Raw genomic sequence first — 70679 nt, 5'->3', positions numbered from 1 at the left:
GAAGTACTAATATTGAAATTTCCTTTGAATTTTATGTTAAAAATTATAGATATTATATGTAAAAAAGACACACATGTATATAAACATTTTTCTAGAAATTTAGAACAAAATTTTATCATTTATTAAGTAATTTGAAAAGAAAAAAATATATTCAACAGCAAAAATAAGATTGAATCAAACTTATTTAAGAATTTGAGTCATGCAAATCCTCCATTAATGAGTCATTTAAATGCTCCATTAATGTAGCGAGAGAAATAGAAAGATGGTTAAAGATAGTGGAAAGGTATACGATATTTTTGGAATAAAAAAAAATAATAGAAAAATATAAAATATTTTTAAAATAAATTAAAATAGTGGGGAGGTGCAAGTCTCATTTGGGGAGATAGAGAGAGCAACAGCCAAAAGGATATACTCATTTGGTTTTGCGCAAAGCAATATCTGCGAATCCATCAAATTATAACAAGTTTAATTTTAATATGAATTATATATTTTAACCGCAGCAGGTCACCAATACCATTGCTACAATGTTCGATTCATAGGATTATATTGTTAAAGTGAATTAGGAAAAATGAATTTGCATAATAAAATGTTCGTATTAACGAATTTGAAAGGAGAAAAGAAAAAAAAATTGGAAAATGTAATGCATTTTTCATCTTGTATCTGATTCCAAGATCTTTGTATTTGATTCCAATACTTCCAATCTACATTGTTTTGATTTTTTTCATGTTATATATATATATATATATAATTCATATACATGTACATACACGTACAATTTTTCTTCCATGGTATAGTTTATTCATGCTTTTTAATAATAATAATAATTCTAAAAAAATATATTGTTTCAATTATTTATTTAAAAAATAATTTTGATTTTTTTCTTCATATAATATTTTTTCCAAAAATTATTAATAAATATTATTTTATATTATATATTTTTACCTAATTTTTAGTTTCTATCAATTTAAATATTTTTTATATCTATTGTTCATGTCATGTTCTCCTTGTCTCTTTTCTTTAACCTAAAACTAAGTACGAGGATGGTTGTATACTTTGCAACATTGGCATGGTTTTCTGTAATGACTCAATTTATTTTTCAAGTAACAATTCTTCCATCGGTTTATTTACACACCTACGTAGAAAGTTATAGTCTTTACTTATAAAATATTTTGGTTGGTAAGAGATTTTTTGGATTGGTACTAAAAACAAATTTGTAAGGGTTTGATCCAGAACGAACAATATCTTGTCAATATGGAAATCTATGTCTAGATTGAACCTTCTTACCACCATCATAGAGTGCTTCCTGCACCTCTTGATTCCTTTTTATCCTTCTATAATATTTAATTTTTTGTGATTAAAAATTTTAACTTTATAATTTATACACTGAAACAAATTTCAATATTTGTTATATTCTTAAACGAATGTCAGCGAATGGATATTAACATCCGTTGGATATCATTTACATCATAAAGATTTCGAATGTCAGTATCTCGAAAAGCTGTAACCACGAAACCAGAAAAGTTGTGAATCACGAAATCACATTCTCAACATATAAGAAGAAGAAGCTGAGAAGGGAAAAGTAACAAAGCAAAGATTTTGATAACAAGGGGAAAAAAATGAAACTAAATCGTAAGAGAGAAGAAGAAATATGGTTAGGAAAGAAGAGGAGTGAGTGGCGTTAGGAGTTATATTTGAATGAGAAAGAGAGAGATTTAGTGAGGATGGTTATGAACTAGGGTATGGTTTGGAGAGAGATTAAAGATGAAGAAGTGGTGGTTGGGTTGGAGCTCACAGCTTGTATGGAAGTATGGAAAAGAAGAATAAATAAAAATGAGAAGTATAATGTTGGAACTTAAAGGGAGGAATGGTATGTAAGGAAGGAAGGGGTTATGTGGGGTGTGGCGTACTGCCGGGTATTGCTCCCTTTATCTCCCCAAGTAGGTCTTGCACCTCCCCAAGTAGGTCTTACACCTCCCCACTATTTTCATTTATTTAAAAAATATTTTACACCTCTCCACTATTTTTTTTATTCCAAAAATACCCTACACCTCCCCACTATCCTTAACAATTTTTATCTTTCTCTCTTTGCATTAATGGAGCACTTCTACCATCTCCATTTTCACTAGTATTTTCATTTATTTTTATCTGTGATATACTACAAAATATAAAATTCAGAAGAAACTTCAATATTAGTACTTCTACCATCTCCATTTTATAAAATAAAAAGTTAGATGCAAATACAAAATAATAAACATAATAATATTAATAGTAAATAATGATATATTATTATTATTATATACTAACTTTATAATGACAAAAGAACTAAATAAATTCTAAATTTTTAACAAATAACTATTTTTTTATATTTTAAGTATTTAATAATATTTTTATATTATTTATCTAATAAATTAAATATTTTATTCAAGTTATCTGAGTTAAACATGTCGGTGAATTAAAACATAATATAATATTAAAAATTATAGATATTATATGTAAAAAAAAGCATAGATATATATAAACATTTTTCTAGAAATTTAGAACAAAATTTTAGCATTTATTAAGTAATTTGAAAAGAAAAAAAAAATATATTCAAACAGTGAAAATAAGATTGAATCAAACTTATTTAAGAAAATATATCACAAGTTCAAATTTGAATCATGTAAATGCTCTATTAATGAGCCATGTAAACGCTCAATTAATGCAGAGAGAGAAAGAGAATAAAAGAAAATAGTGGAGAGATATAAAATATTTTTGAAATAAATTAAAATAATGGGGAGGTGCAGGACCCACTTGGAAAGGTAGAGGGAACATCACCTCGTACTGTATCAAAGCTGATTGTTCAGCTCTGTTCACTGGGTCCAAACATGCAATTGTGTACTGGTGTATAAAAAAAAAGACTTCTAATAACAACAACAATAATAATAATAATAAAAAAATATATTGTTTTAATTATTTTATTTAAAAAACGATTTTGATTTTTTCCTCCTTATAATATTTTTTTACCAATAAATACATTATTAATAAGTGTTATTTTATATTATTTTTAGTATTATATCAATTTAAATTTCTTTTATATATATATATATATATATATATATATATATATTACATTAATTAAATTTTATATTAATTTTCATAAATTTTATTAAAATTTATTCTCATCCACCTCTGTATCCCTTAAAAAAATAACATTTAATTTACTTTTAAATTCTTTCACATTTAAATATTCTATCTCCTTTAAATTCATCGTTTAAATAAAACACAATTTTCGTATGTCAATCAAAGAAGAACGCTTTCACATGATAAGTAATAAAAAGACCATCTTCAAGTAAACACAACTTTCGTATGCCAAGGAATCCAGAACACCATGATAGGTAATAAAAAGACGCATCTACCCGTATGTTATAAAGTATCATATCACAATTTCATTTCATTTTTAAGAAGAATGAGATAATAATGGTCAGGTTTTCTTTTAAAGGTAGGAATCAGACTCTAACTTAATTATAATTCTAATAGTTTTGTTTCAATGTAAATGGCTATGAATGACTTGTTTTTATTAAGTTTGTATTTCTCGAAACATTATACCTCTTTAATTTATATGTTAGATTAATAATAAAAAATAAATATTAAAAACTCTAAAATATTAATTTTACAGTCTTTCCTTACTACTGTCACGCACTTCTTCTTAGTTTCATAAGTAGTATGTGGGAAGAAAAAGATTGGACGAGAAAGGAAATTTGGAAAAGAAAGTGTTTGAATTATTTAAAAACTAAAGAAAATGATAAGTATTTTCAAAAGTATTTTTATTCTGAAAATATTTTTGAACATTTATTTTAAAATATACTTTTTATGTTTATTTTGGAATCACTGTTTAATTTGAATTCAAATTATAAAAAGAAAATTCTAAAACGAGTCTTTAAAAAAATAATTTTGAAAAATACCTTCAGCAAAAAATCTTGTTCAGACCATTTTTTACATTCTGACACACCTGCATTTTTTTTTTCTTTTTTGAATAACCTAAACAATTTTTTTTTTTCAAATTTCATTTCTTCTTTCATCTTTTACCTCTGATGGAGTAGAAAGATTTTTTCTTCAAACGAATTTGTGTAAAAGAAAAATTCTCGTTATGTAGAGTAGAGAGATTTTTTCTTCGAGCGAATTTGTGTAAAAGAAAGAAAAATTCGAAATTTGACGTTATGTGGAGTAGAGAGATTTTTTCTTCGAACGAATTTGTGTAAAAGAAGAAAATGACCCCGAGGAAGAGATTTATAAGATAGAAATATGTATTGGATGGTTGAATTTTGATGTAAAATTAAAAATGGTTCTTAAAACTTTAAAAATAAATTAATATAATGTGTTGTTTTAATGTGTGAGAGTGTTAAAATAAATTTTTTTTAGTATTTAAATTTTTTATAGTTTGATACGTTTTTGTCTTAATATCAATTGAATAATGTGTTTAATATAATATAATTGATTAAAAAATTATATTTATTTATTTTTAAAAATTAAAAAACGAAAATATATCAAAGTTTCAAAAATATTAATGAAAGGTAGTTTTGTCTCAAATTTCAGTGACTAAAAAAGTATTTAATTATTTTTTAATAAAGGATAAAATGGAAATATTATAATTTGTAGGATATAGGAAGAAAAGTAGAGAACTGCATGAAGTAGCCGTCGTTCATGGAATAAATGGGCTTGTTAGGCCCACACATTTTAGCTTAGTCAAGTTAGTCTCATATAGAAATTCGTACATGATTGGTTTATAAGAATGGCTCTATATTAGGAAAAAAATGCGAAATTAATTTCAATTTACAAAATTTGAATTAATTCATTTAAATAGTTTGTATACTGGATTTAAAAGTAATATCATGTTTTCTATAAATTTTCTTTTTAAGATAAAAACTTTCAAAGACACATCATGGCAGTGTACAATATATTCTCATCAGAATTAATGTATCTAAAATTAGTTTTTGCAGAAGTTCACCCAAAAATACACATCAAATGTTATATTGTTCTTCCTAAAATGGGTCACACCTAAAAGGTTAATATTAATTATATATTTGAACTTTTAAATTAATTATTTGAATTAAAAATATTTCTTTGACATTAATTTATGGAGTACTTACTAATGTTATGATTTCTTCGTTTAGGGTTTAGAGAAACTATATAGGATAATTCTCCAAATTAACTAATACATAAATTAATTTTAACTTGTAAAAGAGCTAATTTATTTTTTATAATCTTCATAAACTATTTATAAAAAAAAGAAATAGCCTTGTTAAAAAGTTTATCCGAACATATCCTTATCATATTTATAAGCTTCCTTAAATGAACTTCTCCGAAACTCTTTCAAGAAAAATAAAACAAATTATTAATTTAGTGTAAGAAACAATAATGATAAATTAAAATATTAATGTGTAAATAAATAATATAAAATTAACTTATCTTTTTTAATATGAAGTTGAAATCCAGAGATTATTTTCTCTAGCCATTGTCCAATGCATGTTGAAATGGTGGCAGTTAAGTCCAACAGTGCCATATGTTCACAATCATGCCAGCAGAGTCAATGCTGCATTAAAAAGAAGCACAAAACTGGTAAGATATATATATATATATATAAATCACAAAATCTAAAATTATTATTTCAAAAATATTAAGTATAAAAACAAAATATATGGAGTTAGAAAATACGTTTTCTTCTTTCTTCACTGAGGTAGTTAATTATTAGTACCTTCTTTTTTAATCTTTTTTTAAACTGAGACAAAAATATTTAACAATATAACCAACTTTATTTTAACTTTTCAAAATACAAAATGAAAAGTCAAAATTTTTCAAAAACCCAATTTAAAAATATAATTAATAACATTTTTAGACATATTAAAGAAATTAATTAATATTATCTCATTCTATTATCATAAGCTTATAATATTCTAAAGTGTTAAAGACGTTATTCGGATTTTAAAGTATTTTGAAAAAATATGTTACTTTTTGAGATAAAATATATAGTTATTTTACTTCTGTATTTTACGAAAAACATCATTTTAATAAATAATATGTGAATCTTATATTATATAATTAATCGTAAAATTTTTGCTTGTTACATAGAAAAATTTTGCTTTATACAGTAAATTATATATTATAGAATTAATAGTGAAACTTTTCTTTGTTTTACATAAAAAAAAAAAATTTATATAACTTTGTCAATGAATGTTATATTATATAATTAATCGTCAAACTTTGTTTTTTACATGAAAAATAATTTACTGAAAACATGATTTTTATAAAGTACAGAATGAAATAAATAAGTTTAAGACGAAACATAACTTTTAAAAAATTGAGGACAATATTTAACCTTATTCTAGTTTTACAATTTTTTGAAAAAATAGAAACATTTTAAAAGAAATTACTGCCAAAATATTATATTTTTCTTGTTATATTATAAGATCTATTATTTATATTTTATTAAAGAATATTAAAACCATAAATTTACTATGTTGTGTCAATAGTTTTTCGAATTTTAAAGTTTGGCCACAGTGTACATTTGATTTTTTTTTTTCTAAAATTAAATAACTTTTATTGCTCATAACTATTTTATTTAATGGTTAACATATAAGTATTAATGCATATGTTGTTATAACATATATATTAATTAAATTGTGTAATTAACATCTTACGCAAATAAATAATTGACATTATTATAACTTATAAACATGTAACATCTTTTATTAGCAGTTGGAAGACATGCATAAGTAATGAATCAAAATCGTTTAGCTTCAAAAATATAGAAGCTATAAATATTTAATAGTTCACATCCTTTAAAATTTGAAATCAAGTATAATTTTTTTTTTTTCTTCTATTTTCTAAAAACTACTTTTAAAAATAAAAATAATGAAAAAATTTTTACTTTTAAAACAAACAATACTTCAAACGACAACATAATTCAAAATCTGATTACATAAGTTTTCAAAATCTCTTCAAAATTATTTATATATCTGTAAATTTATTAATTTTTTTGTCTTGATAATCATTCCACTACTCTCACCACTATAACTTAATAATAATAAAGTCATTAATTATATTTTTTCATTAAAATATTAAGTATTATCCATAACAGTTTTCTTAAAATATCAATTTTAATATAGACCAACTCAAAAAAAAATCAAAAAATTATTTAACCATTATACAATTTCAAAACTGCTCCCACTAAATTCTAGATTGAACTAAACTTACCTCATTTTAAGTATTGATATATTATTATTATTATTATTATTATTATTAAGTTTTTTAGTTTTCAATGTACAATGAATTTGATCTTATCCTTTGTTATTTACAGATGTAAATTTTCAAACAACTACGAATAAGAATTCTGAAATGGACACAGAATATACACAGAATTCATTGAATGCTCTTGTTATTCATTGATTTCCATTCACAAAAAATATATATAAAAAGAAAAGGAGAGAGAAAGAGGGTTTTTTGTGCAGTGTATATAACATAAGAAAGGTCAAAAGTTTTCACAATGAGTTCTTGAAAAGGTTTGTTTCTATGTTCCTCTTCTCTCTCACATGTCTCTTTCTTCTTCTTGTTCTTGTTCTTCTTGTTGTTCTTATGAGTTTATTTATCTGTGATTGATTGATGATGATGAACAGAGTGTGAAGAAAGTTGAAGGAAAGAAGAAAGAAAACAATGGGATTGGGAAGGTTGATGGTGACATTGAAATCAAAGATGAGGAGTTTGAAGATTGTGAAGAAGAGTGAGTATGATAAAGTGGAGAAGAGTGAAAGCATGAGAATGGAGATTAGAAGCAGAAAAGCCAGAAAACTTATTGAACAAACTCTCAAAGTTGCTGATTCTCCAAAGTCCAAAACTTTTGCTTTCTGATTATCTTCTTCTTTTCTGCTCAAACATTTCTTAGTTCTTCTTTAATGTTCTTTTCCTTTCAATTTTGTTTCATGCATCATATCTAGTTTTTTCAATTAGATCTTTGTTTTTTCTTTATGTTTATGTTTATGTTCTTTCTCTCTCTCTCTCTCTCTTTTTCTCTCTCAATCTTTTCTTTTTATCAATGGTGGGAAGAACATGTGTGAGCTTTGCTCATGCCATTTTCTCAGATAGGAATGGAAAACTATGCAAGAAAAGGGGAAAAGAAAAGAAGATTCAATCTAATTTAGGGAAAGAAAATTTTATACCTCTTTTTTTAATTCAAGCAATCCCTTCAAAAATTTAAGGTATTTTTTTTTTTGTTAAATTTCAAAGTGCTTGATTAGAGAAATTTTTGTCTACTTTGGCTCTTCAAAAAACAAAAAATTTAAGGTATTTTTTTGTTAAATTTCAAAGATTTTTTTTACTACCAAGATCAGTTTTCTAATTTTATTGCCGTTTAGAATATTTAAAAAACGTAAACAATTAAAAGTTGAATCAAAATTACTGTTTTTTTTTAAAAAAAATCTTAAAGGGTTTAATAACAGTTTAATCAGAATAATTAGTTTTGTTATTTTATATTGTTAATACGAGGAAACTATCATTAATCAAATTATTTGCACCGGTTTTACTGTTGGATTGGAGTTTGCTTCTATTAGATCTTGGTCAAGCCCTGTAGAAGAGATTGACAGACAGAAAATTAATTGATACCATAATTTTTTATTAGATGATAATTTATTTTGTTAATAATATACTTTTTTAAATAAAATCATTATAAAAAGATTACTTTTCCTATCCTTATTATAGGAACAGGACACATTTTAGAAAAAAGAAAGCTGGTCCTTAATTCTATAAGGTATTTTATATGTTTACATTTTTTTTCTTTTTTATCTTAATTAAATATTGTGTATTTTGTAGTCTATATTAATTCATGAACAGTTTTTAAAAATTTATTAATAATTTAGATTAATTTGATATATAAGTTGCATTTAAAAACAATTATCTAAATCAATTATTTTTCTTAATGTGTGTGATTGTGTTATAAATGTTCTATATTTTAAAGAGTAGAAGCTAGTTTTTGATGGAGTAAATATAAGTAAATTTGAATTCTCTAAATCTTATTTAGTATTAATATTTGTAATATATTTAAAATGAAACATTATTTTTAATAAATTTGATTTGAGAATCACTTGAAAGAAAACTATTTTGATTATCAAATTGAGATTATAAGTTTCAATTTCAGCATGTCTAATTATTTATGTCTAATTATTTATTAGTAATACTGTTTGTCTTTTATTTTGTTCAATCGTGAGAAGTTATCTATATTTTGATATCAAAATCAACAAAGATTTAACAAATTCAACAATAAATACATAGTAAATTTAATTAACTTATCTCGCACTACCAAATTAACACTGTTCTAATCACAGTATAAATGATGATGATATTATTTTGGTTTAAATTATCATGAATTTTAATTATTATTTAAAGATAATAGTTCAGTCTATATTATTCAACCGATCGATCTCTAAATATTTTATTAAATATTTCTGACTGTGTGGACCATGAAGTTTTAAAGTGACTGAACACTAATATAATACAATATCTAGAAAAGAAAAATAAAATAAATGAACTTAGCTTAATATAGATAATTTTAGTTATAATTGATATTATCAATGTTATCTCAGCTTTTGAAGATTTTAAGACCAAAATATAAGGCAGCATTAAATAAGTTTGACCAGAAACCGAATTTATTGTATTTGTGGGAAACCGAAGTCAAGACATTTATAAGTAACGGCTACATGATTAGCTAACTTTTATTTTTATATTTTCTACCACCACAATAAATAATTAGCTTAATATTGCTTTTGGTCCCTAGTTTAAGAAGATTTGTTTAATATAGTCTTATTTTTTTTTCATAACAATTGATCTCACCTTTTGAAAAAACTGTTGAATCAAGTCTTTTTTGTTCACAATGATCTCATATTCAAGTTTAAATTGTTTATTATAGTCCTTATTTTATACGATGATGACATGATTTTTAACATAACATTATGTCAGGACTGTTAAAATAACATTTGGATAGGTGAATGCATGAAAGAACTTATTGACGTCGTAACCAGCCCTGTTAGAAAATTGACGTCGTAACAAAAAAGGATTCAATTGAACAGTTTTTTCAAAAAGTGAGATCAATTGTTACTAAAAGAAAGATAGAACCATATTGAACAAAACCTCCCAAACTAGGGACCAAAAACGATATTAAACCTAAATAATTTACAATGTTTTTTTATCAATTGAATTATTATGAATTAGAAAAGAAGTAGAAAAAGGTGAGTTACTTTTTACTTTTGGATATATCAGTTTAAGAAGGAGAGACACTCCACGTTCAAGCAAGGAATATACATGAATTTGTGCTCGATAAAGTTCACACTTATATACAAATTAAGTTATCATAAAGTTCATCATTTTAAAAATTTAAACTCACGTTAAAAAAAATTAAAAATAGAATCTATTTACCAGGAGTACAAATATTTTAAAACTTTAGTAAAACTTATGCTATTTACAAAAGTGTTGAACAGTTTTTGAATTATTATAATATCTTTTTTTTTCTACGTAATTTTTTTTTTCATTCGAATAATTAAAGGTTGTTTATTGTTTTTCAAACTTTTTCCTCTTCTAATAATAATTTATTATAAAATCATCTCAATAAATGCATTAAGAAAAAATAATTAAACATTATTAGCAAATGATGCAACACATTTTTGTAAAATAAATATTATCAATAAAAAATTATTAAATTTCAATATTTATTAAAAACTACAATAATAACACATAATTGTTTGAATGTATCAAAGTATACAGTAGAATGACCTACAAATTAAATCATAATATAATTTATTATAAATATTTTTCTCTTTTAACTCTAGCACATTTTCTTTATGTATAACTCTTATGTGTGATATAACTAGTAACATTCTATTTATTTAATAGCAAAAAACTATTAAATAAACATCATAAATTAGCATATAGATATAAAACATACTAGATATTAATATTATATCTAGTATGTACAAGATCACAAATATTATAAAGTTTTGAAAAAGATAAGAAACTCCTACATAAATATTTACTATAACATAAATGATCACTTGGTATAATCCTTAACTTATACTAAAGGCACGTGAGCACCTAACTCATTCTTTACTCATATCGAGAAGTGATCATTGTAAAAGATAAACATCATAAAAAGAAAAGAAGGCATGATAAACTAGTGATCAAAAGAAAACTTCATAAAACGGTGTGAGCATATAACATATTAGTTCAATATTTATAACTTATCATAACTTATATGAACACACATACAGATGACTCTAGACTCAATTATCTAGATACATACTTTGACATAAGGCTTCATTATAGATGTGCACTCGTAGTGATATTTATGCTTTTTAGAGTCATACAAAAACAAGGGTTATCACCTTACTACTCACGAGGTTAATCTTTCACGCCTAAGACCAAAAGTCTAGGGTAAAAATCTCTTGCCACCTCATTCCTCTCTATATGAGTTGCATGACTAGTAGTATATCAACATACCTCCTTTTAAACTCACATATGTCAAGCATACACTAAACATCAACAAAACATAGAATTTCTCTTTGAAATTCTCTCAACAACCATACTACACAAAAACATATCAAAGGTTACACATTCATGCAACCATTGTACTCATAAGCACAATTAAGAATGATACAAATCAATATAAAACAATCAAAGGTAAAACCAAAACATTCATATAAATCAATGCTCAAAGTGGGGCTTAGTGCAAAAACCTCTTGCAAAACTAGCTCATCCAACGACACCATTTTGTCGCTCAACGAGCTGGAAGTAAAATGGTTCCAGACCTGTAGTGAAAAGTGGTGCTCAACTGTGTCCTGCTATCGCTCAACGCTAAACCATTCGTAAAATGGTTGCAGCAAAAAAAATGGACGCTTAACAGTCTGCAGCAAAACTGGTTTCATATTTGTAGTACCAAGCAAGCACTCAACGTCACATCAGTTCTGCTCAACACCATATTAGAAACCAACCACTTCAAATTTGAGATTTGGTAAACCAAGGACATGTTTAGATGATCTAATTGGTATTCTTGACTCAATGCTTAGTTCAAAAACAGTTTTTAATGTCAAAATAAACACCAACTTTCTCAAATGATCAATTCCTCAGTTTCCTCAATCACCACAATCCAAACACAACCAACACTCAGTTTAAGGAATCAAACATACCATACAATTCAACATAAAAACAATCATGTTCAATATACCAAATTCAATCAACACACACACACACACACACACACTAAAACATCCAATTTTCCTTAAGTGATAGATGACCAAAAAGCTTCAAGGGTTATAAGGCAACTCCAGAAGTACAAAAAACTCTATATGCTTTTATGAACAAAAAAACATGATCAGGATACACCGTTAAAATCACTAATTAGTAGAGAGTCTTATAAAAGATATAGGTTCACATGCAAGTTAGAATCCCTCATATGCACAAAATCACAAAAAGAAAATAGTAGAAATTAACTTACTCTTTTTGCATAAACTGATTGGTTAAAGTTAAAGACCTCACCTCAAGGATTACTCAAATGGTTTCTAATATTCAAATAAATGAAAAAAAAAATAAGAATTTTCAGAAAAAGAAAAAATAAAAAGTTTTAAAGAAAAAAATTTAAAGAAATGATATGATTTTAAATAATAAAAATCGTTATATAAATTGTATTCATATTTTAAACTATTAATATCAAAATAATGAATTTAAAACATACTATCACGTGTAAAACATAATTTTCTAAACCTTTACATAATTTGTATTTTTATGTGTTATTCTTCAATGAGCATGCGTCAAATTCTAAAAGAAAACGTAGAAAAAAAATTATCATGTTTTTAGTGATACAAGTCCACTTTTCTTTAACGTTAAAAACAAACATGTGATTAAGTATTCCTTTTTAGCACGTTAATGTTTAAACTTGAAACTCGGTTATATAATCGCATTTTTTTTTAATTTGTTTCACTTTAATCATTGATTTGGATGTTACATTTTATTTATGAAAAATGTGTATACAAACTAAGGGAAAAGTTTGATAAAAGAATAGAGTTGATAATTATATATTAGATATTATTCATTTTGGAATAAATATGAAGTTTTATGAAAATTTCAATATTAGAAAGTGTTTTGAAATATTGAAAGAGAATTTGGATATAGAAAAGAAACATTATTAAAGTCTGTATGGTCTAGGATGCTTTTATACATATATTGAAGGAATTGAAGGTGAAGAATAAAGTTGAAGAGAAGTGATGTGGGAAATGGGTGCACGTGAAAGTATTGAAGTGGGGTTAACCAAAGAGGACAAAAGAGGATAACATAAAAGGTTGAAAAGCATTAATTGTTTGCATATGAAAATGAAACATCAAAGTGGTCACCAACGTGCTTCTCAATGAAAAACGACTTACCACATTTCTTTCCTTCAAAAACCATCTCTCTAACTATATTTCTTCACACTATCATACAATACATATATTTCAATTATCATACATTTTTATATTCATTTAATCCAGAGTATAAAAATAAAATAATCATTGTAAAATTTTATATTTTAAAAAAGTTAAGTGTGTAAAACAATATTTTTCATTTCAATTTTATCTTTATATTTGATTTTACAAGTACTATGTATTTTCTTTTTCTCTTAAACTTAGGACTTATATGTATCTATAAATAATCTTTTAGAGTATATATAAATACTAAAATTTTATTTATTTTCCAGTCAATTTTTATTATGTATCATAATCTAATTTTAGGTGTATTCTTGTTTGTGTGCATCCATCATCATTGTTCTGTCAAAAACAAGGAGGGTGAGTGGGCTTGCTTTTATTAAAGTACTAAAAATTTTGACTCATCCCATTAAAGAAAAGGCTGACACATAATTTCACTAGTTTTTTCTTTATTTTATTTTCATTTTTTTATTCTAATACCCATATCTTTTTAAAAGTAATCTTAATTGTGTAAATACTTTTTAAGTCACTAATTAATCATATGTAGCACAAACTATGGATTTACAATCTCTTTTAGCATATGATTCCTTGTAATTTCAATAAGTTTGGAATTTGAATGTAATATGAAATTTTTAGATAGAGGAGTCAAAACTAGTTTGTAAGATAAAATTTACTCTAATCGTAGTATAAATATTAGGATAAGTTCTAACTGTAGTTCTGATACTGTATTAGAAAGTAGTTTTTAAGTTTAATTTAATTCTAAAATCAACTTATAATACAAGGTTTATATCCATTTATATATTATAAATTGATTTTATATCTAATTAATGTGAAACTTCCAACATATCCATAACAATGAAGGATAATAGTTTGTAATTGTTATGCACTCTATTCGTTTTGTTAAGAGGTATGTTGTCTTTAATTAACTTCTGACTAACCGATGCTATTATATTATATTTTTTATAATAAAATGATATTCTTTATTATATTTTTTCTTTTCACTTTATCTCAACATACTTTGTATTATAATTGTTTATTAATGTTAAACTTTTATTATACATAAAGTGAAAACAAGGGTTATTCTAGTGAGATGATGAACTTTTCTAACAATTTTAAATAAATTGTGTGTCAAACAAAAACACACAGATACATAAACTATTATATCATACTATTTAAGTAAATATTCTTGATAAATAGAAAAGCAAGTATATTTTGTCAAAAAAAAAATTCTAAATGGAATAGACCATATTTAACCATTAATTTTTTTTCTTCAGTCATTTTATTATTTTTAATATATGTTAAAAAAAATACTTAATCATTAAATTTAATCTTTAATGGATTAATTAATGTTTTCAATTAAATGCAATGAAAAGGCTATTAATTTTATATACTAAATTGTTTTATTATAATTAAGAATTATAATTTAATTTCTAAACTATAACTATTTATATCAATATATGAATGCATATTAAAACATTAATAAAAAAAAATATTAAATGAAAATTAATGTAAAGATATAAGAAAAAGATAAAACTAATGGAAGAAGATCATTATAGAGATTAGAAGCAGGCTATGATGGCAAAGGCAAGGAGCAAGGATAATCTTAGATTCTGTTCTTTCCTTTTCTTTCTGTCTGTTTTTGTAGGGTCACAAATAACTTGAAAGCGACAAAAACGATGCACATCGAAACCAAACACAATCAGCCATAAATCCGACATAAAAACACTGACAAAGAACAGCAGAAAGAATATACAGAACGGTAATCTTTATCTAACATTGCTATGAAAGGAAAACAAAAAGTCACAAAAAATTTCAATCATCCAAAGGTTAATGTTTCTCATAAAGATGTAACTGTGCAAGTAAAAAAATATATTTAAATTAATTTTAATATTCAATTGCTATAAATTTTACATTTTATTGGGAAACCCATACAATTATATTTATTTAAAAGGAGAGTTTAATCTAAAAATGATATTAAATTTAATATTAAACAAACCATATATATTATAAAACAAATTACATATATATTAATAATTTAAAATAAAAGAAATTGAGATAACGCATACACATTCTTCTTTTCCATATTGAAATTAAAATAAGTTCAATATTTTTCTATTTATATTGTTTTTCAAATAATATGAATAGAAAATATTAGAAAAAAAGTAACTATTTTTTATTTAATATTTTGTTTTCTAATTTTAAAGGGATGGATTCTGATTTCTGAAATATGATTTGTGTTTGTTAAACAGGACAAGGGAGCAAACAAAAGACATTAATGTTAATTTCAGAGGGACCAGCAAGACATTAGATTGATGAAACATTGAATTTTCTTTCGGTTGGATTGTGAAACAAAGATCACACACAACACATGATGCAATGAATCTTCTGAATTCAATTTCATCAAAGCATTCATATAATACACAACTACTGATGAATTCTGTTCTTGTGAGCAGTCCAACATTATTGGGATAATTCAACAACAAATGTTCTACACTTTATCATAATTTTAAAACCTAAAATATTTTACTTGATTTGAATATGTACAAAAAATAATCCACTTTAGATTATTAAGATTTTAATACTTTTTAAGACATACTGCAATAGGCATGTATGCATTTTTCTTGTTTAATTTGCAATTGGACATAATTATTGTAACCCATAAATGAATGTTAGTCTAAGAACTAGACTGTACTACCAAAACGGCAACAGAATGAAACTAATAAATTTATCCATGTAAATTAAATTATCTAAAAATATTTAATTTCTTTTGAAACAACTGAAAAAAAAATTATATTATTTTAATTAGAAGTATAGTCAAGCAATAATATACACACTCTTCTTAGGTGTATTCCGCCTTTATTATATTAAAATATTATATTTTTAAAAATATATAATTTTATAGTTTTTTATAACTTTTATTTTTTAAGTAATTAATTAAAAATACTATTTTATATATAATACTATTAAAAATACTATTTTATATAAACTTTTAAGTAATTATATATATATATATATATATATATATATAATACTATTAAAAATTATGTGATGGTTATTTGTAGAAACAAATGATTTAACTATTTTAAATAGACATTGTTTAATTACTTAATATATTAAATAAATAATTTTTTGTTTACTAAAGAATAAAATTATCAAACTAAGATTGACACAAAAAAGTTACCAAATAACATATTCATGAGTATCATAATATAAATTATAATTCAATTTTTTTATTTGAATAATCTTATTAAAACCCACTTCTAAATTGTTCATTCTGTTTAAAAGAAAAAAAAAAGTAACTTTTACATCAGAAAAAGAAAATATGAAATTGAGAAAAAACTATAAAATAATTACAACTACCATTAAAAACACAAGTTATTTTAAGAACTAGTCTTTTGTAGAAAAAAAACTAAAAGCTTGATGTTTAAGTTGTTCCAAACATATATAAAAACAAAAGATAAAAAAAAAATCGTATATTAATATTATTTTATAAATTATGCAATGTTTCATTAGTTTTTTAAAAATAATTTTTAAGATGTGAGTTAATTAATTTTATAATATAAAAAATTAATTTTAGAATTAAAAATTAATCTACCAAGAACAAATATTCATTTAAAAGATTGATCTTCCTCAATAACTGTTTTTTAATACACAGATATCAATAATCAAACCCTAAATAGCATGCTTAAAAGACTATTATATTATCTATCAACCAAGACATGTCGTTGATTTTGCCTACAAGTTTTCACTTGTTGAGAATTAAGTCACTAACAAAATGTAACTTACTACAATGTACCTAAAAATTGTGAGTATGAATAAGTTTTCCAAAATTACAACATCTCTCATAAAATGAAAACATGTTTGGGATGCACACTAATAGTGATTAGTGCGATAAAGCATCCGAAGTTCCTTGCAATGATTGCATGTCCATGGCCGTAGAGGAGGGTCCATGCAATATGAATGAATTTTTTGAATTTGGCAAATATCACAATTCTCAAGGAGATCCTCTGGTTCCCGACCACGGCAAATTACACAAGCTCCCGTTTGTGTAGACTATATAAGCAAAAGACAAACCACGGAGTGACAATCATATCAAGATGCTTATAAACTTTCAATGACAATATAGGGAACAACCCAATCTATATATAAGTACATCAGTGACAACATAGGAAACAAATCTATCTCTCTATATATATGTATATCAGATGTAGGATCTAATGTCAAAATTTGTGATTAAAAAGTGTGTTAAAAAAAGTGTATGTTAGAAAGTGTGTTCCTAATATTTTTCTTTAGAGAAAATTATCATAACAGTCACAGAATAAAGTCAAGTTATTTCATATAGATTTCTTCTGGCTTCTTATAGGTGGTGTGAATTACAGTATATAAAACCATGTTCATGGACATTAAATTTTATGGATCATGGATTGGTGAAAGTCATAGCCTGTCTAACAAAGAACAGAGAGAAATCCAACATTACAAAATCATGGATATTATAAGGTTGACATGAGAATGTTGGTTTGTTACACAAATAATAATTCTTAATAAAACAATTTTATTAAAATCATAAAAATGTTGGGTGGGGTAGAGTCCACACATAAAGCATTCCAACTTAACAAGTAAAACAAAAGTTGCCAGCTCATGTGATATTGTTTTTTAGGCCAAATAAATCTTCCTCGCTCTCATTATATGGTTGCAACAACCAATTAAACTGTCACTTATTTATGAGCCGTCCAAATTAAGGAAAGAGCATATAAGAAACATTAAGTTCCAGTAGAATCTATGACAGGCTTTCAGTGAATACCAGTCAATATCTTTAAAGATGTCAATATTGTATGGAATGTATACAATCCAACACTGTTACTGTGCAATCAATAATCTAACAACCACTCATTCCAATTTTTTTCCTGTGTCTATGTTGGGCCACTTCTCTCCTCTTCCTCTATTTATTTTTTAAAATAATCTAGAATAGTTTTTAAACCCCACAAGAAGAAAGACTATTTTTAAAATTTGAACCCATGACCTTAGGTAGCAATCTAACCACTGAGTTAAGGCTCGTCCGTGTGTTATGTGATTTCAACTAATATGGGAAAAAAAACACCCAATAGAGATAAGAGCTAATATAGCTTAAGGATAAGCGTACCTCAAAGGTAGTATGCGGTAATTCTTGATCCATGGGGATAAAAATTTCTGAGGCTGAATTGTTACATGGGATTGTCTGGGAGTATACTTTTTGATCCGTAGTGGCTGCATGCTCGACTTTCTTAATCATCACAAAACTTGCCTTGCACAGAGGGCAAGTTGATTTTTTTCTCATTGAAGTCTACAAATATTGAAAAACAAATGAGAAATGAAAGAGACAACCAAATAATATTAAGAGAAATCTAACGAGGTTGACTTAATCCATCTTAATCTTTAAATAGGACATTTTAGAATCACCATCAATTCAAACAAGTGCATTAGTAAGAGAGCCTGGACAAAATTGATAAATATACTTGGGTAAATATTTAGTTCATTACAACATTTTTAGTACATAAAAAAAATTACAATCTTAGTACAAAACCTATAATTTCGTAAATTTTATTTGAACTTCATTAATTGTTGAGGTAATTGAATACATTAATATGCAATTAACATTAAAGGAAGCCTATGCTTTGCTTTTTGCAATCTTTAGTGATTCTTTCAAAGTTAATTTCATATTAACATTAATTTTCCCTTGATATACACAAGAAACAATTAATAAAGAACAAACACATACTCAGTTGTACTAACCATTAACGAAATTCAAATAAAACTGACAAAATTAAACTTATTGTACTAAGACTTTAGTTTTTTTCTTATTGAACTAGAAAATAAAATATAATAATATTTGTTGTATTGAACGGACTATTTATCCAAAATGCTTTCACAAGGGTTTCACTAAGAAAATAAAGCAAAACAATGAGGTGGAGCCTCAAATTCTAAATGATAAAGAAAAGCATAAATTGAATGAAAGTTAAATTATATAGTTTAGTTAGGATTAGGAAAATAGAAACCAACTTTGAAATCTAGTCAAAAGAAAATGGCATGCTACAGACATCATGATCACCAACTAATAGGCTTTTATTCGTAAAAATGGCAAATAAATGAAAAGGCATACCCTATGGTCAACCCAACTCTGGATGCATGGAAAACAAAATCGATGTCCACATGGCAGAATCCCCCGTGTTGTGCTGAAATCTGTGAAACATATAACACATGACATCTCTGTTGAAGTAGGTAAGCCAGCGCCATTATCAACCTGATCACCATCGGTGAATTTTTCATCATCACTAGAGCATAAATCTATTGATGTTTGTGGCACGCGTAGGGCATCTTCTACAAACAAAGTTGAATTTCTAAGAGTAGATATATGAACTGAATCTTTGATCTGTTCAATATCATCTGAATCACCATCGATAATTCTACTTTCAGTACTTAATCCAGCATTAGGTCCTTCACTATTTTGTAGAATAGTGTTATTATTGACACCACCAGAAAGGCTAGATGTCGCTTCAGCGTCTGTTTGTAGTCTATCCGCTTTAAAAAGGTGGTAATCTGGGCTTATTAAATCCAAAATTGAAGGAGCCAACACCACATCATCAACAAGATTTCTCGTAAGTCTTCTTCCTTTACGAGAAGGTCCGGCTCGAGTAATGACTCCCTTACCGTTACAAATGTTTCTTTTTCCTTTCCTTGACAGTCTAGACGAATATGAAGTTGATTCATCATGCTTAAAAAATAGGGAATGCAGAGAAAAGAGAAGAAATTAGCAGGCATTACGAAAGAACAAATAATGCTGCATTCAAGGGGATAGCAAAAGTAATGCAAGTAATTTATACAGCACCAAGAATGAAGAAATGATTGAGATGCAGAAAAAAGTTCATTCAGACAATCAGCTAGTTTATCCTGCTACATATTTTGAATTATCGTTCATCCTACAAGTAATCTATGATATACATACCTATGGCATGCTTTTTCTTCAATTGACCATTTTGTAGAAGGCAAACCACATATGTTGCATGAAGCAAGTAGACATAGCTATTCAAGTTTGTAGATGAATAATACTGGCTACAAATTTTAAAATAATCCTTTGATGCAAAAGATATCAGAAAAGTCACCACTAGACTTTGACGATGACTCAAATCTAAAAAGAAAACAATCCCATCTCCGTCACAGAACCATGGTGGTACCTTTAGTTTTTGATTTATCAAGGCATAACAAAGAAGTGCAACAAGAAAACTTGCCTGATGCCATCAAAAAAACATAGAGATTTAAATGGAACACCTAGATGTGCAGTTGAAATTTTTGTCTATAGTTAATGATCAACTCTTAAGATGGGTGTTAATGACTCCAGTTATCACAATGTGAAAGTTGTGACCCATTCTAAAATCAGGCAACAAAATTATGAATCAAAACTTGCTTGAAAACACCCAGAATGTACATCATAAAGATTAAAAATGTCCAGGAGGTGAACAGATAGAGTCGAAAGCCCAATTTACCTTTTTCATTAAACAAGAATCTTCCAAAACATAAGTTATTGAAATTCCAGAACCGAAGTTAGGATTTTGCCTTTCAGTCCCAGTATCATGTAACTTGTCACTGACGATTTTTTCCTTTGTCAACCTACTGGCCCGAACAGTGAGGGGAACTTCCAGTAACAATCGTCCTACTTCATGTCCACTGAAAATAATAATGATAATAAGTGAACTTGAAAACAAATATTCCCCAAATGTCAGAGTATACAAGAAGACCCAAAAATAAGCTCCTATATAACTAGACAATGCACCCAAGATTTTCAAACCTAATAATCAACTACCATATAATAAAACCGATGATCCCAAACTAAAGAAACCAGAAGCAAACTCCTGAGTCCACAAGAAAGACGCCCAGTATATAACATCATATATGCAGATAGAAAATCAACTATTAATAACCAACTTTCAATAAAGTTATAGCATAGCACTAATGTTAGAAACACTCTGGTATAATTCTTCCCTAAGGAGGGGAAAGAAAAGAAATTCACCTCTGCAAGGTATAAGAATCTTCTGGAACACGCCTCCCTTCCTTTATGCAGTCCTCAATCCATTGGTGGTTCACTATAGGTATTCTAAACTTCAACGCAATATCGTATTTCTTTCCTTCAAATTTCCAGCACACCTGATCAATCACAAAAACAATCAATCATAAAACAGTTCTTCAATGATAGCTTGCAATAACCTGTTCATTCATTCCGAAACTCTCTTCTTCCGCTCAATTCTCCCTCAATTCTCTTTCCCTTTCACAACACAAACAGAAAACATACCTTCCTAAGTCACAAACCTGGAAATAACCTAAATCCACCACCCAACTATGCTCTCTGTCTCATTCACTCAATCAACACACAAAACTCTTCAGTTGAATTACCAAATTCAACATTCCGCACCAAAATTCTCCACCGAATTAAGTTTCTCACTCTCTCACTCACATGCAAACACTCCAGATGCATTATCAAAATCCACCATCGAATTAATCTCTCTAATCTCTAAATATATCTCTGTCTGTCTATCTCTCCCAACAAAGCTATCTTTCTCTACCAATTATTTTCTCTTACTCTCTCAATTAAGCTCCTTCTCAGTTAAGCTTTCTTATTCTCTCTCTCTCTCTCTCTCAGTTATCTGTACCTCTCTCAATTTAGTTCTCTTTCTCAGTTAAGCTTTCTCTTTACCCCTCTCAATCGTGCTCTCTCATTCTCTCCCACGAACAAACTAAACAAAACAAAAACAAAAACTAACCAAATGCGTTATCGATTTTGACATTGTGCCAACGTAATTGGCGCCGGCATATGAAATCAGCTTGATGAGATCGAACCGCTCGGAACCGTGGTAACCGCTAACCGTTGCCACCACGCTTTCCATTCCTTGAACCGGAGAATTTGCAACTTCTGCTCAATAAATAAACAAACGGCATCAGATTCAATAATAAAAAAACAAAAAAGCAAAAATCGTGTTGAACGAAACCCTAGCACGAAGGTTATCGTCGGAATGATTCAGCTGGTAAAGTTATGAGGAAAAAAAAATAAAAGGCAGAAAAACGGTGACTATTTTCTCGGTGACGTAAAACATTCCGATCGAAATTCAAAGAGAGAAAGAGAGAGACCGTGAGATAGACGAGGAAGTTGAAAGTGTTCTTCTGCTTCCATGACACTTCTCTTCAGAGTTCAAAGTGATGATACCCGAAAACGTCTGGCGGTAAATACAAATTGAATTTTCGAGATCAAAATCAAAACCAAAGGAGGACATTTTATTATTTGGATAATATATGTTTTCATTTTTTTCTATAAATGTGTATATTCTTATTTTTTGTTTACATTTTTAAATTTATATTTGACCTTTATCAAACAAGTGATTTTTCATATAATACTTTAATTTCTCCAAAAATTTGCAGTCATTATTTTCCTTTCTTCAAAATTCATTTTAATCTAATATGTTAATACTTATTTTAGAGATTTAAGAAGAAATTAGGAATTTAGTTTAAAGTAAAATATTATGATATTATATTATACATTTTAGCATTTAATGGAAATAAATTTTTAATGAATAAAAGGTAAAAAAACGTGAAAGAAAAAAAGAAAACTTAAGTGTTTCGTTTTTATTTCATTAAAAAAATTCATTTATCTAATGATGCATTTATCTTAACGGATTGATTTGGGAGTAAGCAAATCAATGAATTTGAGAAGATTTAAGATAAATTGATAGTTTTTTTCTAAAGAAATTTGAAAGTGAGTGAGACTAGATTTGAAAGTAAAGTTTGTAAAAATTAGTATAAAATTTGATTGATGTAACAAATAAAAAACTTTAATTAGTAGGAATTGAAGATTACCAAATACTCTTAGTAATATAAAATTATAATTATTAATATTATATATAATTGTAAAAGTTATTATAAGAAAAAAATTAACTTTTAATATGAAAAAAAATATATTTTATTATTATTATTATTATTATTAACAAAATTTAATAGAGATTTAATTGAAAAGATTCTAAAACTTAATTAAGTATATATTTAGCAAGTAAAATATTTAATTTTAATTTAATATTTAATTGTATATATTATCTTATTTAAATTGAACCTTTAAATTGTATATATTATCCCACATCTATTATATAACCTCACTTCACCATTTAAAAAAACCTTGTCAAAGTGTCACACATTGGCTATATTTAATTTCGTTTGGCCAATATAATGACAGCGGTCCAATTACATTAAATTTTCACTAGAGATCCAACTGAAAACAAAAATAAGTAAGTGAAAACTTCAAACAAAAAATAAAGACCTCGTAAATTATTTAACCTTTAAGTATTTTGTTAAGAAAATATATTATTGGCATACAATTTGATATTCTGATGTAAAAGGCTTGATTGGATTATCAAAGTGAATTGACAAATTACAACATCTTAAAGTAAAGGGAGTAAATTATATTTTTTTCCAATAAGATTTTATATATATATATATGTGTATGTGTGTGTGTGAAAAAGTACTAGAGGTATTGAAAATAAATGGTATATTTATGCATATGGTTGTTGAGAAAATGAATATATTCAAGTGGGATTTATGGATGATGGGGAAAGTGGTTGTAAGTAAATATTAGTGCTTTTTAAATTGTTTTAGTTAAAACATTAATATATTATATTTATGTTTCAGTCTCTAATATTATTGTTTAAGTTATGGAGTATTTTTTAACAATTCTTAAGAAGTGAGTCATTATTATATGATATCATTCAAGTGTTATATGGATGTTCGGTTTCACTTAAGTATTGATTAAGTAGTGAGATTAGTATAATTCAAGCATTAAAATGACGTCCAAGCAATAGTCTATATTGCATGTGATGTGGTATAATATGTTTCAGTAGTGTAGCCCATTATAGATATGTTTGCCTTGTGTTGTGATCCTTTGTAATGTTAGCATCAAATGATAAGCGACAACAACAAAAATATGCAAAGGAAACAATGAAAAGATAAATGTAAAAATAAGAAAGAATAACGCATAGAAGTAACATAGTTTGGTTGAAGTGTTAACGAACTTCAAACTACATTTTAGAAAAGAGTCCCTGTGAATTGATATTAAAACTTGAAGTTTCTCTCTCAGTAAACTATCATAGATTTTTGTTATTATAATTGAACAACTCAGTCAATAATAATTTTTAATATAAATTTCTATCTATAGGGCATAATTAACTTAAACTTCCATAAAAATACACTTAAACTAATTAAGAAGACACGTGATTAGTACTTCTACTATTGAGCTAAAACCAGATTCTTCAGACAATACTATTGTCTGTATAAAACCAAACATTAGAAATCCACCATTACTTTATCAAGTAAAATGTGGATGGTGAAATAGTAATGTTGAAACACAGGTGAAGGCTCCTAAACTTCACATTCTAATCAAGGCACAGTCAAAAGCTCAATATGAAAACTTAAGAACTTAGGCTACAAATTAAGTATGATACACATCTATAATCCACTTGTGAAAGAGTTTTGGATAACATGCCAATAATAGAATTTGTTTCATAAGTTAGCAGAGCACATATCCTGATTAATTGTATAATTATAATTAAGAAAATAATATCCTCGATTGTAGGTGACACTTTTTTTTTCTCTGTAAACTAGAACATTTACTATCCCTAGGTGGAGCCGAAAGGCTATTTATGTGATCTGCATAATTGAATTTTATATTTTTCAATAAATCCTAACCAGCCAAAGAGTGTGTCGTGTTATTAACATTTCTCATCATAAATTGAATTCAAAATGAGACATTTGACGCTTCTAATAATTTAAACCAGAGATGAGACTAAAGAGTTGATTTATAAACAAAATGGATGGATAAACTAATGGTACACCTATTCTTCCCTAATGCAACTATTTGTACAAGTATAGGAGCTTCTTGGTACTTCTGATACATCATATCTCTAATCCTATTCGACTTTCCTACAAAACTGTATGCAGTTTTAAAGTTCCGAAAATTAGATGGAATGATGATGTTTGTATGAATACTTGAGCATTCATGCTGTTTCAATCTTGTATCTCGCACTTTAAAGGTAGAGCTACAAACCGTCTTCGAACTCATCGGGTATATGCAACTTCTCCACAGCAGCCTGTTTCAAAAAGAATAAATAATGACAACAGCCAATGTATGTTCCATGTACAACTATGATCATACAAATTAACAGTAAATGGCCAACACTTAGTTCCTGAAATCGTATCTCCTATATATTAGTCTCTAAAATTTTACGTCTCTAACATTAACTATTTTTTTCGATGTTAGTCCCTGAACATACTAATAACCAAAATGATAAACAAGATTAATTTTGACTTTTGCTTAGTTTCATAGACTAAATAATAGTGAAATACAATTTCAGGAAGTAAATTGGTCATTTACTTTACAAAGCTAAACATTCAGCAAACGAATCCGAGAGCAGAAGATAAGTTATTTGCAAAAATTGTAAAGGCATTTAGTAGTAAAGGATTGTTGTAACTCTGTTACAAGGCAAGTTCACCTTAATGACAGCAGCATCTGTTGCAGACGGTTTCAAATCCAAAGCAACACCATAATGAAACATTGCTCTTTCATGCATGTTACGCCTTCTATAGATATTGCCCATCAAAGCATAGACACTACTTTCACGAGGAGCACACTCTTTCAGCTCCTCTAGGACATCCAAAGCCTCGTCAAATTTTTCTAAGCTGATGAGTATGCTGGCCTTTTGATACATGGGAAGTGGATTTTTCTTATCTGCTAAGATAGCTTTCTCCATTATGGCCAGTGCTTCCCAGCTTCTCTGACAGACCACATAAGTATAATTTCAGAATACCGGATACAGAAACGCTAGCATAAGACAAATACAATAGTAGTCTGTACTACTACACCAAGAGTGGCAAGAGATTATTAACCTTTAAAGCATGCAAAGCAGTTCCAAGGTATGACAGTATAACAGAAGATCGTGGGTTGATTTGGAAGGCCATACGGAAATGATGTTCAGAGAACTCAAGCTTCTCTTGGCGAAGATATAGCATTCCAAGTCCATACCATGCCTTATAGTGCCTTGAATCAACCATGAGTGCACTCTGGTAGGACTTAATCCCATTTTCAAAATCTTCTAGTGCGACATACCTGCAAAGAACAGTGAATCATGACTCACAAGAGAATGAAAAGTTGTTAAACCATGTTTGGACACGTGTATCATAAATGTAAGATTAATGTTCATACTCATGTCCACAAAGGGTGTGAGCATATGCAAATCTGGGATTTAGTTGAACAGCTCGTTGAAAGCTCCTCAGTGCCGTTTCATGATCTTTCTGCAGGCTGTAGCAATTACCCATGGCACACCTGCAATAGTATTCAATAGAAAAGACAAACCAGGATTAGTGACAATAATTATAACAGAACAGCCAAATATAGCAGGGAGTGGGCTTTTTACTCTCGAGCTTTCGATTTGCCAAAATAACATTCCTTGGTGCTAGAACAGTACGGTAATATTCTAATCAGCTTCTGATAGGTTTAGTGGCAAGGTCTATGCTAGAACAAATAAAGGAAGTAGGTAGTTATAACCTCCTGCAGTTGTATTGTATAACAGACTATTATAAATAGTCTATGTTAGGTTTTTGTAGGGAGTTTTTTTGGTTGTTTGAAAAAGGAAGTTAGGAGAGACAAGTATTCTCGAAAGGCCTTGAGTGTTGTACTTGGTTGTTATATGTTCTTACCACATTGGTGGGACAGTTCTGTTTCTAATAAAACATCCAAGAATCTGTCTTGGAATTCTCAGTAATTCTGGGTACCTATCAGCTTCACAAGCCAATAGCTCTAGAAAACCAAAATACACAAAAAATGTCTAATTGTTTGGCTCACAGTACGTGCACACATGCGCACTCCCTCACATGAGCACACATGGCAAATGTAGTTTTAAGCAATCTCGAAAGAAGAGAGTAGTGCATAAAAATGGCATAAGAATAATTTTGAGTAGAAAAACTGAATTGTTAGACAATTAAAATAAAGCTCAATGTAACACTACCAAGATTGAGGAGCTAAGCGATCAGTTGAAATCAATTCCTGAGCCAGGTAACTTAGCTTCATATCTTCCTTTAAATGCTGCAGCAGATATAAGTCATTTTGTCAGGCAAACATCCAGTAATCATTTAAAAATTTAAACTTTATGTGGAAGGAAGAAGCTAAAGAAATACAAGGGTATTTCAGGTGCCACACATCCAAGTTTCCTTTTGTAATTTTGTAGGAGACAACCGTCAAAAAAGGGTTCGTTTTATATATATAGTACTAGCTATGTAACATCAGAGAAATCATGGCTTCAAACACATTCTAGGTATAACATTAGAATAGGAGCACAGAGCAAGGGCAGCAAAAGATTATTGATTGAGTATCTTCCTGTCAAGAGAATTTATTGGTTGAAAGGACCAAACGTGCAAATCAAAATGCAACAAGGAAAAATGATTTGCTTTTAACAAAGAAAATATATTTTAACTCACATAAAGGACTGTTGAGTGTATATCCATTCCTTCCAGACTATAGGGTGTAATCTGACGAGCAAGACTAAAGGCACAATCAGCTTCTAAGTAATCAACTAGCTCAAAGTATGCTTTTCCAACCTGCATTAAAACATGCTCAAGTAAGGAGGAGATTTCAAACGAGTTAAATTAATAAAACCAAATCGAACCACTATGCTGGAAAGGATAGTTTTTCCCATTTTAGCCTTGAAGACAAGATTGTTTCCGTACAAGGAAGCACTGATAAGCTAAATTCTACGAGGCAGTTTTGTTTTACGGTGTCAGTGTTATATATATGGTGACAGACCAGTAGGAGGTCGTTAAGATATTAGTTTGTCGGTGCTTAACATAAAATTGAAAATTCAAGGAAAGTAACTTTTACTTTATTACATATATTATGGCCAAAGTTTACAGCATCCTGATACTTAACAATATCCCAACACTTTCTATTTAGTAAGCCACTTCCAAAACAAACAGTGGACATCTAACTGTGTCAAATAAGTGCCATGTCAGACATTTTTCTGAAATATATGAGCAACACCAAATTGTTGTTTGCTTTTTAGTTCGTAGTCCTTCCCTTGGTCTCTCCCACATCCACCATCTTATTGTCCATCCAAAAAGATTAATCTATTGTCGTCTTTCAGGAGGAAGCATAGTAACAATCTTTACATTTAAAGTAACCCTGACTCAAGAGTCTTCCAGACTTGAAGCCTGAACAAGTTACAAGCAAACAAAACTTTTGTGCTGAGATTTAATTTAGGATCTGAAATTTAATTTAACCGAGCTTTTTTTCTAGTTCTTTGTTTTTATTTCTATATTTATAGTCTCATCAAAAGTTGACAGATTTTATTTTCTTCACATCTTATATTCATTGAATTAGGGCGCAAAGTAGTAAAAGATTAGTTAAGAAGTAAATAGTGAGACTAATTTCGATTTGAGGCTAGGACCTCAGACAAGGCTTCATATACAGAAAATAAAATATTTTTATTAGCGAGGAAAGTGGAGAAATGTAACTAATGGCAGATAAGATATTCTTTTAATGAAGTGCAAAACAATCAAGTACTATATAGAACAAAATTTGTACGTTCACTGAAAAAAAATTGAAATAAAACAAAATAAGCATGACGAATCACAAATAAATACCAAAATGCATCGAGCTACCAAAATTACCTGAGAAAGAACCCAGCCAGTGTTGTAATGCTTCTGTGGAAGTTTCAGATAGGTATCCAGCGCATCCTGCTCTACCACAAACAGATATTTAGGAAACAAATGCAACTTGGGGCAAGGTATTTTCCCCATTTTATTTCCAACTTTAAATCCCTAATTGCAATAATAACCTAAATATCTGGATTTTCCCGAGAAAAAATTAATTAATTACCTGGCTCCTATATAAACAGGAAAGTCTATAGCCTTCACCAAGAACTCTTAGAAGGGTTAATATTTCTGAAGCGCCAGTGATGATCTCAGAACCACTTGTTACTTGCCTGCCAATATGAAAAGTTGTTGCTTCTTGCTCATATGTTTTGGCTTCAACGTCAGGAGATGAACAAGAATTTGTAGATGTATTATTTAAAGAATAATCTGGAACATCACTACGAATCCCTAAAATTAGAAAAATGGAAATCATTTAGAATTTGAAACAAGGAAACTTTTAGGCAGTAAGCACCATAAGAAAATAAATGAATTAATCATAATCATAAATGTATATGCAAATCTTCAAGTTAATATAGTAGTTCAACATATTATGCTGACACCTAGCAATGGATTAGTATTTCTATCTGGTTCAGCACTTTAGATAAAGGAGATGGCAGGAAAATCAAATTATATGAAATTTCCTTCTGAAATCTTTTGAAAGTCTATACACATAAGAAATCGACAAGAAATCTAACATTGTCAGCTGGGATGCAACTTGTACAAGGGAATGATTTCCCAAAGATTGCAACTCAACTATTTGTTAAAGGAAACATTTCCAGATAAAAGAATAAGCTTATAGACTAGAGTAGTGGGATATATAAACATTCATCACCTTCATCAATGTTTTCATTGGCCCATGACTGCCCTTTACGAATTGCCATGGCACGAAATGCCACGTGGTTTAGCTTTGAACCTCCCTTATACGAATTATTATTTCCATTTCCAGATACAACAGCTGAATTAGCATTTGCATTTACACTTTCACTACTAGAGAGCCTTGAACTACGTCGAGGACCAGAATCAGGAAATAATCTACCTGAAATCTGTAACAATATATATTTAGTTTAGGAAAAAAAGGAATAATGAAAAATGAGAGATTTATCATATCAATTGTGTTAAAAAATGGATTTTAAGTCTAACTCAACCCCACAAAAACCAACTTGTAAGGTGAGATTTACACTCACTTATATAATGTAAACTAGTCTCTCACACCGAGATATATACATCTTGTGTGTGAGACTAAACATAAAAGATGAAACAATGCGTCCAAAAACAACAAATTTTGCTAGGATAGATAAAGGACGGAACAATATGTCTAATAAACAACAAATTTTGCTAAGATAGACTCTAACAATGACTTTAATACCAGATTAAGAAATAGACTTTAAATCAAACTCAACCCCACAAAACCGGCTTATAAAATGAGGTTTCACCCACTTTAAACTAGCTTTATCACTAGTCGATGTGGGACTTCCAACACAGTATTGAAAAATCAAGCCAATTGAGTGTGCATAGTATTACAATCATGCAAAACACAACTTACTCAAAAAAATAAATGTCATTGAATTCACACAATACAGTATGGAAAATATATTCAACTATTCATCTTAAAATTTATAGCACCAAATAAAAATCCAAAAAGAACAAAATGCAAAATAACTATAGCTGAGTGAATGTAGAAAATTGAGTAGCAAAGTTGCAACCATATAAATGAGAATCAATGGTAATTTGTAACATGAATTAAAAAGGTAAACTCAGATACCCATAACACCATTATCAGATAGAAAAAAATTGATGTCAAACAATGCTAATAAAAAAAATGCCATTCCTGAGATAAAAAAAAAGTGCTAACATGAATTGTGATGTCAACAATCTGAATAAATCTAGATTACTAACAAATGCCAAAACAAGAAAAAATAATCTACCCAATATTGCCATGGTTTACTCCAGATTATAGAGAAAATTTGGGACCGTTGGCATGTTTACCTACTAATGATGCAACTATAGGTTGAAATATAGAACCAACCTTTCGTAACTTTCCTTCACCCACAAACTTTCTTCGAGGGGCTTGAATAGGAGAGTTGACTATTGACTTAGGAGAACTGTCAACACTAAGTGTAGTAAGATTTTGACAATTTGGCATCACATTCCTACACAATGGGGGTGGAGCAACCCCTGACAACTGCAAAAACACGATAACATGGCATGTAATTGACCAAGGAACCTGCATTATCAATTTATAAACTAAAGAAAAACGAGATGGCTTTATCCATGTCTGTATATATAGCTTTTCACAATACATAATATAAAACTAGAGTCACCTGTGCAACCATTGGAGATGGGGTGCTATAAAATGACATGTTAGATGAACCACTATTAATAGATTGACAAGTAGCTCCTCCTAATATAGATGCTCCATGATGATACGCAGCAATATCCTTGAGACCTTGCATTTGTTTGAGTTGCCTTGGATTCCCTTCTTCGGGAATACAAGATCTGGGAGCAACTTCATTGCTATCTTCAGGTATCATATGAGAGTTTGGAGAGGTTGAACAATTCGGGTATTCCTTTTGTATGCAAAAAGCAGCTGCTTCACCAAAAACTACATTTGCTTCTTCAGCAGCACCTAAAAAATATTGTAATGATAATAATGACGAATGAGAGAATAAGAAAAGAACATTATAAGATTTACACTAGAAAACAGTCATTTAGTTAGACCAATCAATTTGCACTGGTTTCCTGGCCATATGTCATATTTCCATTGAGTCACTTGACAGATTCAGTATTTGTTAAGTCATAAGCAGTATAGTAAGGAAGAATTTTTTTAAGGTCCATTACTGTTGAGTTTTTTCATCTAGCACATGACAACCATGACAATAAAGTGTTCCTGGTGCTTCATTACCAAAACAAAATGTATAAAGAATAAATACATCATCACCATACCATACTGCTTAAAATGATTGCGTTAGCTTTCTTATTTTTTTAAAGTTAAAAATATTTATTGGAAATGGGAAAAATGCATTTAAAAATTAACCGAACAGCAATTTAAACTAGTAGGTTTGCCAATTGCTTCATCAAGCATGCTCAGTCATTGGGATTCAAGTGCTATCATCTCACATTACCTAATATACACAACTCCTCATATGCAACCCACATTAGAGGATCCATTGACAGTGCCTGCTTGAAATGTTGTATGGCACTTTTCCTTCTGTCAGTGCATCTGAAAAGGTAGACTAATTATTAAAGGGAATATATATATATATATATATATATATATATATATATATATATATATATATATATATATATGAAAATAGTATGAACTAAAGCCAAGATAGGCATTTAAAGACAATTCGATGGAAACCAGTCACAGAGGACCAAATATTCACTAAACATACCAAATACTTGATGGGAGTCAACCACCAAATGGCAACCAAGGCTGTGATGTAAACATGCAACCATTTGACAAAGGGATGCGCCAATAGAGAGAAGTAAGATTATCTAAATATTATAGAATCCTATGTGAAATTATTAAGCAATATCTATCCAAATAGTTTTTAAAGAGCTGGTTATAAAACTCAAGGGTTGAAATCACCCTCTGTCTACTTTATGTGTCAACAAAATGTATTCTCCAATTCTTGATAGGAATGCTTTGGGGTTGTCCATCCTTCTCAAAGAATATGCTTACAAAAACCAAAAAGTTTCACTGCAAGTTATTAATATTTCTAAGGCATAGTTATCAAAGCTAAGAAAGAAGCGCTGCAGTGCATAGCAACGAACCCCAAAAAAGGCTATAAAGGTATAGCATATGGTTGGATGACCAATTTAATAAATTTTATTTACAACTTAAATAATTAATATTTATATTTATATTATATACATTCAAATGGTAAACAAAATTTAAAAATGAATGCTCATAATCCATTACATATTTATAATTGACAATAAAAGGTCAAGGGAGGAAACAAAAGAAAATTCACAAGATATATTCATATATCAAACACAAGATATATTAAACATTAGATAACAAGTGAGAAGGCATTGCACAGAGAAAACAACAGAGGCTGCATATATTGGGGGGGAGGGGCAGTCAACATTGATATGAAGACAGTTCAGCAACCTGTAAATGAGCCCTAATAGATAATGACCAGCTGCACCATTTGGAACCTACATAGTAAGAAAAACATAATTAACAAAATCATTAACCTTCTCCCAGAAAATGCACCAACAAACTATAATAAAAAGCAACTTGAAACAGAAGGGATATGTCAACTTATGTGAAAAATGAATCAATAATAGCAAACAAGACTTATAGTACACAGTTGAATAACAACGATAAAAAATCTAATGGACTCCCATACCAGAAGGCTTCTTGCGATGAGAAGGTACGAGAAAAGATCATTATATGCAGAATATGGATGATAATAAATTTAAAATTCTTTGGCGAATACAATATGGCCACCTATATATTTTTATAATTTAACAATTAGGAGATAACCATTAATCTAAAATACATTCTAAACTGTGTTTTATACCTCTGCACTAGGATCATTGATAGGACATAACGCTGCTTCAGCTTCAGTAAGAAGATCCATATGAAAGCATGATATCGCAAACAAGTACCGTGACTGAGCCATTTGGGAGCCTTCAAGTAATAAATAAGAAAAATAACGTGTCAAGATAAATAATAAGAAGCACTGCTACAAAATGACAGTAAGTAAAGGAAGTGAAACATTATATTAGAAGCCAATTAAATTGGGAGAAAGAAAGGGTGGTGATATGATATTTAAAAATAATAGGACATAGCTCCAAAACTGACTGAAACGTAAATAACTAAATAAGGGGAAAAGATACCCTTTAAGATATGGTATGCACAATAAGCTTGATTGCTCTGCAAATAACAGCCAGCTAACAATTGCAAATTTGTCTGCATTAAACAAACACAATTACCAAACAATGACGAAGAAAGTTTAAAAAATGTCCTTTAGCAAGTGATGTGAACTTAATAAATAGCCAAATAAAGGGTGCTAACAAATTTCATGAGCAAGTAATAGTTAACAATGTTATAAGGGTACAAAGATGTTAACTAAGTATATTCCAACACAAGGATCAGAGGCACCATTGGAGATATTAAATCATCTAGATATATGACCAAATTATAATATATAAGAAGATGCAAACCCCGCTTAACCATGGTGATTTTGTGGGGTTGAGTTAAATTAAATTTCACTTTTTTAAGATGGTATCAAGGCCATTAACAACTTATCCTAATGAGGTACTGAGCCTATTGTGCCATCCACTATAATACCCTCTCTCTATTCCCACATTTGATGTCTTCAACGTGAAAAGACATGTTCACAATCCCACATCGTCTACATATAATCAAATTATACCATATAAGTGAGTGAAACCTCACTTTACTAAGCCAGTTCTATAAGGTTGAGTTAACCTTAATTTATACTTTTTTTTAAGAGACACATACAAAAACACATGTACCTTAGCTACAAGTACAACAGATAAAACGATACATCATACATATCAATTCAGAAAAACTTCACCAACATGTGTAACAATAATAAGTTAATAATAAAACATATCATAATATCAAATCTTAAATATGAACATCTTCTTTCCAACAGATCTACATGATTCACATTTGCTGAAAATGAATATAATTAACAGCAGGTTGCATTGTGTTCAGGGTAACAAGGGATTTTTCTTGTCAACAGATCAAAACACTATCTAGCCCTAAAGTTAAGCTTAAATTCTGCAAAAAATCTTCATGTTACACAAGCAACCATTGCAAGTCAAACAGTCAAACTAAATAATCGCTTACAGCTCTTAGGCTTAGCTCTTGAGAGACTATGTACACCACCCGACCAACGTCTATTGGCCAACTAACCAAGTCCCGCTTGTGACTGTCTGAGGGTGCAGCCAATTAGCCTATCCTTCTTGGTCTCACAGATGACCAATACTTGCAAAACCAATATCACATAACTGTTGACAAAATACTCACGCATTGCTAATGGAAAAATGATAGAAGAACATGAATTGTAGAGCCCTGCCCTTGCGGGCCCAGTATAATGGTCTCTACGACCTTCCTGTGAACCTAGCAAAAGGAAAATGCTAGAAGCACGTGAAGAATTCATGAGCAGTATAATAGTCTCTAGAACCTTCCCATGATTCTAGCAAAGGCACAATTGGCACCACCCCGGAATGGCATGAACGACATACTTGCTGAATAGGCATCACCAACAGAGGTCACACATTGTAGACTTTACATAGCTTCTAAATTAATACCAAACTTTAGAGTCTCTAACAAGTGTATTCTCTAGCGTGAACAAAAGTCAGTGCCAAAGGCTACGATAAAAAACTAGAAAACCTTTTTCGACTACTGAAAAAAAAAACTATATTTCCAGTAAAAAAGAAAAACTCTTTTAACTAGTGTCCATAGGCCTTATAACTACAAGTGTCCCTCTTCCAGTGAAACAACACAAACTCACTCCAAATTTTGAACCCACAAAAAACACCAATGTTCATCACTCTAAAGAAACCTATCAAACACTCAAGGAAACTTCAAACCTGAATTAAATCACCCTATTAACGCAACAAAATTAAAACAAAAGCAAATCAAAATCTCTTAGAATAACAATACTCTTTGAGAAACTTCCACAAACGGATGGAATCAAACAAGAAACTTCCACAAACGAATCAAATCGAACAGCTAAAGATACCCAACCAAAGCAAGCAATCGATCTCGAAACACAGACTCCGCAACAAAATAAAAAAAGAGAGAGTCAAAAACACAATTGAAGCTCATCACGTTCGTAGGCTTTAGCAACTAATTTTTTCTTCCGTTTAGGTTTTGTACAATAATTTTCTAAGAAAAAAAAACAAGAACCACAAAAAAAAAGTTCAGTGCGTAGTGCTGAAAAGAGGAAAATATGCGGCGAAACACCACCTCGGAGGGAAACTGAGCACAAAGACGCTGCGAGATGAAGATGGCGTTGGAGTGCATGAAATGGCGAAGACTTTTCTGCACGCAATCCACAAGTATGGCTTCCATGGTTTGCTTAGCAAAGTTCAATTTTCTTTTTCATTTTCTCAGGAAGAAGAACCTGAATGGAAGAACATAACCAACGCGAGTGAGAGTGGGGATTGGGTTCTGCTGTGATTTGTTTTGTTTTTGGTTTAAATTGGAGGTCTCACGTGTTCGCTCTCTTTTTTGAAAATCAATCACGTGATAGGACATCATCCTATACTATGCGTTTTCTGGCATGAAGTGCTATGTGTTGGAAAGATTCTAATGATAAAAATAGAAAAATAAATAAATAATGAATTAGGTTGGGGAACAATCCATTTTAATCTAATTTTTCTCCAAGTCTCCGTTTAGAATCCAATTTTTTTTTTTAAATTCAATTCATTTAAAATCTATTTTATTAAATATGGATTTAATATAATTTATATTTTATAATTTTGGCTTAATTACTTTCTTTATTCTCAGCAGTGTGTCAAGTTGATCCTACCTTTTAAAAAAGTTTCAATTACGTCCATATCTAGTAAAATTTGTCTCAGTCTAGTCCTTTCCGTTAAATATAAACAAACGGAGGTAAACGTTTGATAACATGGCAAAAAAGTCAGCAACTTTTCACTCTCTCCTATGCTCTTATGCTCCTGTGCACCCATATGGAAAATCTAAATATTCAAATCAAATTTTAAATCTAAATGTTTAGTTAGTTAGGCTAAAGGTTAAGACTGACTGGATCAGATAAAAGGTTAAGACGGATCAAACACATGGTCGAATTAGATCGCTCTAAGCAGCAGGCCTACCTAAGCCTCCACGAACATGAGGTCGAACAAGGTTAGTATGGGTTAAAGATTGAGATGGGTTGATCCAGGCTGAAGGTTGAGATAACCCGGTTCGGACTAAAGGTTGAGATTGGTCGACCTTGTTCAAAGGTCAAGACACGTAGAAGGTCGAGTCAGACTGTCTCAGGTTGAAGATCAAATCGAGTCAGTCTGATCAAAAGGTACAAACGACCAACTCAAGGTAAAGGACAAGACAACTCGACCTTGTTTAAAGGTCAAGATGGGCATGTCCAGGTCAAAGGTCGAGATGGGCCGACCTTGTCCATAACTCGAGACTGGTCAAGATAAAGGTTGAGTTTGGTTAGCCTAGACGTAAGGTCAAATAGGGTCAGCTCAGGCTGTAGCTTTAGACTGGTATACTCAAGTCGAAGGTCGAGATGGGTCGGCCCGAGCCGAAGGTCGAGTTGGGTCGCCCCAAACGCAAGGTCGAAACATGTAGAATCTAATTGAAATTTGAGACAGACCGACTTAGTCCAAAGGTCGAGAGGGGTCGTCCCAGACTTAAGGTAGAGACGAGCCGACCTGGTTTGATAGTCAAGATAGACTGACCAGGGCGAAGGTCAAGACGGGCCGACCTAGGCCGAAGGTCGAGACGAGTCATATTGTGCTTGATGATCATTAGGTTCTAGTTATTCAATGATTGTTGTAGCCTCATCAACATTGTTCGTCATCATGGTAACTCTTATTGATGCGTCTAACAACATTCTGGTTTGTAGCCTTAGTCCACTACAAATCATGTCGAGTTTACCTACTTCCTCGAATCCATGGTTGGGACATTTTTTAGTAAGACTTTGTATCTTTCCCATGCTTCACAAAAGTGCTCATTTAGTCCTTGGGAAAAAGTTAATGTGGCAATCTTAACACTGATATATTTGGATGGGGGAAAGAATCTAGCTAAAAACTTCCCCACCCAATTGGTCAAGTTTTGATTTGAGTGAGATTGTAACCAAATTTTGACCCTTCTTGTTACTGAAATTGGAAACAACATGAGGTATACAACTTCCTCATCATTAAAATTTGTCCCCAATGTTTCACATAATTCATAGAATGTGGCCAAATGATTAGATTGATCTTCTTGGTGTAACCCAGCAAATTGATTTGTTGTGGTGAGAGAAAGTAAGGAAGGTTTCATCGCCACTCCTTTTGTTGGCCTCATTATACTTGAGAAGTGGTGTGTCCCTCTTTTTTGAGTGTAATCTCCTAGTACTCTTTTGATTATTATTCGCAGCTATTTGATTAGAGCAATTTACCACAAAATCAAAATATGACTCTACAATTTGCAGCTACAGCGGGGTCGTCAGGATTTTCCTCTATTTTATGTTCTTGTTGTTGTGCTTTCTAAGTGTTCATTCTACCTCTGTATCAAATAGTAGAACTTGTATTTTTCGTCTTTGCACACACAACAATTAAAACAGTGGTGAGCAACGTTAAAGCACAAAAGATTTATGCATAAAAAGTTACAAAAATCAATGAAACAATAACCAATTACAAAAGTAAAAATGAAAGCATTAGAAATGGGTTAGCTTTTCTACACTTCATTACAAATTTGTAACCCGAAATATTACAAAAAACTTCCTTACGTTGATATTGCAACCCGAAATATCCACCAAGTATACAGGGTTGTTGTAGTAAACAAGTGTCATATCCATGGAGATTTGGCATAAATTAAAATTTTTTAAGTAGTTTAATCTGTTGTAAAATAATTTAGGTATAGAAAACGTGTTTATATTTGTGAGAGAGTTTTAAACATAGTTTTAGAACTCAGTTTAAACTACTAAAAGAGTAACTTTATATGATTTAACAATGTTGAAGCTCGACTTCATAGATTTGCTCTCTCTTGCATTAGCTCTACCTCCAATTATGAAGTTTCAAATGATCAAGTTTTGGAGTTCTCTTGAATCTAACTTTAGGTCCATCTTTCACACCTAGAGCCTAGTTTATTTCCTACTGTCCAATTTGAAACATATCAGTAATTACGTACAACTTACTTGCATTAATATTAAGACTTTATTTTAGCTACACACCCCAGATGTACGTCTAACATCCAAACCCCACAAAAAAATTGATTAGACCACACCTTAAGACTAACTTTCACTCGATCTTAATATAGTTAGATAAGATAAGTGATCAATTCATCCAACAACAAGTGTAAATCAATTAACAAACTTTAAACTAAAAGAAATCAATCATAAATGGAAAGTTTTACCGAATACAAAAGAGTTCAAATCTGTTTACATATTTGCTCCAACACAAGATGGATTTAGCTCTTTATAGATGATAAGTAGAAGTATAAATCATGAAGAAGATACATCTCCTAATCCTCTAAAGATATGTATTAATTACATAGGATATAGGTGAGAAGACTCTCTAGAGTCTCTCTCTAAAAGTACCCTAAAAGTTTCTTAACTGAAAAGTCCTTTTTTTTTGTTCTTCCTCTTTCTCCAAAATCTGTCAAGGGTTTATAAATCCTGACAGCACAGCTAAAGCGGTGGTCCATGGATCCAGCCTTGAGTTTTCTTCCCTTAATAGGTTTTCGTTGTGGCTTACACATTGATATTCTGGGTTGGAGATGCCTGATGTTACTTCATGATAGATTCTTTACGGTTTGAGCTTTAGGCCAAGGCTTGAGGAAACATTCTTGCTTGGGTTTTCTTCATAGCTCAAGCCCTCAAAATGGCGCTACAGTCATGTTGTGATAGAAAGTCGGGCTGCCTCCTAGTAGCGATTTGTTAACGTCTTTAGCTTGACGTTTTTTCAATCATAGTTCATTTAGTTGGGCTTTGGTGGTGAATATGTCAGGGTCACCACCTTGATATTCCTTTAGCCTTTGTGCATTTACTATCCAACTATTCTTAGTCTTTAGATCTTTAATCTCAATTGCCCTATATGTTCTTAAACTTTTAATTATGAATGATCCAGATCATTTGGACTTGAATTTTCTAGGGAACAACCTTAATCTTGAATTGTAGAGTAGGACAAGTTGATTAGGCCTGAATTTTCTCTCCAAAATTTTATTATCATGGTAGGCTTTTACCTTGGACTTGTGGATACATGTTGAGTCATAAGCTTGTGTTCTCAACTCCTCAAGTTCTTGTAATTGTATCTTGTATCTTTCTCTTTTTTTCAAGTAGCATCTAGATCAGAGTTAAGAGTCTTAAGTGCCCACCAGGATTTATGCTCTAATTCTACAGGTAGATGATAGGCTTTCCCATAGAGCATTTGAAATGGTGTTAAGCCTATAGAGGTTTTCAAAGTAGTTTTGTATGTCCACAAGGTATCGTTTAACTTAAATGCCCAATTTCTTCTAGAGTTTTAGATAGTTTTCTCTAGAATCTGTTACAATTCTGTGTAGGATACTCAAATCTAGCCATTGGTTTAAGGATGGTAAGTTGTGGCAACTTTATGTTTAACATTGTAATGCTCAAACACACATCTCAGTTACAGGTTGCATATTGACTTCCTCCATCGTTGATTAACACTATAGGCAATGCCAAATCTATTGAAAATATTCTTCTTGAAAAAGTTAAATACTAGTTTTAAGTCTGCTCTTTGAATTGCAGTTGTTTCCACCCATTTAGGTACATAATCTACAACCATTAAAATGTATTCCTTTGAATTGGACTTGGGAAATGGACCAACGAAATCCATGGCCCAACAATCAAATATTTCAACTTGTATGATGTTCTACAAAGGAATCTCATTCCTCCTTATGATATTTCCTATTCTTTAACATTTTTCACAACTTTTGCAATGATCAAATGCATATTAAAGAGTGAAGGCTAGAAGAAACCAGCTTGTAGGACCTTTGCAACAGTCCTTTCTCCACTAAAATGGCCTTCGTTAGGTGAGTTGGTGCAATGCCATAGGATGTTTCTAACTTCATCTCCAAATATGAACCTTCTCAATAATCCATTAGCACAAATTTTGAACGAATATGGATCATTCTCACACAAATTGTTTTTGCGTCTTTGGGTAGTCGTTATTTTTTTGTCAATTAAATAATGGTGGGAAGACTCTAGTAGGCTTGTAGTTTGTTATGTCAGCAGACCATGGTCTTTCCTTCACGACAAAGATCTTTTCATCTAGGAATTCCTTTTGTATCTCCAGCTCTTTCTTTGTTAGTTCTACTACATGGTTCTCACTTCTCTTCTTGTCTTTGATCACCACATCAAATTCTTGTAGAAATAAAATCCATCTGACGAGTCTTGGTTTTGAATATTTTGCCTCTTCATTTGATATTTGATTGTTGCATGGTCTGTGTATACTATGATTTCAGAGCCAATTATGCATGGTCTGAACTTTTCTAGCCTATAAACAATGACTAGAAGTTCCTTCTCAATTGTAGTATAATTGACTTAGGTTTCATTGAGAACTTTTCTTGCATAATGAATGACATGAAATTTGTTCTCCTTTCTCTGTCCTAATTCAACACCAACAACATAATCAATTGCATCACACATCATTTCAATGTTAGAGTTCTAATCAAGTGGTGTGATGACAAGTGCATAGCTCAAATTGTGTTTGAGCTGTTCAAAAGTCGTGATACAATTATGGTTGAGACAAAACTTGTTGCCTTTAACCAGCAGGTTACTGAGAGGTTTAATAAATTAGCAGAGTCTTTAATGAATATTCTATAAAATCTGCATGGCGTAAGAAGCTTTGTACCCTTCTTACATTGATAGGTGGAAGCAATTTTGAGATAACCTCTACTTTGGCAACGTCAACTTTAATGCATTTTTCTTAAATTTTTTGACCTAAATCCACGTTTCTAAGTGTTCTTTCTACCTCTGGATCAAATAGTAGAACCTGTATTTCTCTTCTTCTTTACATACACAACAGCTAAAACAATGGTGAGCAACGTTAAAGCACAAATATTTATGCAGAAACATTTGTGAAAATCAATGAAATAGTAAAAAAAACATTAAAAACGAAAGAATTAGAAACGAGTTAACTTTACTACACTTAATTACAGATTTGTACAATGATAAATCTGGCTTAAACAAATATTTCTTGACTTAAATCTCCAGTAACAATGTCAGAAACTTGTCCATGTTATATTGCAACCCAAAATATTCTAGCAAGTATATTGGGTTGTGGTACAAAAAAGTGTCGTATCCACAAGGATTTGATAGAAACTATAATGTTTTAATAAGCTTGATCTGTTGTAAAATGACATAGGTCTAGAAGTGTTTGTGTTTTGTTAAAGCGTTGTAGACTTAATTTTGGAACTCTGTTTAAACTACTAAATAAGTAACTTTATATGATTGAACCATGTTGAAGCTCGACTTCACAAATTTTCTCTCTCTTACATTAGCTCTACCTCCGTGTATGAAGTTTCGGATTATCAAGTATTGGGAGTTCTCTTGAATGTAGCTCTAGGTCCATGTCTAGCACCTAGAGCCTAGTATATTGCCTATTTCCTAGTTTGAAACTTGTCAATGATTGTGTCTGACTCCCCTTCATTAAGATTAAGACTTTATTTCAGTCGCACACCTCAAATCTATGTCTAATATCCAAAAGCCCACAGAAAAATTCATTGGACCACAACTTAAGACAACTTTCACTCAATCTTAAGCTAGTTAAAAAAGATGAGTGATCAATTCATCCAACAACAAGTATAAATCAATTAACAAACTTTAAACCAAAAGAAATCATTCATAAATGGAAGGTTTTACCGAGTACAAGAGAGTTAAAATCTTTTTACATCTTTGCTCCAACACAGAGGAGATTTCGCTCCTTGCAGATGATAGGAAGAAGTATAAACAATGAAGAAGATACACCTCATAATCCTCTAAAGATATTCTATTAGTTATAGAGGATATAGGTAAAGAGACTCTCTAGAGTCTTTCTTTAAAAGTACCCTAAAAGTGTGTTAACTGAGGTCCATTTTTTCTGTTTTTCCTCTCTCTCTGAAATATGTCCAAGGTGTTGATATTTATAGATCCTGATAGCACGGCTAAAGCAGTGGTCCCTTACTGGGTTTCCTATGTGGCTTAAGTATTGATATTCTAGACTGGAGTTTCCTGATGTTTCTTAATAATGAAGGACTCTTCATAGTTTAAGCTTTAGGCCAAGGTGTGATGAAACCTTCTTGCTTTGGTTTTCTTCATGGTTCAAGCCCTCAAAATGACATTACAGTCGTGTTGTGACAGATTCCTTCAAAAGTGTTTAATTTCTTCTTCTTTTCTTTGAAATACAAGTATGACTCTTTGAATTCGTATGATCCTCCAAACAAGTGAAATTGGAGTAGTTAACATGGATTTTACACACAATCAAAACAAGATAAATGTTGAATTATCATTGAAATTTACTAATACCAAAGCACTTAAAAGGTAATAAACTTCTTTTCATAATTACTTGTCACCATATATGAATTGTCTAGTAGAAGTGATTAACAAAACTTTATATCAACTTCTTAGTTGCATAATCTCAAAAGATCTGAAAAAGTGGAAAACACATTGAGTTTACTTCATATTAGAGGAATTCATATTATTACTCCCCCAACCACCTTCTCAAATTGTTTATGAATTTAATCTTTTAATTCTTCTTAATTTATTTTCCATTCTCACTCCAAAAGACATATGTAAATGAGAGAATAAATTTTGTTAAAGATCTATATGTCAAGATCAATAAATAAAATAGAATGAAAAGTGAAAAACATGCAAGCAATATGAAAACACTCTTCAATTTTAAATTATGTAATATGAAAATCTAAAAAGTATTTTGAATTATGGAATCCAAAATGCATTTTCAAATTATGTAATCTTAGAAATATATTCTAAGCTAGAAAACACTAAGAAATATATTCTTAGTGTGATAAAATTAATAATATATATATATATATAGGGGTTTGTTAACACGCGTACGCCTGTTTTTCAGTTGGTACGTTTTAATAATGTGTACCGGATTATAGTAGACAAAAATACCCTCATTTATCATGGATTCTAAGTTTTAAGGTCAAGGATATTTAAATAATTTTCATTCTCAAAACTAAAAAAAAAAATAAGAAACCCCCAAACCCTTACTCACCTTCATCATTCCTCTCAACCCTTCCTCTTTCATCTCTCTCACTCCAACATTTTCTCTGTCATCTCTCTCACTCCAACATTTTCTCTGTCATCTCTCTCACTCCAACATTTTCTCTGTCATCCCTACTGTTGCACCAATTGAAAAAAAAAATCATAAACCCTTTGTCATCAGAGATATTTTCTCTCTCATCTCAACATTTTCTCTGTCATCATTCCAACATTTTTTCTCTTATCTCAACCCAATTGAAGATGGTGGTAGCAATTTGAATAAGAGATATTTTTTAAAAATTAAAAAAGTTTAGCCTTTTATAATCATTTTATATTTATTAATGTGTGTAAAATGAATATAAACTTTGTCATTTTATGTTACTCTTCCCAAATCTCAAAGGTAAAAAATGATTTTACTGGTTTTTATCTTGCACATTGGTTAAAGTTTATTCTAAACGCATGTAGAAGTTGATTCAGTGATAAAAAAGGGACATAAGGGAATTAAAGAAATTGATATAGAAGAATTCCCTAGGAGTACAATTCTTTCAATTCTAGGTTGTAATCTTACATCATGTATCCCATACCAACAGAGAAAGGAAAAAGAAACACTTTGTGTAAAGGAAAAAGGACAAGGGTTAGGCAAGGGTTTATGATTTTTTTTTTCAATTGGGGCAATAGGAATGACAGAGAAAATGTTGGAGTGAGAGAGATGAAAGAGAAAGGGTTGAGAGGAATGAGGGAGGTGAGTAAGGGTTTGGGGGTTTCGTTTTTTTTTTTTTTAGTTTTGAGAATGAAAATTATTTAAATATCCTTTACCTTAAAACTTAGAATCCATGATAAATGAGCATATCTTTGTCTATTATAATCCGGTACACATTGTTAAAACGTACCAACTGAAAAACAGGCGTACGCGTGTTAACAAACCCCTATATATATATCATATTTAACTTTAAACTTACAATATATACATAGTATAATCTTTCAAATTTATAACTTAAACAAAGCATATTTACGATAAACATGAAATTCAAAAAATCCCTCCAAATAAATAAATACAACTTCAAATATATAAACATCATTACCAAATAAAATAATTACTGTTACATCCTTTAATTTCACAAATTCTTCCTTTTTCCACTAATTGAAAAGATATTGTACTTCAACTTTTCTTTCCTACTTGTTTTCTACTTGTAGTTATGTGTTACCCACTCCCAGTGCAAATATTTTATTCATGCATGTATGTAACATTTAAATAAATTATTTTTTATTGAATTAACATTCAAGTTTCTTATAAATTTAAATATTTTTATTTGAACTTATATAATTTAACTTTTTTATTAACTAAGTGATTATTTTACCTTGTCTTGTTTGTTTAATTGTATGTGTTAAGAAATGTAATATTATATGATTAATAATATATAATATGAAAAATTATTTTTATTTTTTATTGAAAATGTGTTATATAATAAAAAATTATTGTCGTTATTTACATGATAATGAGAGGTTTTCTTTTCACTATTGACACGGAAGTCATGAAAAAATATGACAATTTCGTTATTTAATATATTTTTAATTAAAATAATAAAATTCATTAATTATTTTGTATTAATTACAATATCATTTTATGTTAACCATAAAATCTCACATTTTTATCTTATTCAAATGAAAAAAAACTAAACATCAAACACTCAGTTATAAAATATAAAATTTTTGAGTATTCTTTAAAATAAAAAAGTTTAATGAAGACAACAATCATATATATTTTTTTACTGAATTGATTATCAATATATTTTAAATAGAATCAATTTGTTCCATTCCATTAAATTAGCTTTGATGTAATTTGAAAGTGTCACTTATCAAAACATGAATACTTTTTTATCTTGAATTTATGTTTGACAAATAGTATATTCATATTTTAACATGTAATATATTCCAAAGAGTTTTAACCTTTGACACCTTCTAAATTTTGATATTTGACATTTTTTAAACATATTGATTCTATTTAAAAAATATTAAAACTTAATTAAAAAATATGTAAAAAGTTAAATATAAAATTATTTTTTTTTATCATGAATTCAATAGTTTCATAAAACTTTTAGGTTGAGCAAGTCAACATAAGTGTATTTAATGGCCACGTGAAAATTTAAGCAGCCACCTACTCCTGTCTTTTATGTGTTTAATGAATGATACATCCACGTATACATAGGCCACATGCAAAGTATACCATTTGATTGGTCTTATCAAGCGAAACCAAAAACAAAACTGGGCACAGCAGTTCAATGATTAATTTTTGGTTAAATAAAGTAATAATTATTATAAAATATATAAAATAACCTTTGAGAAATATATATATATATATATATATATATATATATATATATATATATATATATATATATATTTTTTTTTTTTTTTTTCTTGTAATAATAAAACTAAAAACTAACATATTTCTTTAAACAAATGGAAATAATATTGTGTCAAGTACTTGTATATTGATTTATTTGGCCCATGTCAAATTTAGTCCCTAAGGTTTTATATTACAACTTGACATAATAATAAAAAGTTTCTTACATTTTCTCTTAATTTTAACAACCATATCAAATTTTTTGATTCAGTTAATTACAAATAAATCATGTTACAAGTAAAAAGAACTTAAAATAAGTTAACAGATTATTAATTAAAAACAAGTTAATTGAACTTTAAAATAACATACGAACTTAAGAAAAAAAGAATAATTTTTTAATAGAGTTTGAAAATCTTTTTGCAACAAGCTTTAGATGTTGCTTACAGGGATTAATTAGACGCTCAACAAATAATGTTAAATACTTTTGAAAGCCTTTAGAAACATAGAAAAAAAGAGAAAAGATGAAAAACATGTTTTTATATCGATTCATTTTAACTGAGCTATGATTAGTTATTCTTTAAGTACTCTTAAGGGTTTCAGTATCTGTAAATACAATGAGTTTTATCACTCCTAGTTTATAATAAATATAACCATTATTGGTATAAGATATTCTAATTGATTATAAACATCTAACTCCTCCTTAGTTAAATAATCAAGTGTTTTTAATCACTTTTGATTATCTTAAAACAAGAGTATTTTTAAAAATAAGATTGAAAAACTCTCTTAGAGAAGATTTAGATCAATACAAAGTTTATTTTGAAAACTTGTCAAAAAAAATTTCTTTCTCAAAGAGCTAGATGACACAAGAGTAAAAGAATATTGATATCATAAATAAATATATGCAGTTATGATTCTTGTTTTCTTCTCTTCATGTGGTCTTCTTTATACAGGTAACTTCAAGAAAGACTTATTACTCAGAAGTATTGACTTTGATGTAGGTATGTAGCCTTTTGTATGAGTACCAATGTTGTGTTGCTTTTGCAGAGATAAATTGGACAGACATAAAGCATTGAGGAAACATTCTCAAAATGTCTTCATATCTCATAACGTTCTTTTGAATCGGCATATAACTTTTTAATTAGAGCTGTCAAAACGGGTAACCCAGCCCGACTCACCACGGGTTGGTCACTTAGTGAACCAATTCAACTCGGCTCATTTATTAGCGAGATGAAAAAAATTCAAATCCGGCTCGACCCACCATGGATTGGTAGGTTAAACGGGTTAACTCACTAGCTCATTTAATTATAAGTTTTTTTCTAAAATAAAAAATTATAATTGTTTTAATTCAAATCTAAATAAATTTCACTCTAAAATGTTGTTAAACTTCAAAGAAATTCAAAAAACAAAAGTATCATACAATCCAAGCATAATTCAAAAACAAGCTCAAAAGACCAACATATAAGTTTTTAACATTGATAATTTTTGTATCACTTATCCATTTATAAATCTAGAATATTGTTCTCTCTTAAAACATCTTCTTTGTTATCCCCATCTACAATATAATAAAAAAAATACTAACTAATAATATTGAAACACAAAATAATAAATAATTAAATTAAATTAGATGAGTTAGTATCAACCTGAATGAGCCAGATTCTAAGTGAGAGGGTTGAAAACTAGCCCGCATGAAAAAATTACATTTGTTTCAAACTCAACCCAGTCCAAACCCGTGGTGGGCCGGTTGACTCACGGGTTACCGTCCATTTTAACAGCACTAGTTTTATGAAATTGAATTAAATTTAAATTTTTAATAAACTTGTCAAGGATTGAACAACTCACTTTTAAGAGTTCTACCATATACTTCAAATTTGGAAATTTAACAACGTTTCACCACAATTTATTCACTTTTGAGAAATGGATACACCACTAGTTCTCATGTATACATGGAAAAAGGCACAATGCAAAAGGTACCCAGGTTGAGATTATGAATTTATTCCAATAGTTGTGTCGGAAACAAAATCAAGATGCAAAAATCTACTATTTGTAGTTTCCTTGAGATGGATCAAGTGTTCCCTAATTTTGAACCTAATTTAGCAAGCACTAAGACAAACTCAGACACATAGATCTCAACTCAAGGAATAACTTGAGGAATTTTGGCCAGTGAAGCTTTAACCTTGTCCTCTGAGAATGAGAGGTCAACCATGTTACCTTGCAAATACTTTTCATAAGCTGGCAGGTCAAAATGGCCATGTCCACACATTGCTGTCAAAATAACCTTGGCCTCCCCACTCTCTCTGCAACGAATAGCTTCCCTAATGGTTGCAGCTATGGCATGAGTTGGTTCTGGAGCTGGTATCAACCCTTCAGACCTAGCAAACTGTATAGCACCTGTAACCAAAAGGACACACTTTCATCCTATGATCTTAAATTTGCTAAGCACGAATTTGGATTCTCTACGGAGTTTTTTTTTTTTTTTTTTTTTTTTGTATTGACCTCTTTTGTATCTTTAAAATATACTGATATACATTGATTTTGATGTTTTAAAATATATTAAAAATTCTTTTAATATACCAAAAGTATCGTATTTTGAACAGACAACACAAAAAAAACTCAGCAGAGAAACCTAAGCAAGTTATTGTGCCAAGTGAGATGAGAATGAGAATTACCTTGAAAACATTCTGTTTGTGGAATTGAAATTGCTTCCATTAAACCCAAGTCATAAACATGTGAGATCAATGGTGCCATACCATGGTAACGCAAACCTCCTAAAAATGATAAAAAAATGTTAATACAAGGATATACACTAACAAATGTGATGGTAAAAAGAAAACCTATGTTGATTTTCTCCTTGGAAGTTTGTTAATGCAATTAGTCCTTGAATTTGTCAACTTTCTAAAAAATTAATCCTTCTGTCATGAAGTTGAACCAAGCTGGGAACTAAATTTGTCTTAAAAGTTCATAGATTCATGCACTAAATTGTCATGAAGTTGACAAATTTAGACTAATTTGTTTTGCTGAGAAATTCAAGGACACATATTTTCAAGGGCCAAATCAACACAAGCTACCACACTACAAAAATTAAATTCTAGAACGGTAAACCCTATCAACATAACATATTATTACCAGCATGAATTGGATCTGGAACAAAGTCGTGTCCAAGTGTGTGCATTTTCATCAATGGAGTCATTCCTGCTGTATCACCATAATCATATGCATACACCCCTTTTGTTAAGGAAGGACATGCTGAAGGTTCAACTGCTCTGATAACAGGATTGATTTTGTTATTGAGCTTCTCTCTAAGGAATGGAAAACTTAGCCCTGCAAAGTTGGAGCCACCACCAGTACATCCTATAATGACATCAGGGGTTTCACCAATAGCTTCCATTTGTTTGATGCACTCTTCTCCTATAACACTCTGGTGAAGCAAAACATGGTTGAGTACACTCCCCAAACAGTACTTGGTATCAGCACTTTTAGCAGCAACCTCCACAGCTTCTGATATAGCTATTCCTAAACTCCCTGGGCTTGATGGATCCTCTTGAAGCATTCTCTGACCAGCCTCAGTGATCATAGATGGAGATGGATGTACTTTTGCACCCCATGTTTGCATCATCAACCTCCGATAAGGTTTTGAGTCATAGGAAGCGCGCACTTGCCACACCTATATTTATAAACAATTCAACTAAACAACACAGTTTCATAATCTAAGCTACAATAACATCATGTGCACAATTCCATTATTTCCTTCTGAATCATTCACTGCTAACTTTGTTGGCCTTGGACAAAAGTATTGAAGATAAACAAAAGATCATTGATGATTGTTTTTGAAGTGCACAACTAATTTGGTGCAGTTTCAATTACATTTTTCTTGTTAGTTCTAAACAAAGATGCATGCATGATAACACAGTTAAATATACCAACACTACCAGGAAATTAGTAACATTTTGATTGAGAAAAACCATTAGTTCAGTTAGTTGAGTTCTCAGTGCATCCAACTCATACCTCACATCCAAGGCCAAATATGCTGCAAGCAAAGGCCAATGCACTTCCCCACTGTCCTGCACCAGTTTCTGTCACAACATTCTTGACACCTTCTTGTAAATTATACCAGGCTTGTGGCACAGCAGAGTTCGGTTTGTGTGATCCCGCTGGGCTTACTCCTTCGTACTTGTAGTAAATCCTAGCAGGCGTATCAAGAAGCTTTTCCAGCCTCTTGGCTCTAAATTCATCAGAGCAGATGATCCTTAGACAATTTCTCCAAGAGAAGTGCTAGAAACATACTGTTTAAAACTCCATAAATAATAAGATGAAATATGTTTTTAGTCTTAAACTTAAACACAATTATAATTTGTCCATTTTCCAAACATTAATATATTTTAGTTCCAAAATTTGATATATTTTGGTCTCAAACTTTAAAAATAAATGGATATAATCCTTCTAACCTATTATTGATGTTAATTTCTTTTACATGTTAAATAGTGTTCTAGACATTTGAGTTGTTTACAAAGTTTATATCATTCGAGCTCAAATACCAATATAAAACAGCATATAACACTAGAAAAAAAAGTTATCGTCATTGACTTAAAAAAGACTATATCCATTTAAAGTTTGAGGATTAAAATATATTAAAATTTGAAACATGATTGATTTTCAATTTTGTGTCTAAGGAACTAAAAATAATTAACCATGATCCACAAAATTTGTGATTTTCAATAAATTTTAGACAATAATAGCATTTCAAATAGCTCCAAGGAAAAGCGATAATATATATATATATATATATATATATATATATATATATATATATATATATATATATATATATATACATGATAGATAATCAAACCTAATGAGAGGGGTTGGGCGCCAAAGCTTGTAAACATCAAGAACTTCATCTGGTATGTCTATGAATCTGTCACTGGTTATCTCTTGTCTGATTAACTCATCAGGAAAAAGGGGTGACAAGTCATCTGGTTTGATTGGTTCAAAAGTCTGAGGATGCAACGGTGGAGGTGGCTTTATTGGAAGATCGGCAATTACATTGTACCATTGGCGGGGAATTCCGATAGATTTATCAGCATCACCCAAAGTTGCTCTCACATTGCAGCCACTTGAAACTCTCTTAGGGTGCATTGGCCTTACACTCAAGGCAAATCTCTGAGACCATTGCTTCCTAACTGAAGTTGACAAAAACAAGAACAAGTCATGAGCAATCCCCATCTGATTATATATACCATTTAACAATCAAATATGCAAATCTGAGTCGGACAGTGTATTGTGTCTGCACTATTTTAGCAATAAAATATGTTAACGGTTGTTTGTCTCCGAATTGGATTTTTTTCCACCTTGTCTGATTCAATTATAAATAGAAAAATATCAGTTGGGGTCCCCAAATTTTTCATCGTATAAGACCCCATAAGCACAAAACGCCTGAAAATTCGTGGAATGAGATTTGAGTTTAACTGGTTGTAGAAAAGTAATATACTTATCATAGAAAGCAAGAAGGAAAGTACCTTTAGAGTGGAAGCAGGGTGAAAGAGTAGAAGGTGGATCAACAGGGAAAACACAGTGAGACATCATCATCATCTACTCTTTCTCTTCAGAACATGGAAAGCTAGTTAGTCATAAATGTTGCAGAAGTAGAACCTTAAAAAAGACATCAAACCAAAAGTTGTCGGTTTTAGAAAATTTGAAAACGATGACTTGCCTCGCCAGTAGTGCCGACATGTTGACGGTGACTTTGAGAATGAGTTAACTTAAATTGTGGAAACCAAAAATTTTGTTGCCTCTGTCTGTATAAAGATTTATTTTTTTCCTTTTTCATTTTCATGTTTTAACTATTTTCTTAAAATCCATCATTTTCATAATTACAATATTAAATGTTTTTTTATACTGAAATGGTATACTCGCTTTGAATATTTTTTTTTTTAGAAATAAATTAATCAATTTATTTTTTCTTAATTACATCATTTATTTTTAATGATATTTTATGTGTACGGTAGGGACCGGACAGCACCGAGAGGTTCACAACCACCCGAGGATCAGGAGATGGAACCCGGTCGATACCTGCGTAACCGCAGGAATGGACGGACGGCCTGCGAGAGTCAAGACATCAAATATGGAACTAGGGTTCACCAATCCCCGCCAACGCATGACTGCTAATCATGGTCGGGCACAGATCGGCCCATAAGAGTGTCGCATGACTGATATTCAGGGCCAGGCACAAACCGGCCATCAGAAACCTCGTTCTGTCGTCGCGAAACGTGTATGATCCAGGCGACAAACATCACCACGCCATTAAGACGACCAGCGTCAAATATTTTCTTGTTACACCATAAGGACGGTCGTCGAAGGTCGGCCGTCGACGCTCACAAACCAAAGTGTCATAAACAATTCCGGATTAAGGTAAGATTAGATTAATCCCAACAGGCCTGCAATTGGGCCCTGATTAAGTTCACACTAATCACTGGCCCATAGGAAAAACTATAAATAAGAGTCAAAGGTAAGAGGTAGATGGTTACATTGAATGCACATTTATTTCACTCTCTTTCTATCTCTAACCTTGAGAATCAGTACTGACTTGAGCGTCGGAGTATAATTAACAGGTACCCGGCCAAGCCCGACCAAGGGAGCGACATCATCAAGCGTAGACTAGAGGAAAACGAACGGTTCGTAAGGAAAGTGTGCAGGAGGACTCGGAGACATTCCCGACCGGAACATTATGTAACATTCTATTTTATAGCATAGTGCAATTAAAATAAAATTTTATTTTATGACAAATGTTGAGAGACATATTATTCAAACTATATTGTATATTAGTAGTTATTGTAAGGTGTCTAATCAAAGAAGAAAGATAAAATAATAATGCAATAAAATAAATTTATAATTTTAAAGAGGGAGATAAGGAATAAAATGAAAAAGGTTAGACCTCTTTGTTACTCTTCTTTCAAGCCATGTTATCAACCAAATCCCTATTTCTCAATCTTCTTTTTTTCAATTTCTTTCTCCACTATCATCTATTTCAAAAATTGATATATAGCACAAATCCATCATTTTTCAATCTTCTTTTTTCAATTTCTTTCTCCATTTCTCAAGTTTCTTTTTTCAATTTTTTTCTCCACTTTCATCCATTTCAAAAATTGATAGCACCTTGAGTAACTAAAGTCTTAAAGTCATTTTGGACCGATTCTATTTTAAAATAAAGCAATTTTATTTTATATCTTTTTTCTTTGAAACAATTTAATTTTTTTTCTTGCATATAGATTTTTCTTTTGTATGTAACTTTTTTACACTCTAAACAAATCTTTATGTGTGTGATCATAAAATTATACTCTGAATATTGAGGCTTTTGTTTTATAAATAGAGCAAACTTTCGCTTAAAAGTTGTGCAAAGAAAAACAAACAATGCTAAGAATCTTTATTAAGGTAAAAGAAGTTAATCATTTAGTTTGCTTTTAATTAGAAATGCTAACTATAGAAAATGGGAGATCGCGAGAAAGTTCAATTGAATGAAATTTTAAGGTTTTAGGCATTGTATTATGTTTTATTTTGAAACAATTTTTGGGTATTGGAATTTTGTAAGGTGAAGAAAGACTTAAATTGTTAGCCTATAGGATTTCGCTCAAGAATGAATAGAAATCATATTTTATGAGCCTTGAATAATAGGTCAATGTAAAGTAGAAAATGGTAATGAGAAGGTGGGTTATGGCTAGATTTTTTGTTTCTAAATTGCATTAGAATTGAGTTTATATGATGAAATTATATCTCTAAATGTTAAATATGTATTAGAATAATAAACTTTTATGTGTTTTTACTTGTTAAGCATATTTATAAGGATTTTCTATGAAATTATTTGTGGATGTAATTTGGTACGTAATATTTGGCGTGGAGAAATGTATTTAAATAGATGTTGTCATTTGAATATGGGCTAAGATGGATTAATAGTAGTGTTGTTGTGTTGGGGAAATTTGGAAGGATTAAAAGTGATAGAGGACAATCTCTTGATCCTATATGTTAGCATAAAGCTAAAGATAAAAAGTTTTGATGATGTCTTAAAGTCAAGTCTCAAATGCTCTTGTTGCAAGAAGATCTTCATGAAGACTTAGTTTTTGTTAAAGTTTTTGTAATTTAGTAGATTTATGTATAGGATATGGTTTATCTTTATTCCATGTATTGTTTGTCTTGTGTTGCATTAAAATTTATTTTGAATCAGAAAACCTTAATTTATACTCAAGACAATCGATTATTAACTTATAATAATTGATTATCAGTAATCAATTATAACTTGCCATTATCGATTATTAGGAGTAATTATGAGAATTTTTAAACAAGTTTTTGACTGTTGTGCCTTCATTAAATGCCTAATCAAAGTGGATAATTGATTATCACATATTAATTAGTTTACAACAGATTTTTGGAAGTGATATCTCTATAAATTAGATTGGGACTCTCATTCTAAAATACGAAATACAACATATAAAATAAAATAAATAAGTGTATTTTCAAAATTCTTATCTATAGTGTTGTGGCTTTGAGAACTTGGTGTGTTGGTATAGAAGTGAAGATTCAAAGGAGGTGATCATCCTTCGTCAAGCATTCGGAGGATGTGTTACCTTCAACTTGTTTATTTTCTGTGTGATTGTAACAGTTTGTTGGTTTGTGTTAGAAGGTGGGTTTTTACGCCTAACTCAACCCCATAAAACTGGCTTGTAGGGTGAGGTTTGCACACATGACTCTGATATCATGCTAGAAGTGGACTTTAAGCCTAACTCAACCCCACAAAACCAGCTTGTAGGGTGAGGTTTTCACACACTTATATATTATAAATTGGCCTTATCTCTAGTCGATGTGGGACTTCCAATACACCCCTTCACGCTGAGGTATAGACATCTCGTGCGTGATCGTAGAAATTGGGTGGTCCAATAGCGACCCAACAATGGGTGGAAACATAAATGCCTACTTATAACTCGCTAGGATAGGCTCTAATCATGGTTGTGATACCATGCTAGAAAGTGAATTTTTATGCCTAACTCAACCCCACAAAATTGGCTTGTAGGGTGAGGTTTGCACACATGACTCTGATTCCATGTTATGAGAAAAGAAATGATGAAAATTGTGTATCTTATTTCATAATAAGGAGATAGTACAATTCATATATATAACTGTTTAGGGCAATATAAGAATGAAATATAAGTATAAAAACTGAATATAAATCTATAAACATAAATGCCCAGATATGAACGGAAAATAAATTAAATCCAATAGTTTGTGTTAGTGAAATGTTAATCTCGATTGAGATTGTGAAACGTTAATTCTCGGTTGAGATTAACAAGTGAATGTAGGACCTGTTTGATCCGAACCAATATACAAATTACTTATGCAATTTTCTCTCTTCCTTAATCTTTTAAATTTGGTTAAATTGCTTTTAAGAAATTTATATTTACAAGAAAATTATTAAAGAACGATTTGCGATAAGAAATCAATTCAACTCTTTTTAGTTTGTTGAACGCGTTAATCATTTTGTTATGTCATTCTGATAAAGTACATGAAAACCACAAAAATAAATAGATGAGAGTATAAGCAAGACTTGTGATGTATCACAATATAAAAGACAGTAAATACGATTTGGTAAGTAATAATTACTGTTTATATAATTTTTTTATTTTATATATATTTTTATTGAAGGGCAAAACTATGAACTTGGAATACATTATAACAAATATAAAAGGCACTATAAATACGATTTAATTGCTTATTAAATATTTTATATATATATATATATATATATATATATATATTTATTTATTTATTTATTTATATGTACATAAGGACAAAACTATGAACTTAAAAGGACAAAGATACATTTATTGTTGGTGTGCTAAGTGAGTCCAAAGGAATGTCTCAACATAGAATTGGGCCATGATAGAAAGAAAGGCCCAAGCAGATTATTGACTACTACACATAAATAAAGACCCAAAAATACAAGTCAAATTAAATCTACTATTTTCGAATAGAAAAAGACAATACTTGTACATTGCTCCTTTCCCCATCACCAAATGCTTTTTACACCATCTTATGACTAATTTGTCCTTGTAGTAAAGCAGATGTCAACATCCATTTCACTTTTAAAAAAAATTGTATAAGTGTTATTTTTTTTAGGTTCATTGGCATTGGAGAGTTAATCTTTCAATTTTCACACATGGAGAACCAGAAAACAGACATTTCATGTTTTTGAAAACCCTCTAAATAACCAACCCTTCCTCCTCAAGAAACTCATCATTTCTCTCCCTCGAGGACTGATCTTGCCATCCAAGAGTTGCACCCATGGCTCGCCTTTGAGAATCACCACACAAAAATTACACACAAACAAAGATCATAGTAGAAGTTAATTAATGGAGGTTCAATCTCCTTCGATGAAACGCCCCTATGACATCACCATGTATTACAAGTATGACATAAGTGCAAACAAAAACATGTTGTGCACGGGGAGTTAACTTTAAAATAAAACTTAGATATAGTTATCTAAATACTTTTTATCTGAACATGAACCATATAAAACATATAAAACATGAATTGTAATCCTAGAAAAAGTAACAAAAGTAGATCCTTACTCCCACTTGCATTTAACGTTGTGTATGTGCCTAAAGTCATATCTCAACACTAACTTCCCTTCCAGTGTCCTCAAACAAAAACTTTCCACTAACACATAGCATGCAAACCTTAGCCATTCACTCTGGTTTCTTGCTTCTTCCCTCACTCTCACCATCTTCTCTCTTCCATGACCATGGGCCCATCCTCCACCCTCCTCCACCCATCTCATGTGCTCAACAATTGCTGAACTCAAACCCACATTAGCCTTTCTCCTGTTGTATGGATCATATGCCCTAAACCAAAAGAAACCATCAGCATCGCTGCTTCCATTCCTTGTAGCTTTAATGCCAGACACCATAACCATCTCTCTCTCCACACTCACATTCACAGCCACAACACCATCTCCCCCTTCACTCTCTTCGCTCCCACATGAGTATACCTCTTCCCACCTTTGCTCAAGAGTCATGCTATAATACATGCTCTTCTTCATCTGCTGTCTCATTCTTGTCCCATCTCTCACAAAAATGAATGGACAGTACCATTTTCCTACTGTCACAGGAGGTGAACGTCTTCTTGAGATCGGGAAGTTCAAATCTGGTAGCTTTTCCCTCAGAGAAGCATCAACTCCTAGAGCTTCACTCAGTCTGCATGACCTATATGAGCCTGAGATTTCCATTCTCCACCCTTTTTTCCTTAGGAATGAGGGCGGAATTCCATCCGGAGTTATGGACCTACCAAAGAAACCACCACTCTGGTGGCTGTGAATCTTGAATATTTGGTACAAGTCTTTCAGATTGAAAGGCTTTGGCCTTTCATCATTCAACATGTCAGTGAAGCAACATGTCACAATGTCCCCCTCTCTTGAGCACTTGTATGCTTTCCTACAAAATCACACAATAGTTCCAACTTTGTCACTGTCAATGTTTTCACTGCACAACAGCACATGTTATCTAAGACATCAAACCTTCACTGCCCAAACTTTTCTGATAAATTTTACATAAACCAGTATATGGAGAGAACCAAATAATAATGCAGTGATGTATAGATGGTTACATACCCTTTATGTCTGCCTTTGGCTTTGATGACATAGTAGCGGTTGGAAGATAGAGGGTGATCAGGCACAGGTAGAAACCAGACCTTGGTGTTTGAAGTTTGCTGATACTCTGATGCATGAGTGATAGAGAAGATTTTGTCCTGAGGGAAAGGTAGCTTCTTAACCTTCTTATGCCTGCACAGACGCCAACAACACGTGTCTTCTGCTTCTGCTTCTTCATCTGTGATCACAAGATAACCTGAATATGGACCATCTGGTGGTGGTATTGAAAGAGTACTTGGAGATCTTCTATACATAGACAAAGGCCTAGTCACATACATCTTTCTTTTTTCTCACCTTTTCTCTCTATCCAACACTCACAACACAACCAATGCAGAATTTATCACTATTTATCAGTTTCAGTTCCTTATGAGTGAAGATATGGAAATGAAAAACCACATTAAAGTTCAACAATGGATAACGTATATGAATCATTAATTAAAGTGCATGTAATTTTCCTATATATACTTCTATAATATTTCTGCTGCTATACGTTTTGAATGGTAAAGATCAAAGACAATTAAAGTGGAAAAAACAAAGAATGCTGCTTTTACTTTCATTTATTGTCCACCTTTCTTTTCTTTTTCTTTTCACAAGACCAACCAATGTTATTTTTTCACCAAAATGTTATTATCAATGCCAATGTTTGCTTTTTAAATTGAAAATTATTAGTCACGTATATAGGCTAAATTGTTTTCTATTGTTGTGGAGTTCTACATTTATAATGAATTTGGAATGTATAGTGACAGTAGCATCACTAGGATTACCATAAAGAAAAAGGTAGTGTCACTGTATTTAGAGAAGCTTCAAGAAATTAGTGGACTGTGACGACTACTAGTGGTTCTTATCTTAACTTTCCAAATCAGCTTTTCCCTACTTTAATAATATCATGCATTAGGATGAAACATATACAAGAATCCTATGTCATCTTATGTTTGTACAAAACATTTGCTATATTTTATGCAATCATCTACAGTGCAAGAAGCTACAATAGCCTTTGGTAGTGTTTTCTAAAGTTGCAGGAAACAATGCTGCAATATTTTTTAAAAGTAGCTGCTCTCTACACTTTTATACCCATTTTACTAATATGTTTATACTTTTTACAAAAATAAAGTATGAGTTGTGTTTTATTTTTGAAAAGTAGAAATTATATTGTGATTGGTTGTTAAAAGATGATTTTTGGTATAATCATCTTTATTTTGAATTGAGTTCATAATTCTTTTATATATGTCATTATCAGATAAGTGGTATGACTTGGAAGATTTGGATTGAAATATGTGTCATGATGAGGCTATTTTTTAACCTCATAAACTACTCTTGGTTAATTAAAAAGCATTGAATTAGTTGAAATACATAAATTGCCATTTCCCTGGACTCAACATTTGTCTCTTTGGATCCCTTAAAGTAAAAAGCTTAATCAACCATTTAGCTTAAATAACATGATTAAACACTTGTATATAAGTGGTTTAATTAGTGATTATTGTATAAGATTCTTCTATAATTGAAGAGAAAATGAAACTAAATTATAAGTTGTGAATCGTGCAATGTAGAAAGTTTCTGAATTGTACATTTACTTTCGGATTACACAATCCAGAAAGGAAAAATGAGCAGTTTATGTAGATAGGGGTGCATGAAGAAATGTATAGAAGTGCAAAAAGGAAGTTGCCTTGAATTGCCAAGGCTTGTGCCTAGACGTTTTGCACATTTTTTTCCTGGATTGGGTTTGTTCCTGATATTTGAGAATTCTAAATTTCTAAGTGGGTTTTTTCTTTCTGAACCCCATTATTACTAACTACATCCCTATACTCAAAGAAAAACACTTGAGGGATTACATAATATTTCTGAGCAAACGCATTGCTTATACATAATATTTTCTTTCTGATGGACAAAACACTTAAGTCTTCATGATCTGTTGCAAACAAAAAACTTTCTTCTTTGTTGGACTTTTCTAGGCATTCTTACAAGAATAATCAAACTCAACTTACAATCTCTTATGAATCTTTTATAAAAAATAGCATGGTTAAAAAAAGTTTAACCTCTTTAATAAACAAAAAGATATAAACACTTAGAAAATAGTATTCATGTTTAACAAGATTTATTTGGATTTTTTTTTATAAATAATGTATCCAAGATTATTATGCCTTATTAATGTTAGGGAGGTTCAACACACTTACGGATTTGCTTTTGGTATTACTATAAAAAGTCTAGAAGTATCTATGTGTATATAAACTCATATATGTCTCTTCTTTTATCTAATAGGAGACTTTGTTTGTATTCCAACAATTAAATCATAAAACTTTTACAAATTTAGAACAAGGTTAGCCCTACACATATTTCAATATTTTATTTAAATTATGAAGACAATGACAAACAAAAGAGGAAAAAAAAACCATGAAAGCTTATATGTATTACTCAAAAAGTTAAAAAATAAACTAAAATGTTATGTATACACCTTTGAAAGGTGATGTGAGTATTTACATTAACCAAATGACACTCTTATATGGGAAAATATTCCAAATTTGCATGTTGAGGTAATTTTATGTTAATCTCAAGTTGTATAGATATTTAAAACTAACTAGAAAAATTTATCTAAGAAACAATACTAAAACTTATCGATGAACTTTTTCAACATTTAATCATATACGAAAAAATATAATATTTTTTTTATTGGTTGAATCTCCTATGATTAATGTATACTTTCTAATCAACTCACATTTTTTTTTCATTTTTTACAACAATTAATCCAATATCTCAAGGACAACCTATATTATATTTATCCATGTATTATAAAAAAAATAGGATAAATTATATAAACATGTAATAATTTATTGAATTCCATTTTAAGATCGTCTAAAATTTAAGGATTAATTATTCTTTCTTTAGGTCACCTTGTTGGTTTAATCTCATCCATGAGTATTATATGCACCAAATATTAAAAAAAACATTGCTTTTCAATGAAAAATATAACAAACTTACGCTTTTGAAAAACTAAAACATGTGACACATGCACCTATTATACACTTTCAAATTTTACAAAATCTTTCGAAATAAAATGTGATGCTTCAAAAGTTAGATTTAATGAAATTTTGATTCAATAAGACATCCAATAATATACTTTAGTAAAAAAAAAAATTAAAGGTCACATTAATTATTTTAATAATAATAAGAAAATATATGCCTTAGTTAAGTCATCATTGAAAAATTGATAACATTATTTATTTTTCAAAAAAATTGTAATTCATAGTGATCTCAAATCTTTAAAACATTTTAAGGCAAGGTTGATAAAATGCATGCCAATATATAACAATTTCTTTCAACGATAAAGCATAAGCAAGGAAATGTTAATGCAGTTATTGATACTTTGTCTATAAGATAAACCTTGCTTGTAACTTTGGAATCAAAACTGACATAAAGTAGTTCTATAACATCTCTTTAGTTTCTCTTTTAAAAACAAATTAATGTATTTGTGTCTTTAGTCACTTTGGTATAAATAACATTTTAAATATTCTGAAATAACATTTTTATTAGTCACATCATTAAAGAGACATTTCAATTGTGAAAAATGTAATATTTACAAGAAAGCCAAGTCTAAAATTTTATCACATAGTTTATATACACCTTTTAAGAAAATATTTCACTTTGATTAGATTGCTAATATATATATATATATATATATATATATATATATATATATATATATATATATATATATTTATCAAATCTTGAGCTGTCAAAACGGGTTACAATTCGCGAATCAATTCGGTTCATCGCGGATTCAGATCGGATTGAGTTTGAAAAAATTGTACTTTTTTAATGCAGATCGATCAGATTTCAATTCGACTCATTTAAACTCGGTTCATGCGGGTTGAATCCTTGGTGGGCTGGTCCACCAATCCACCTATCTAATTTTATTTTATTAAAATTTAATTTTAATTTTATAAAAAAATATTTATTATTATTTTTTTCTTGAAATATTTATTTAAGTTCCTATTTTCAAAATTAATTAAACACTCGAGAGTAAAATTTAGAAGTGAAATTTATTTAAATTTAAATTATAAAAAGTTTATAACACGAGACATACCAACTTACAGTACAAAAATTGGGAATTTTTCTGGGGGTTATTTAAGTTATGATTTAAGAGATGAAGTGCTTCATTATGTTAATTAAGGCCCCTTGTTAAGGTCACTGCTATGGTCACTGCTATGTTACTATGTAAGGCCCTGTTATGGTCACACTATGGTCACGCTTTCCTACTCAAGGCCCTGTTATGGTCAGAATTAGCTAATTGTTTATCAAATCAGAACTCACTTTCAAAACCACAAATCTATGTTCAATTTCTTAACATCTAGGCGAAAAAGAAAGTGGAAAGGAATATAGAGATACCTTTACAACATCGTGAAACTCGCAAACTCGTCAGAAGGAGAGATTGGTGGACTGTCCTTTCCAGTTAAAGAAGCACCACCGTTCAAAGGTTCACTGCTGCGAGACAGTCTTCCTGACGTTAATGGAGACACTTCCTGTCTCACACATTACGCATTCGGTCATATTCAAACCAAAACGGGGTGGAAGAAAAAAAAAAAAAAACTAAGCAAAACGAATCAATGAATGGAATGAAAATGAAGTGACCTATACGTCGATGCGAGGAATTCCGAGAGCGAACACGACCTACGCAGCCACAATGCCTCTATGCCTCGACGACGAACACAATGCANGGGAAGACCAACAAGAAGATGATACCGGGCTTGGAGGAAAATGATCACCGATGAACTCTTTGGAGGAAAATGTATGAAGAATTGAGAGAGAGAATTAGGGTTTAGGGAGTATTTTTGAAATGTACGAGTGATATATTTTTCTGAAAGGCAAAAGTATTCTAGGGAAAGGGGAGTCAGGTAGATATTTTTGAAAAATTATTTAAAAAAAAAAATAAAAAACTTAGGGACGGTTTCTATTACAAAGCGCCGAAAGTTTCCGGGGTTTCCAAAACCGCCGGAAAATAACCCCTTCTAAAATTCATTATGCTTGTAGTGTTAGAAGTAAATACAGTACACGGATACAAAACTACAAAATTCCAGCTTCACATTGTTTTCGGTGGTATACATAATTTTATAAAAGAATAGTCTCCATTCCCATGAATCGAGAAAAATAAGAACATGTGAGTAAAGCCTGTAATTATGCATTTCTGAAAACTTACCAACAGGTAGAAACAATGGAAAAATAAAACGTTCATATATTATAATGCTCCAACTTCAAAAAGAAATGCAAAAATTAGTCATCTAAAAACGTAATTATCTTTTAGTTTTTAACTAGTTTTGTTAGCCACGTTTCAATTCAATCTTTTTAGTTATTTATTAACAAATATTATTCATATAGGATGTTTAGTTTTTCTGTTAAAACTAGTCACATTCAAATTTGTGCAGTCACCTACAATATGCTATGTTTATATGGTATACCTTTTTCTTTTATTAATTACTGTATTGATTATATATAAAACCATTTACTTCTTTGAATAAATTAAGCTTTTAAAGCTACAGTTGTGTTTGATAATATTCCATTTTAAAATATATTCTATGACTAAAATATATTTCTGAAAATTTTTAAAAACTAAAATGAAAATATATTATGACTAATTTATAAAGAAATGAAAATGTTAAACAAAACACATTTTTTCCTATATATAAACTCTTCCCGCGCCCTTGCCTGCAAAGTTTTCATCTCTTCTCTTTCTCACTCTCTGAACACAATACTCTTCCAGCGTCCTTGCTTGCAAAGTTTTTATCTCTTCTCTTTCTGAACACAATGGATAGAGAATTGGAGTCTGATATTAAAATGCTGAAATTCTTTTGTCGCCGCACGGTTCGTTATTTTAGACAAGGAAGACGCGATGACGCTGTGAAAGAATCCAAAAAGATAACTTCTAGCATATGTGATAGTAAGGCTAAAAAAGTCAGCGAGCTGCAATTGCCTCCTTGGCTTGAGGAGCTGGGTCCTTCTAGTGAGGACACCCTTTGGAGTTAGAGCGACGAGCTATCCCCGAATGTTCATCGTAATCGGTTTTCGAGGGTTTGTGATCGGTTTCTGAGGATTCATGATCGGTCTCCGAGGATTCGTGATCGATCTCCGAGAATTGATCATGGAACCGTACTCTGATTCTTTATGAGAAGTCAGCGCATGGTTATTCCTCATGAACAAGGGCGTCCGGAGAACCACGGACCACCACACGATGATAATAAGATTTTTCTCTATTATTATAAAAGAATACAACTAAAAGAAATAAACATAAAACTCAAATCTTGGACAATGACTTAATATACATTTTTTTAATATTTTTTATAAGTACACTTTATTTGTCATTGTCTAATTTGTTTTTTTTTTTCTAAAAATCATAATATATATAAATAAGTTTCTTCTTTACATATATTTTTTTATTAAATATTTGATAATATTTAATAAAGAATTCATTATCTTAAGTTTTTATGTCTTATACAGTAAAATTATAAATTTTTGTTTCTAGTTAAAGAAAGGTACAATTATATATGCATTGTACGATTATATAAGCATTGTACATGAAAATTCACATGGAATAAAAGTTCTTAAAAAAATTATTATTTTAAAATTAAAACAATAAAAGTTAATGTTAAACCATTCACAGGGAATAAAATACGATATTTTCATTCATTCCTTCTTCCCAAATAACGTATAATTATATAAGCATTGCATGTGAAAATAGAAACCACTCTTAAAAATAGAAAACAACTTTCAACTTATTCTTAACTAATAACAACAATAATAAACTCTTCCCGCGCAAGTTTTCATCTCTTCTCTTTCTCACTCTCTGAACACAATACTCTTCCAGCGTCCTTGCTTGCACAGTTTTCATCTCTTCTCTTTCTGAACACAATGGACAGAGAATTGGAGTCTGATATTAAAATGCTGAAATTCTTTTGTCGCCGGATGATTCGTTATTTTAGACAAGGAAGACGCGATGACGCTGTGAAAGAATCCAAAAAGATAACTTCTAGCATACGTGATAGTGATAGTAAGGCTAAAAAAGTCAGCGAGCTGCAATCGCCTCCTTGGCTTGAGGAGCTGGGTCCTTCTAGTGAGGACACGCTTTGGAGTTGGAGCGACGAACTATCCCCGAATGTTCATCGTAATCGGTTTCCGAGGGTTCGTGATCGATTTTTAAGGATTCGTGATCGGTCTCCGAGGAGGATTCGTGATCGGTCTCCGAGAATTCATCATGGGGACCGTACTCTAATTCTTTATGAGAAGTCAACGCATGGTTATTCCTCAGGAACAAGGGCGTCCGGAGAACCACGGACCACCACACGATGATATTAAGATTTTTCTCTATTATTATAAAAGAATACAACTAAAAGAGATAAACATAAAACTCAAATCTTGGACAATGACGTAATATACATTTTTTGAATATTTTTTATAAGTACATTTTATTTGTGATTGTCTAATTTGTTTTTTTTTTCCTAAAAATAATAATATATATAAATAAGTTTCTTCTTTACATATATTTTTTTATTAAATATTTGATAATATTTAATAAAGAATTCATTATCTTAAGTTTTTATGTCTTATACGGTAAAATTATAAATTTTTGTTTCTAGTTAAAGAAATATAAGCATTGTACGTGAAAATTCACATGGAATAAAAGTTCTTAAAAAAATTATTATTTTAAAATTAAAACAATAAAAGTTAATGTTAAACAATTCATAGGAAATAAAATACGATATTTTCATTCATTCCTTCTTCAACATTTTACCGAAGGCTTTGAGGTCGTGGATAATGATATGCTTACCGAAGGTTTTGAGCCGTCGATAAGTTCCTCCCTGATTTAAAATCTCAGTTGGGGTTTTCGTTCCCAATTTCACTTTCGAAAACCCTTCGTTGAGTTCGTCGTTTTCTTCAGACACTTCCCTCCCTTTTCACGTCCCGCCTTTTCTTCACCCTCCCTCACTTTCTCGGATAGGGTTCCTTCACGATGGTTTTGGAATAGGGTTCCTTCACGGTGTGTTCTGGTTTGGGAGTCTTGGGCTAGGGTTCGAGTGGTTGCTGCGTTGAGGGGTGGTGGTGTCGAGGGTGAGTATCAACATCGAGTGGTTGCAGGTTGGAGACGTTGTGAAGGTGAGTGTGTTATGCTGTTCAAATGCCATTAGACAAATGAACTAGCATCTTTTTCTGCAAAGTTTTTTTCTTTGTTATTCATTGTGGAAAATATTTCTGAAGGTGTTGCTTGTGCTGTGTTTTTATCTCTGGGCTTTGCCTTCTACGTGTTCTTCGCTCTTTTGTTGGAAATAAGACGTGTCAGTATATTGTTATTGGCCTTTACTCACCGCTGGTAACTCATCTTCCTATATGAGTTGTGAAAATTTGGTGGCGAAGTTAACCTTTGCACGACGATGCATATGAGTCAAATCAAGAGCATTGGATGCGCACGGTCCAAAACAAGACACACACAGAGAGTCAAATAAAGTAGGTGGGATTAGATATGATTTTTTGTAGAACACTAATTTCTACATCTTCTTCATTCCCAACTTTCACTTTCACTCAATTTTAGCACAAAAAAGTTCCCTCCTCTGATGGGTGTCTGTTTCAAATCTGCAACTTTGCAAAAGTGTGGAGCCATAAACTTGCAGTGCGTAGAATACCCAATTTTTGTTTTCCCCTTTTATTTCATCTTTCGTGCCTCTCTTGTGATCTAAAATGTTGTTGCTTTCTTCTGCACTGTGCTGTAGTGATGGATTGTTACTTCTTGGAATTAGATTGCCACTCTTTGAAGTGAGGCAATTTGATTGAATTAGAAGTCAAATACATTCTTGTTTTGCTTTTATTTTTTGTCAAAGAAACTATATCGTTGGTTTTCTTAGTATATGTATGTTTATTCAAGTTGTCAAAATTGATGACTGTTGCGTTTGATTTTGCTTGTGTTTGGTGAGTTGGGTTCCTTTTACCCTTCTCTGTTTTTTTCTTTTAACTAGGAAAGGTGATTTATATTTGATTCATTTTCGCCTAACCATGATGATTTGGCATTCTTTCTTTTTTTTGCTTTGTGTGTTGGTTGTTTTTTCTCACCCGCTTTCGTTCGACGATGTCATGATAGATTATTATAGCTGAATTCTAATTCTCATCCTGAAGTTATGATGTTATGAACACCTTGTTTGTTACGAAATCGTGATGCANAGTGTGTGATGCTTNAACTTGTTAACCTGCATTTCATGAATGAACCAACTTGAATCATCATCTATTTTAAGTGGGGGTTACATTTTTTCAATTATTTCGGAATTGCTGTTCTGCTGTTTTTGATTTGATGTTGCTGGAACCATGTTTTTGGAAGTGAATCTAGCAACTTCCCTCTCTATCCCTCTTACTCTTGTAGAATTTATCACACTTCTCTTTGTTTTATCCTAACTCAAGTCCTGTTTGATTAATTTCCCCAAAGAATTATAAGAGAAGAAAATAAGATCAAATGAATCGAGTGTCTTGTACGAGTTAAAGTTAACTTATGTACTTCATCTCCTACACAAGTTCTCATAATTGATGAAAAATGTTAGGTGTTTAGAGTTAATTTAACTTGTGTAAGTCATTTGTTTGCAGAAATTGCAACCTTCATCAATGGTGTAATATAAATGTTTAAAGTTCAGTATAAAACAATAATTGCAACCTTCATGATGCATTTGAAACAGTTGCACAATGGTAATAATTATATGGTCAGTTTTGCCAAATAAATGCACCCAGAATTTGAATATTTTTTCATGGAGTAAACTTGTGCTTTATATACACAATCTTATTTCTCTCTAGACTTGACTAGGGCCTGCATCTGACATGTAGAGTATATTTACTAATTGAATTTGTTTTCCCTGAATCTAGAGATTAAATGTGCTATGGCTAAAAATTTATGGCGTAATAGTTCTACTGATATCAACAGTGAGCTGTATAAAGGTTATCAAAGAGGTAACTCAGAGGGACAAGTCAATGAGATAGTTTGAGGTACTTAACTATCATTGTGTTTAAATTCATGCAATTTGTGGAAGGCAATACTTATTTTTATTGTTTTGGCAGCTTTTGATTTTCTAAATTCAAATGATAATAGATATAATGTCGGTATATGGTACAACTCAACCTACCGTCAGGACACAGGATTTACTACCAATGCATTTTTGCGGATTCCTCGCTCTGTAAATCTGGTATATATAAATTTCTTTTAGTTGTTTCATCCTCTTTGCAGTTATCCTAACCATTGATTCAATATAATGAAAAAGAAAGCTCAATCTGAGCTTATAAAATAAAAGAACGTGCTACTTGCTAGCTTGTAATGATCTTAAATTTTTTTTATAATAATAGTTCTTAGCATTCGAACTTAAAATTTAACTCAATGCTGCAAAATCAGTTTAGAAGGTCAAGTTTTCCCATAATACATTATAAAGCATTACTTAGGCCACATCTCTAGTCAGTGTCGAACCTCTGCCTGCTAGGAGGCAGTTTTACTGTGGCTTCACTCTATGAAAAAGAGAGCAAAGCATTTCTAGCAATTTGGAAAGTACATGAAAAAGGTGGGCCAAGTCTTTCTAGCAATTTGGTTCCCCAAGCCTGAACAGGTGGTATTAGAGATTTTATGATTAATTTAAGAGTTCAATATTTGTCACTCCCGTTCTTAAGTTGAATATTTGCACATGGTGGAGCTGGTCTTTGTATTGAACATGATAGGACTTTGAGAGTTTATGAAAGAAGGAAAGGAATAAAAAAAAAAAAATAAGACATAGATGTTAAGGGGGTTATGGGGGCCGTTAGGAGGTTGGTTGTTGTCTGTTTTTGGTAGGGGTTAGCTTTATAAAGGAGAGGGACTGTCTAGGGACAGACATGTTTTGTTGTATCTTAGTTGACAAGACTATTGCATCCTGTTTGGTGGGAGAAAGCTCCCTTGGAAGCTTACGAACTGTGTTCTTTGTCACCAAGAATAATAATACAGACTATACAGTGCTTTTCTGTGTCAGAGAGTGTGTGCAAGGTGTCTTTCGGTGTGAGTTCTGGGTTTCTTGTTCCAAGAAACCTAACAGAACATGCTACAAGTCCAGTGGTTTTTTATGGGAATGTGTTAGATGTAAATTTAATCACAAACCATTTGTTAGCTTAAGCTGTTTGGAGAGTTGGCCATGATATGTACAGTGTCTATCATATTTAGAACCACATTGAGAGAAAAGTTGATGTCGATATGACAAGGAGGAGGTCAGTTGCGTGGTCTCTAGAAGTGAATGCTCCTAAATAAAAGTATTTGCAAATCATTGGGTTTAATGCTTTAGAGAATTTTTAAAATTTAATCAAACTGGATTTTGAAGTCTCGGTATTATATGGAACTGAAGTAGATTTTGTAGCATATTTAATGTTCCATAATGGTACAAAATATACTAATAAGTCCAATTTTGATATTAGAAGCTCAAATAACTTCTATGGTGGATAATTAATAAATTTATTAATTTTCATTTTGTCTTAAAGGATATGGGTGTAGGACGAGAGCTTTTGGATGACTAGTTTATTTGTAACTAGAGTTATAAGACTATATTAATCCAGACAATCTGATAGCTACATGGTTATTTTCTTTTCTATTGGATATTTATCTGAATTGGGAACATCCAGCANTCAACTCCGGAGAATATGATATCTTCAAATGCAAATAAAATGTTTTCTTTTACCATGTCACAGGTTTGAATCCCGGAATCGTTTCTGGTGGGAGAACTTNACCTAACTACCACCCCTTGAGTTGCATGAACAATTGTTTTTGCGCAACTTCTACTAAAATCTAACTTTCGATTATAGAATTCACCATGTTAGTGATTTTAGATAGCCCAGCAGTATTTATATTATTTTAGACTTGATATTGACCCCGTTATTTTGATTATTTTAGATAGTGAAGTTTAAGCTTTTCAACTATACAAAATCCATTGAGATTTGCACCCATTTATACTATAATTTGACCATATATGTAGTCAATATGAAGTTATGGAAGAAGATAGATTGGTCCCCAATGAAGTTTTTGTTGTAATGGTTTACTTTGTGCATCACACATTTGTTTAGGTCCCCAATGAAGTTTTTGTTGTAATGGTTTACTTAAGGACAAAGCCAGTTTATATATACCACAACAAGGAAGATAAGGTCTTAATATTACTTGACAAAAGAACCGTGCATATGGGTTTGACACATTTAGGGTCTATCCTAAAGAAATATCCTTAAAACATCAAACTTTCTTAGTGTCTAATATTGGAGGATCCATTACCATACATGAACATGCGATTCGTATGGTAAAAATCTTGATTCTTTTCTTATCAATAACTCAATAACATCATATACTTTGAAATTAATATGTGTCATTCGTATGTTTTAAAATATTACAGGCAGCGGCGCTTGGACGGGCTGTTCATATTGATGAGGTCTTTACACAGACTCATATTCGCAAGGGGACTGGGGAATATGTTGATGAGAGGTCTCGCAAGACCATTGTAAGTAAACTTTTTAACAACATTCAATTTTGTACTCTTTTTTCA

General features: G+C 30.5%; 4 protein-coding genes and 1 long non-coding RNA gene across 7 annotated transcripts; 1 reads left to right on the top strand and 4 right to left on the bottom strand.

Moving 5' to 3' along the window:
* Nucleotides 1-17103: 17103 nt before the first annotated feature.
* Nucleotides 17104-22737, bottom strand: LOC106765083. Its single transcript, XM_014649583.2, has 7 exons — nucleotides 22623-22737; nucleotides 22259-22407; nucleotides 21511-21644; nucleotides 20987-21167; nucleotides 19606-20217; nucleotides 18610-18789; nucleotides 17104-17522 (listed from the first exon to the last, which is right to left on the bottom strand). Exons 1-7 carry the CDS (start codon nucleotides 22663-22665, stop codon nucleotides 17343-17345), a joined length of 1479 nt encoding a protein of 492 aa, XP_014505069.1. The 5' UTR covers nucleotides 22666-22737; the 3' UTR covers nucleotides 17104-17342.
* Nucleotides 22738-25290: 2553 nt separating this feature from the next.
* LOC106773911 (cell division cycle protein 27 homolog B) lies at nucleotides 25291-36430 on the bottom strand. Its single transcript, XM_014660682.2, has 16 exons — nucleotides 36178-36430; nucleotides 34071-34143; nucleotides 33752-33861; nucleotides 33337-33383; nucleotides 32339-32436; nucleotides 31538-31842; nucleotides 31243-31398; nucleotides 30049-30259; nucleotides 29401-29624; nucleotides 29193-29258; nucleotides 28005-28124; nucleotides 27536-27612; nucleotides 26734-26853; nucleotides 26418-26637; nucleotides 26024-26305; nucleotides 25291-25621 (listed from the first exon to the last, which is right to left on the bottom strand). The coding sequence occupies exons 1-16, from the start codon at nucleotides 36280-36282 to the stop codon at nucleotides 25571-25573; spliced, it is 2265 nt and encodes a 754-aa protein (XP_014516168.1). The 5' UTR covers nucleotides 36283-36430; the 3' UTR covers nucleotides 25291-25570.
* Nucleotides 36431-48320: 11890 nt separating this feature from the next.
* LOC106764243 (tryptophan synthase beta chain 2) lies at nucleotides 48321-52187 on the bottom strand. Of its 2 annotated transcripts, XM_022785127.1 has the most exons (7): nucleotides 52153-52187; nucleotides 51959-52042; nucleotides 51292-51622; nucleotides 50448-50664; nucleotides 49569-50106; nucleotides 49112-49210; nucleotides 48321-48833 (listed from the first exon to the last, which is right to left on the bottom strand). In XM_022785127.1, the coding sequence occupies exons 2-7, from the start codon at nucleotides 52029-52031 to the stop codon at nucleotides 48577-48579; spliced, it is 1515 nt and encodes a 504-aa protein (XP_022640848.1). In that variant the 5' UTR covers nucleotides 52032-52042; nucleotides 52153-52187; the 3' UTR covers nucleotides 48321-48576. The 2 variants fall into 2 exon arrangements, with proteins under 2 accessions (XP_022640848.1, XP_014503987.1); XM_014648501.2 differs by lacking the exon at nucleotides 52153-52187 and having other exon boundaries at nucleotides 51959-52145.
* Nucleotides 52188-56823: 4636 nt separating this feature from the next.
* On the bottom strand, nucleotides 56824-58528 carry LOC106764006. Its single transcript, XM_014648203.1, has 2 exons — nucleotides 58093-58528; nucleotides 56824-57916 (listed from the first exon to the last, which is right to left on the bottom strand). The coding sequence occupies exons 1-2, from the start codon at nucleotides 58407-58409 to the stop codon at nucleotides 57052-57054; spliced, it is 1182 nt and encodes a 393-aa protein (XP_014503689.1). The 5' UTR covers nucleotides 58410-58528; the 3' UTR covers nucleotides 56824-57051.
* A 7383-nt stretch (nucleotides 58529-65911) lies between these two features.
* Nucleotides 65912-70639, top strand: LOC106766959. 2 transcript variants are annotated; one of them, XR_001376119.2, is made up of 4 exons: nucleotides 65912-66267; nucleotides 68011-68130; nucleotides 68234-68327; nucleotides 70530-70639. It is a non-coding gene; the product is annotated as an uncharacterized LOC106766959 (long non-coding RNA). The 2 variants fall into 2 exon arrangements; XR_001376120.2 differs by having other exon boundaries at nucleotides 68203-68327.
* Nucleotides 70640-70679: the final 40 nt, after the last annotated feature.

The sequence above is a fragment of the Vigna radiata genome, chromosome 1 (genome assembly GCF_000741045.1).
Source record: "Vigna radiata var. radiata cultivar VC1973A chromosome 1, Vradiata_ver6, whole genome shotgun sequence".
NCBI lineage: Eukaryota > Viridiplantae > Streptophyta > Magnoliopsida > Fabales > Fabaceae > Vigna > Vigna radiata.
This window is presented reverse-complemented; position numbering and strand designations above follow the sequence as displayed.

Bases quoted from the DNA above. Each gene is read 5' to 3' on its own strand.
- LOC106765083 (XM_014649583.2), bottom strand. From the start codon at position 22,665: ATGGAAGCAGAAGAACACTTTCAACTTCCTCGTCTATCTCACG. The intron at 22,408-22,622 runs GTCTCTCTCTTT...TTTATTGAGCAG, and splicing joins ACTTCCTCGTCTATCTCACG to AAGTTGCAAATTCTCCGGTT. The intron at 21,645-22,258 runs GTTAGTTTTTGT...GTGATTGATCAG, and splicing joins CAAAATCGATAACGCATTTG to GTGTGCTGGAAATTTGAAGG.
- LOC106773911 (XM_014660682.2), bottom strand. From the start codon at position 36,282: ATGGAAGCCATACTTGTGGATTGCGTGCAGAAAAGTCTTCGCCATTTC. The intron at 33,384-33,751 runs GTATAAAACACA...CTTACTATGTAG, and splicing joins TCAATGATCCTAGTGCAGAG to GTTCCAAATGGTGCAGCTGG. The intron at 29,625-30,048 runs GTGATGAATGTT...TTCTAATTTTAG, and splicing joins CAATGAAAACATTGATGAAG to GGATTCGTAGTGATGTTCCA.
- LOC106764243 (XM_022785127.1), bottom strand. From the start codon at position 52,031: ATGATGATGATGTCTCACTGTGTTTTCCCTGTTGATCCACCTTCTACT. The intron at 50,665-51,291 runs GTTTGATTATCT...TGATGAATTTAG, and splicing joins CGCCCAACCCCTCTCATTAG to AGCCAAGAGGCTGGAAAAGC. The intron at 49,211-49,568 runs GTAATAATATGT...TATCATTTTTAG, and splicing joins TCCAGATCCAATTCATGCTG to GAGGTTTGCGTTACCATGGT.
- LOC106764006 (XM_014648203.1), bottom strand. From the start codon at position 58,409: ATGTATGTGACTAGGCCTTTGTCTATGTATAGAAGATCTCCAAGTACT. The intron at 57,917-58,092 runs GTATGTAACCAT...GTGATTTTGTAG, and splicing joins GCCAAAGGCAGACATAAAGG to GAAAGCATACAAGTGCTCAA.